At 38.2% G+C, this 72,089-nt stretch overlaps 2 protein-coding genes and 1 long non-coding RNA gene across 5 annotated transcripts; 1 reads left to right on the forward strand and 2 right to left on the reverse strand.

The window, feature by feature from the left end:
* Positions 1-4,450: 4,450 nt before the first annotated feature.
* LOC114268113 (uncharacterized) lies at positions 4,451-5,654 on the reverse strand. The gene is made up of 2 exons (XR_003631151.2): positions 5,077-5,654; positions 4,451-4,941 (listed from the first exon to the last, which is right to left on the reverse strand). It is a non-coding gene; the product is annotated as an uncharacterized LOC114268113 (long non-coding RNA).
* Positions 5,655-30,842: 25,188 nt separating this feature from the next.
* On the forward strand, positions 30,843-37,207 carry LOC114268097 (uncharacterized). Of its 2 annotated transcripts, XM_028209209.2 has the most exons (6): positions 30,843-31,615; positions 32,001-32,258; positions 34,775-35,017; positions 35,197-35,346; positions 35,493-36,580; positions 36,744-37,207. In XM_028209209.2, exons 1-5 carry the CDS (start codon positions 31,175-31,177, stop codon positions 36,567-36,569), a joined length of 2,169 nt encoding a protein of 722 aa, XP_028065010.2. In that variant the 5' UTR covers positions 30,843-31,174; the 3' UTR covers positions 36,570-36,580; positions 36,744-37,207. The 2 variants fall into 2 exon arrangements, with proteins under 2 accessions (XP_028065010.2, XP_028065012.2); XM_028209211.2 differs by lacking the exon at positions 35,197-35,346 and having other exon boundaries at positions 30,855-31,615.
* A 3,606-nt stretch (positions 37,208-40,813) lies between these two features.
* On the reverse strand, positions 40,814-44,947 carry SURF1 (Surfeit locus 1 cytochrome c oxidase biogenesis protein). 2 transcript variants are annotated; one of them, XM_028209213.2, is made up of 8 exons: positions 44,562-44,947; positions 44,372-44,472; positions 43,753-43,991; positions 43,201-43,375; positions 42,829-43,112; positions 41,569-41,630; positions 41,110-41,130; positions 40,814-40,874 (listed from the first exon to the last, which is right to left on the reverse strand). In XM_028209213.2, the coding sequence occupies exons 1-8, from the start codon at positions 44,761-44,763 to the stop codon at positions 40,849-40,851; spliced, it is 1,110 nt and encodes a 369-aa protein (XP_028065014.2). In that variant the 5' UTR covers positions 44,764-44,947; the 3' UTR covers positions 40,814-40,848. The 2 variants fall into 2 exon arrangements, with proteins under 2 accessions (XP_028065014.2, XP_028065013.2); XM_028209212.2 differs by lacking the exons at positions 40,814-40,874; positions 41,110-41,130 and adding an exon at positions 41,220-41,456.
* Positions 44,948-72,089: the final 27,142 nt, after the last annotated feature.

A 72,089-nucleotide genomic window follows, 5' to 3' on the forward strand; every position in this document is an offset into this window, starting at 1 on the left:
CCATTTCCATTCATTTGGAACCATGCGATATTTCTCTTGGACTGATTTCACCACAACATTTGATATGTAATAAGATTGGAAAACTTCAAGTGTGTCTTCGAAATTATCTATCTAGCCTTCATAAGTAGTTACTTGCACTGTTGTGCCCTGTAAATATGTGCAAAGTGCATTACAGGCAAGTAACATTGACTGAATAAAGGCTGGAAATGTGGTAGTTATAAATGATATATGTACATATATTGTTGTTCTTTAGTTCAAAGCTAGATGTATAAAGCATAGATGATGGACCTCCAAATCAGCAAGAATTAATTTTTGATTGACATCGCAATCCATGGATCCCATTTTTTCCAAAACTTGAACTTTTGCTTTCCAGTCATGAGTAAAGCTTGTGATGTTCTTCACGTGTGTAATTTCTTCACCCATTCTACAAAACAAGGCCCAAAATGTTAACATCATATATTTTTAAGTATGATAGCTTAGATAAAATTGGAAATGAGCTCTATGTGTAGATGGATTTATCAAATGTGTTCAAATTTTACAAAAATATTCAAAATAAAATTCAGTATGAATTTGCAAGTGCCAACAATTTTGGGTAAATAACATTCCTAGTAGAATTGATATATTTGTCATCTTCATATGTTGGCTCAATAAGAACTTTAATAGCTGCTGCAGTTGTAACTCAAGATAAGGCAACATATAGTTGTCCATGTGAGAATACTGGCTTTCGTAAGTATACACCCACTTTGTCCAATGTTTGGCTTTGCGCTTTGTTGATTGTCATGGCAAAACACAATTTTATTAGGAATTGGCTTCAAATGCACAGGATATTTTCGTTGATTATAAGGTTGCAATGGAATTCGTGGTAAGAAAACTATTTTCCCTTTATGATCACCAACGATAATTTTTGCACAAATGATATGATTTTGAAAATCACGACATATGAGTCATGTCCCATTGCAAACACCTTGTGAAGGATCAATATTTCTCAATACCATGATTGGACAATTGACTTTTAATTGTAAATGATGAGGCAAAAGGCCATTTGGATTAAGAGAATTTAAGAAATCTTCATATTGGCTTGATCATTTGGATCAATTATTTTATCAATGCTTGTGTATTTTCTTATTTTTCCTGGAAATCTTTCAATCAAGAATTTATTCACCTCATCAACACAATCATTCTTGGGAGTTAGTACAACATAATTTATCGTTGAAATAGGATTTATTGAGTATGTTTGAAGATTTGGGAAGATGATATCGGTTAAATCTTTGATAGAGTTCTTCATTTGAGGACTAATCATAGAAGGTGGTAGTTGGATTTTATTCGCAGCATTTGTTGGTTCAGAACCATTCCCAATTCATTCAATGTTGAAACAGACATGGCTGACCCACAATTCAAAGTTGGGATGATTTTTGCTTCACCAAAACTATTCAAAGAAATTGTCAAAGAACATGCCATAAGAAGTGGAAAACAGATTAAATTTGTGAAAAATGACAGTACTAGAGTGAGGGCTGGTTGTCAGGCTCCTTGCAAGTGGATGATTTTTGCATCTAAGATGCAAGGACAATTGAGTTTCCAAGTCAAGACCTACAACCCTGTGCACAACTGTGGCAGGATTTATTACAATAAGAATGTCACTTCAACATAGCCGTAAAGTAAGTACGTGGACACACTAAGGACCAAACCCATCTGGCCTTTAGACTCTTTCCAACAAATTGTGCAAAAAGAACATAAAGTTGGTGTATCTAGAAGTCAGTTGTATAGGGCAAAGAAAAAGGCACAACAATTGATTGAATGAAGCCTTAAAAAGCAATATGCTAGCTTGTGGGACTACTGTGAAGAGATTAGAAGAACTAATCCTGGGACCACCATTGTGTGAAGGCTGCAGATAATGAGGATGGGGATGATGATCTGGATGTAAATGATGTAGGGAAGGAAAGGTTTTAAAGGATTTATGATTATCTTAGGGCTTTAAAGCAAAGGTTTTTGGTAAGATGTAGGTCATACATTGGGGTAGATGGATGTCATGTTAGAGGTCTATATAAGGGCCAATTGCTAACAGCTATTGGAGTTGATGGAAACAATAATAACTATGCTCTAGCATATGCTGTGGATGAGGGAGAGACAAAAAAAAAGTATTGGAAATGGTTTTTTGAGCTACTATAGGAAGATATTAGAATTGTCCACCAACCAGGCTTCACATTTATGTCTGACAAACAAAAGGTAATAGTTTTTTATTGACTTCTCATTTCAACTGATTTGTTAAATCTTTTATATAAATATCCAAATTTGTAAATGTTAAATCTTTCAGCTGATTTACTAAATTTTGTAGGGCTTGATACCAGCACTTGTTGAGGTCATACCCAATGTTGACCACAGATTTTGTGTTAGACATTTGCAATAGAATTTCCAAGACAATTTCAAGGGGGTGTTATTGAAGGACCTGCTATGGGGTGCAGCCAATGCCTCTTATGTTCAAGACTTTAATCACCAGTAGCAACAAATGAAGGATGCTAATGAGGAAGCATTCAATTGGTTGGCTGAGAAGCCACCTAGCTTTTGGTCAAGGTCTCACTTCATACCTCTGTTTGAGTGTGATATAGTACACAATAGCATGTGTGAGAGCTTTAATGGATTGGTTGTTGTAGCAAGAGGAAAGACTATAATCCCCAAGTTGAAAGGCATAAGGTGCCTTATAATGAAGGGGATGCAAATGAGAAGAGAAGCAATGAGAAAAAGGTGTGTCGTGTCCAAACATTCAAAAGAAGCTTCATAGGAAGAAAGAGGAATCAACCAACTGCATTGCTATGTTGTCAGGTGCATCTGCATATTAGATCAACTGCTTTAATGGTCAGCAATTTCTGGTTGATCTCGAAACTCACACTTGTTCATGTAGAAAATGGATTTGACTGGTATACCTTGCCCACATGCCATATCAGCAATATATTACAAACATGAAGAGCTAGAAAATTATGTGGCACAGTGGTATAGGAAGAATACTTATATGGCTAGCTATGAGCAAATTGTTTATCCTATTAATGGTTCTGAGATGTGGCCAAGTACAGGAATGGTTGAATTGTTGCCTCCAAAAGTGAAGAGACAACCAGAGAGGCCAAAAAAGTTAAGGAAAAAACAAAGAGATGAACTAAGGGATCCCACCAAGTTAAAGAGACAACACATAACTACCTCTTGTAGCATTTGTGGGAAGCTTGGTCACAACAAGAGAAGCTGCAAAGGCCAACCAGTGGGAGAATGAAGCATGAGACCAAAAAACCCAGTAAGATTTGATTGACTATATTCAATTATGCATTTTTTTTTTAAAACTAAAATTTCAGTATAATATTAATAAGAAAATTGTGTAGGTTAAAAAGAGGAGTTCAACCCTGTTGGGAGTCAGCATAGTGTGAATCAATCAAGTAGATGTAATAGGCCAACACCAATGGCTACTACTAATCAAAATTGCAGCCAACCCATGAATAGCACCAGGCCAAGGCCACCTGCAACCAATCAATGTTGTAGTCAACCAGTGGCAAGTAATACAAGAGGTAGTAAACCAAGGCCACAAGTGGTGCAGCCAAAGCCAGAACCAATGATGCAGCAACCAAGGCCACAACCAATGATGCAATAGCCAAAGCCACCTGTCAACATTGGTGCATCAAACACGAGATCAACAGGGTAATGTGTCAATATAAGGTCATTGCCAAATGCACTCATGAGGCCACAACCAATGAAAGTTGCACCATTCTCATCTGCAAGCCTACCCACTTTCATGTCCAAGGGGAAAAAGTATGTACATTATCTTCACTTCATGAAACTGTAACAACAAAAACAGGACAACAAGGTGATGAAAATCAGTAGTCATGCCATGCCATGATGACTTTTTGGGCACATGTTTTTGGTTTCACTTTTGGGCACTGTTAGACTTTTGTAAATGTATGAAAACACTGATAATCTTTATTTTGGGATGTAAATGCTGCTAACATACTTTGTTTTGACATTACCTTCACACATGTTCATGTTGTTAATTGTTTTGGAAACTTATATTGATGATGTTAATCATTTGTAGAGTACATTGCGCCTAAATTCACATCAGCAAAGATGTTTTTGGTGCTTGTTAATGATGTTGTTTTTTGAATGGCAAATATGTTTTTATGAATGGATGGTGCTTGGAATTAGAATTGTGTTTTTTTTTTGAATGGATTGTGCTTGGAATGGCATAGATGTCAATGGATGGTCTTTGTTTTGTGAAGGGATTGCGCTTGGCATGGAATGGATGTTTTTGTGAATCTAATGGATCACAGCGATTTTGTGAATGGAATGGAATGGATGCCAAAGTTTTACATGCTTTTGGTGCTTCTTAATGCCTCAATAAATTAACCAAGGTGTTGTTGCTTGTGTTGTCATGGTGGATAGGTACAACCATCTCCAAATCAAACCATTACAAACCATCTCATCAAAAAGGTTCAAACTTACATTACAAACCATCTCATAAAAAAGGTTCAAACTTACATTACAAACCACGTTGAACAATATATATATCAGATAAACATTACAAACCATATGAAAACATTTTCCACGACCTATGGTAAGTCCATTCTAGGCTTCTATTATCATTGCCACCATACATTTGTCCCAATTTCCCCATTACAATTCCCTCAAAATCATTGTCATATATACATCTATTTTCACTTTTACAATAAACTGCCATTTTTAGCACTTCCATCCGCATTTCCATTGCTACCATTAACAACTAGAGTCCACCAAAGAAAAAAGCAAACGGGACAAAGCAAGACATGCAATCACCCACCTTCCTCTTGCCCTACACACTAGTACTTCATCTTCCAGCACTTTGTTTTGTTGAAGCAACTCGAGTATGACATCGCGACAACGGGTACACATCAGGGGATTAATCCATAAGAAGTAACCACATGCACCAAACCTCTGCAACAATACTTTCGGTTTTAGTCATGAAATTCTAAAAAATAAGATAAAATAAAATAAAATAAAAAACAAATACAAATACAAAGAAGAAGAAATTACAGATTTGGGCAAAGGTCAATACTGGAATGGACTTACCCCATAATTAGAACGACCGAGAAACCTCCTCCTAGGGTTGTTGTCGGTCTATGATGTATTCAATCGACTTCTCTTGCCACAATAGCAATTCACATAATCCATTTTCAGCCCCTCTTCCTTTCCATTCCCTTTTATGTTCCAATGCCTCGTTTTTTTTCTTCGTTTCCATTCCCTTCTCTGCTCTAATGGCTCGATTTTTCTTTCTTCTTCTTCAACGAACCAGTGAAAAAGGAGATGAACATAATAATATGTATGTATTTGTTGACCTACTGCTCGTGTAATGGCGAGAAGGGGTAAATTGACCACTTTTGCCTTGAATCTTGTGCGTGTGTGTTGCACCTGAGCGGTTTTGGATGGAAAAGGCGTCTTCCGTTATGAATTGGGGAATTGGTGGCCACAAATGATTGCTGGTCACAAATTTAGTGGTTTAAATAGTTTAAAAATGTTAAAATAATATCATTTTGGGTATAAAATAACTTTAAAAATGTTAAAACGACATCATTTTGATATTTTCAGACAATTTAAGCCATAAAATTTGTGACTACCAAATATTTTCTCATAATATGTATGTATTTGTTGACCTACTGCTTGTGTAGTGGCAGGAAGGGGTAAATTGACCACTTTTGCCTTGAATCTTGTGCGTGTGTGTTGCACCTGAGCGGTTTTGGATGGAAAAGGCGACTTCCGTTATGAATTAGCCAATTGTGAGACAACTCCCTAACTTCAAGGGTTAAAGTGTCTAATTTGAAAGTATAAGGACTAAGATGAAACACGCGTCAAAATATAGGGACCATTTTTATAATTTATCTTTTTCTTTTTTTTTTTCTTTTTTTTTTGGAGTTTCGCTTTATGCACAGGTTCAATGCGATTATTAACAATAAAAATCAAAATGTTTGGATTGTGACAATTCCTACTCTAGCTCGGACTGAATTTAATTGAGTTGATAAATTTTTCTTTTAGCCCTGATCAAATTTAAAATAGTGTGAAGGCTATAAAATTTTATGAACTTAAATTACTTAAGGTTCTAAAATTTTACGAATTTAAATTACTTGAGTTAGGCCAATCCAAATTGTACCTTGGCTAGGTCATGGGGTAAAATAGACAGAACTTTAATTTTATGATCTAAAAATTCATGCAATGTTAATAAATATCTTTATCATATATCTCAAAATTCAAAAATAAAAATAAATTTATAATCTAAGAATTTATAAATTATTAATATATATTATTGTCATATACATTCAGCTGCGCATAACACAGATTGAGGCCTCGTTTGGGAACCCTCCCTTTTAGTCAAAAAGTTATTAAATTAGCCAAAAAGTCAACAACCCATACTAAAAAAGTCAAAGATTCTATTTTCTCTCTACTTTTTGCACATCTTTTCATAAAAAGTCAAAAAGTCATCCTAAACATACTAATTTTTTTTAGCTCATATTTTAGTCAAATAATTAAAAAATTACTAAATTAACTTGTTTCCAAATGAAGCCCGAATGTAACTCACTGTTAAAATTACTAAAATATGATTACTTCTTCTTTTAGAAGCTTTTAGATGAAAATGAAGCTTCCTGGAAGTAGCCCACAGATGTTATCAAAGCTGGCCCATGAAGTTAGGAAATTGTCCGCTTAAGAGCATCTCCAATGCAATACTCTCATTAAGAGGATGAAAATAATGTTTTTTATTCAAAAAGTAAATATAGAGGAGGTCACTATTCATTCAAACTCCAATCACAAACCTTCATTTCCTTCATTCAAACTCTATTCAAAAAGTAATTTTTATTCATTAATAAATATTTAATTTTAAAATTTTTGTAAAATATATTTAATATTATACTCATTTTAAAAGTATGATTTTATACTTTTTAATGATGTCAATTTTATAAAAATTAAATTTACAAATTAAAAGTTATTTGTAATATAATAAGAAATACAAAATGAATAGTATTTTGGAGGGATCCTTCATTTTTTCATCCTCCCTTCAAATATGAAGGATGAATTCATTCTCCTCCCAAATGGAGATGAATTTGAAGGGTGGGTTGGAGGAGACCATCCTTCATATCTTCAAATATGAAGGATGAATTGGAGATGCTCTAAGTACAACATACACAACACACAAAATGGGGACAAAAGTGGAAAGAAAAGAATGAGCCAAGTTACTTTTAACAACTACTAACTCCCTTTTATTATATAAGTGTATAGATTTAAAGAATATGACAACATCCTTAGCGAATTATATTAACGAATTATTGACTTTGAAGGAGTTCAATGTAATTGTCAAATTTATAAAATTTAATATGTTTTATCTAAATTCTAGGAAAGATTAGAGTAATTTACCATTTGTTAAAAATGTATAATAGAAGGGGTAAATTATAGCAAATCTCTTTAAATTTTGACTCATTTACATTTTATTATCTTGAACTTTAAAATTCAACCATTAATTATAGAGGTGTTTGATAATCTGATTCAACACTTAAAATTGAATGTATTAAGTAATGATTTATTAAGCATGTTTGACAATCATAATTGATATCACTTAAAAATTTAAACGCCTCTTAAAATATAGGATAAAATTTAAAAAAATTTAAGTCATATGAAACATATTTAATTCTTATTGAATTTATAAATACTAAACATAAATATCGATATATACTATTATAAACTCATTATCACCACCATTACCACCACCACTACCGCTACCACCATCATACCACAACCACAACTATCGCTACTTTTATTACCACTGTCACTACCATTGCCACTATCACTACCATCGCCATCACTACCACCACCACCACCACCACCACTATCACCATCACCATCACCATCACCATCACCACCATCACTATCACTACCACCACTATTACCACCACCATCACCATCATACCACTATCGTCACCATTGTCACTACCGCCACTTTTATTACAATTGTCATTGTTACCATGTAACAACCCTCGTACTGTTTACTGATTTATGACCGATTGATTACCGTTAATCACCGATTACTGTTAAACGAAACGGATAATGACTGATAACTGACTGATAATTGAACTGAGTAAAGTACTGAACTAACTGATTGAAATTGGAATCTGAATTAATTGAGTATATGATGGTTAATTGCATTCTATCTGTTTGATTGTCTGATTATCTGTTCATGTTTATATGTTTAAACTGCTAATTGAAGGCCTTATCGGCGGCCGAATTAGAAACCGATTGATGTTCCGTGACCCTCATAATTAATGTGATTTTATGGTATATTTATCTGAAAATTGATTAGGTATGATTAAATTAGATTAAATAAGCTAATTAAAGAGTTCGGTTTATTTACCATATTGCCACCCTTAGTGGCACACTACCTAGTGATGCTAGAGCCTTGCACACATTGAATCAAAACATTTCATCAGCCTTTCTCCTTGCTTTGCCGACTTAGAGAGAGAGAGAGTGAGAGTTTGTGTAGTTCTTGGGATTTGGCTTAAACAACTTAGAGAATTGAAGGTTGATTGTTGCTTTGTGGTCCTACACTAGTAATTGAGGCTCTAGGTAAGAGAACTCAACCTTTATTGATGTGTTTGAGCTAGTTCTTGCATGATTCATGTTAATTTGTAGAGCTAAGTCATGATTTGGTCCATAAATGATGGATCGAAGATCATTTCTTGCATGCATGTTGGTATTGTTGCAATTTGAGGTTGATTACATAGACATTAGTGCATGCATGCTCATATTGTTGTTATAGACCATGTTTCCATCTGATTTGAAAAGAAATGAGCTCATTTGATCAAGCTTTGGAGCTTTAATTTGGTTTAAAACTCATGCATGACATGTTTGAATGTTGTTCTTGAAAATGGGTTTGAATATGGTTTTATTTGACTCACCTTTGGGGCTTGAATTCATAAATTGAGCTTTGAAACTTGTTATACATTGAATTTAGTTATGTTTTCCAGAATTTGGGCCCAAGAGGTCGAGTTTGGAGTGGTTGAATGCTTGGTTTGAGCTTGGGAGGCAAATCTGGAAATTCCAGATTTGGCTTCCTCGCTCGAGCGAAAGATTCCCCGCTCGAGCGAGCACCTTTGTCCAGGGCTCCGCTCGAGCGACCATCGAGCGACCATCGCGCGTAAAATTTCAGCATCCAGTACTTTTACTGTTTTGCAGACCGCTCGAGCGAAGGATTACTCGCTCGAGCGAAGCCTTTGATTTTGGACTTACGCTCGAGCGTAGAAGGTCTCGCTCGAGCGAAGCCCCTATTTTCAGCAAAGTTTGCAAAATGTTTTCTAAGTGTATTTTTGCACCCTCATCCCATCCTAGGCATTCTTAGGCCTAGTTTAAGACATTTAGATGAGGATATCATTGTAGAACACACCAAGGCAAATTAGGGATTAAGTTATGAGATTTCCCAACTGTGTAGCTTAGTGTGTTCAACCTGTGAACTGTGTAGGGTTGGCAACTGGGGAGACACGCTCTAGCATACTGTAGCCCAGAACTCTGTGAGTAACAATTGTGTAAAGATATGTTCAACTGATTATCTTCTGAATACTGAACTGAACTGTTTACTGAACTGGTATTATTTACTGAATGAATGTATGTCCTTTATTTCTGAACTGTACTGTGGCATCCTTAGTATCTACGGTTTACTGTTACTGTTACTGTCACAGAGATCTCTGTCGGTTCCCTCGTGGAACCACTACTGTTTACTGACTGATGGCCATCATTACTGTTCGGTCTTTTAAGACCTACTGTTACTGTTATGCTAATGGATGTACCACATATGACTGTTTACTGTACTGAACAACTGAATGACTGATTGAAATGAACTGTTTTCATACTGTAAGGACATTCATTCTTAACCTCTTTACATATTGTGTTATTCACTGGGCTTTAGCTCACTGCTTATATATATATGTAGGTGTACAGGCACCAGACCGCAGCTAGAGGCGTCAGGGTTACTCCAGTTTTGTCAAGCCAGCCTTTGTGCCTCACTGTGAGGTTCCGAGTTGCCATGCTATGGCTTGGGGGTGTTTTGTCTGTTTTTCCCCCTTCTGTACTGTTTTACTGTTTTGTATAGACCGTACTGTTTTGTACAGACGGAATGTTTTCTGTACTGTTCTGTAGGGTTGAGTCCCTAGTTGAATGGATGTGAATATTGTGTATACTGTTCTGTACTGTTTATGTATAAATGTGTGAAAAGCCTTTTTGCATACAGACTGTCACAGCTCAATGGACACTATTTATTTACTGTATTGGCTTCCGCCAGGCCCTGTACTCTGTTTTACTGTATTACTGTTCTGCAGGCCTTCGGTAATCTCGGATTACTGGCCGGTTACGGTACTAAACCCATAGGGCCGGGTTTGGGTCGTGACACAGTGGTATCAGAGCGATACTTAACCACGAGTTATACCGCACACACGTGTCCAAATGAGCTATAGGGTGTCCTAGAAAGTAATTAGGACATCTCATGAACATGATAAGTGTGTGGTTATGTTATGACTGAATGCATGCTAATGTGTTAAACTGGTAAGCAAATGACTGCTTATGTGTAAAACTGTTATAACTGCTTATAGTGAAATGGACAATGCAAATGAACCCGAATCCTCGTCTACCGAGGCAAGAATGGAAAGAATGGAAAGAATGATAGAACTGATAACTGCTAGACTTGAACAACAACAGAACCAACTGCCTCCTCCTCCTCCTCCGGTACAGCCGGAACCTAATGTTAACGTGGATGATGGGGATATTATTGCTCTCACCCATAAGTTCAGCAAAATGAAACCGCCATCCTTTCAGGGAGGCCTTGAACCGTTAAAAGCTGAAGCTTGGGTTCTGGAAACGGAAAAATTGTTCGAAGTGTTTCCGTGCTCAGAAGCAAACAAAGTATTGTTAGCTACCTTCACCCTACAAGAAGAGGCTAGAAGGTGGTGGATGTTGATTCGCGAAACAAACACTGTTATGACTTGGGCTCAGTTCAAGGAGTCCTTCTTTGAAAAGTACTTCCCTCAGTGTGTCAGGGATAGGAAAGTAACTGAGTTTGAACAGCTGAAGCAGGGCACAATGTCCGTTGCAGAATACGAGACGAAATTTACTGAACTTGCCCGTTATGCACCGCACATGGTGGATACTGAATATAAGAAGGCCAGAAAATTTGAAGGTGGCCTTAATGTTGCAATTCTTGACCGAATAAATGTTTTGAAGTTACCGACTTTTGTGGGTGTTCTCGACCGGGCATTGATGGCCGAGTCGAACATTGCAGCAGTGAAACAATCTGAAACACCAACAACTGAATGGCCTGGAAAAAGGCAGGGTTTCAAATTCAAGAAAGGCAAGCACAACCCAGCCAACAAGAAACAGAATACGGGGTCGACAACTAGCCCCAGCCAAGGGAGTGGTTTCATACCACCCTGTCCTGAGTGTGGCAAGAAGCACAAGGGGGTCTGTTACAGAATATCTGGAGCCTGTTACAGGTGTGGCAAGGTGGGCCACATGGTTAAAGACTGCCCCTCTGCTCCACAAGCCAGTGGTAAAGCTGCACCAAGCGCAGCAGCATCAAATGCTCCATCAAAGCCTAACCCTAAAGCTACCGGGAAAGAGCCTGTGAGGCAAGGCCGAGTGTTCGCACTAGTACCGGGAGATGTGCAGAATACCGAGACCGTTGTGTCAGGTATTCTCTCTATTTGTGCACAAAATGCATATGTATTAATTGATTCGGGGTCTACGCATTCTTATGTATCGCATGCTTTCTCACGGAAATTGGATAGACCCTTAGAACCCATGAACTATCTGCTAGCCGTATCATCACCCGTAGGGGGATCCATGACATGTGCTTATATGTACCCCGCATGTGAAATTATTGTTGGGGATATGCATCTGTTTATTGATTTACTGCCATTGAACATTGATCATTTTGACGTAATATTGGGGATGGATTGGTTACAAAAATATCATGCCACTATTGACTGTGTGACCAAGCAAGTTGTTTTCCGTCCACCTGGTTTGCCTGAATTTGTGTTTAATGGGAGTGGAGTAGTACCTCCTCCGTATTTGATTTCGTCAGTGAAAGCTGTTAAATTAATTAGAAAGGGGTGTAAAGGATATCTGTGTTCTGTACTGACTGTGTCTACTGATGATAGTGTTAAAACTGATGTGAATTGTATTCCTATAGTCAGGGAATTTCCAGATGTTTTTCCAGATAATCTTCCAGGAGATTTGACTGATAGGGAGATTGAATTTACCGTTGATGTGATTCCCGGAACACAACCAGTTTCTAAAGCTCCTTACAGAATGGCTCCAACTGAACTGAAGGAACTGAAAGTGCAATTGCAAGAACTGTTAGATAAAAAGTTCATCAGACCTAGCACTTCGCCATGGGGTGCTCCTGTTTTGTTTGTCAAGAAGAAAGATGGCTCACTGAGACTGTGCATTGACTACCGTGAACTGAATAAGGTAACTGTAAAGAACAAATACCCTTTGCCACGCATTGATGATTTATTTGATCAGTTACAGGGTGCACAAGTGTTTTCTAAGATTGATCTCAGATCGGGGTATCATCAACTGAAGGTTAAACCGGAAGACATCGATAAAACTGCTTTTAGAACGAGGTATGGACATTATGAATTTTTGGTTATGCCTTTTGGAGTCACGAATGCCCCTGCTGCCTTTATGGACCTTATGAACAGAATTTTTAAACCGTACCTTGATGACTTCATTGTAGTATTTATTGACGACATATTGATTTACTCCAAAAGTATAGAACAGCATGAACATCATCTGAGACTTGCCCTACAAACCTTAAGGGAACAGAAACTGTATGCTAAACGGTCTAAATGTGAATTTTGGCTTGACCATGTTATGTTTTTGGGGCATGTTGTTAGCAAAGATGGAATTTCTGTTGATCCGCAGAAAATTGAAGCTGTAGTGAACTGGCCTAGACCAACAAATGTGACTGAAGTCCGAAGCTTTTTGGGACTGGCTGGATATTACAGAAGATTTGTCAAAGATTTCTCCAAAATTGCTCTACCATTGACTCAGTTAACTCAGAAGGGGACATCATTTGACTGGACTGACCAAAGGGAATCTGCCTTCCAGGAGTTGAAAACTCGATTAGTGACTGCACCAGTTCTTACCCTACCTTCAGGTACGGATGGTTATACTGTATTTAGTGATGCTTCTCATAAGGGTCTGGGGTGTGTTTTAATGCAGAATGGGAGAGTTATTGCTTATGCTTCCCGACAACTGAGACCACATGAAAAGAACTACCCGACCCATGATCTGGAACTTGCTGCAGTAGTATTTGCCCTGAAAATCTGGCGTCACTATCTCTACGGGGTGACATGTGAAGTATACACCGACCACAAGAGTTTAAAGTATTTCTTCACACAGAAAGAACTGAATATGAGACAGCGGAGATGGCTAGAACTGATTAAAGACTATGACCTACAGATATTGTACCACCCGGGAAAAGCCAATACCGTTGCCGATGCATTGAGCCGGAAATCGATTGGAAACTTAGCCTGTTTGCTTACAGGGCAGAAAGAGTTGCTTTGTGACCTGGAAAAATCTGAAATAGAAATTGTTTTGAGAGGACAAGGTGGAATCTTAGCTGCTATTTCTGCTCAACCGGCACTGATCGAGGAGATTGAAGAGAAACAGCAACTGGATGACTTCTTGAAAAAGATCATCGAAGAAAGAGAATCTAAACCGAGACCGGGATTCAAATTCGAGAACAATGTACTGAAATTTCATGAAAGACTGTGTGTACCAAATGATACTGAACTGAAAAGAAGAGTTCTGCAAGAGGGCCACAACTCAAGATTGTCTATCCATCCGGGGAATACGAAAATGTACCAAGATCTGAAACAGAGTTTCTGGTGGCCGGGAATGAAGAAAGAAATTGCTGATTTTGTATCCAAATGTCTTCATTGCCAACAGGTCAAAGCTGAACATCAACGACCTGCCGGACTATTGCAACCCCTACCCATACCAGAGTGGAAATGGGAGCATATCACGATGGATTTTATCGTTGGATTACCTCGCTCCAGAAAAGGTATGGATTCAATTTGGGTTATTGTTGATAGACTAACCAAATCTGCTCACTTCTTACCTGTCAAGACGATTTATAATGCGGACAAATTGGCTGTTATCTATATTGATGAAATCGTTAGACTGCATGGAGTGCCTGTGTCTATTGTTTCTGACAGGGATTCGAAGTTTACATCGAGGTTTTGGCAAAGCCTACAGACTGCATTGGGCACTGAATTGAGGCTGAGTAGTGCCTATCATCCTCAGACAGATGGCCAATCTGAAAAGACCATCCAAACTCTGGAGGATTTACTGAGAATGTGTGTCCTTGATTTTCAGGGAAATTGGGAAAGCCATTTACCTTTGGCTGAATTCGCCTACAACAACAGCTACCATTCGAGTATAGGTATGGCGCCTTTCGAGGCATTGTATGGCAGGAAATGTAGGTCTCCAATTTGCTGGGCAGAAGTTGGAGATGGGCCTTTGCTCGGGCCCGAGATTGTATATGAAACAACTGAGAAAGTGAAACTGATACAGCAAAGACTGAAAACTGCACAGAGTAGACAGAAAAGTTATGCAGATGTCAGAAGACGGGACAGAGAGTATGAAGTGGGTGATCACGTTTTTGTGAAAGTGACACCAATGAAAGGCCAGACTCGTTTTGGAGTCAAAGGCAAGTTAGCACCGAGATACGTCGGACCTTATGAGATTATTGAGAAAATCAATCCGGTGGCGTATCAAGTTGCGCTTCCTCCTGAAATGGAGCACATGCATAACGTCTTCCACATCTCTATGTTAAGAGATTATCTCCGGGATCCTTTCCATGTAATAGAGCCTACCCACGTAGTGTTGAGTGATGACTACACTTACGAGGAACGGCCTATACAGATTGTAAACCGACGGATCAAGAAACTGAGGAACAAAGAGATCCCGTTAGTGAAAGTTGACTGGCAGAACCATGGTGGCGTGTACGCCACTTGGGAAAGGGAAGATGACATGGCTAAACGATATCCTGAACTGTTTCCACTGAATCCTGTTTTCTTCCAGAATGAAGGTAACTCGAGTTTAGAGGACTAAACTCTTTATAAGGAGGGGAGACTGTAACAACCCTCGTACTGTTTACTGATTTATGACCGATTGATTACCGTTAATCACCGATTACTGTTAAACGAAACGGATAATGACTGATAACTGACTGATAATTGAACTGAGTAAAGTACTGAACTAACTGATTGAAATTGGAATCTGAATTAATTGAGTATATGATGGTTAATTGCATTCTATCTGTTTGATTGTCTGATTATCTGTTCATGTTTATATGTTTAAACTGCTAATTGAAGGCCTTATCGGCGGCCGAATTAGAAACCGATTGATGTTCCGTGACCCTCATAATTAATGTGATTTTATGGTATATTTATCTGAAAATTGATTAGGTATGATTAAATTAGATTAAATAAGCTAATTAAAGAGTTCGGTTTATTTACCATATTGCCACCCTTAGTGGCACACTACCTAGTGATGCTAGAGCCTTGCACACATTGAATCAAAACATTTCATCAGCCTTTCTCCTTGCTTTGCCGACTTAGAGAGAGAGAGAGTGAGAGTTTGTGTAGTTCTTGGGATTTGGCTTAAACAACTTAGAGAATTGAAGGTTGATTGTTGCTTTGTGGTCCTACACTAGTAATTGAGGCTCTAGGTAAGAGAACTCAACCTTTATTGATGTGTTTGAGCTAGTTCTTGCATGATTCATGTTAATTTGTAGAGCTAAGTCATGATTTGGTCCATAAATGATGGATCGAAGATCATTTCTTGCATGCATGTTGGTATTGTTGCAATTTGAGGTTGATTACATAGACATTAGTGCATGCATGCTCATATTGTTGTTATAGACCATGTTTCCATCTGATTTGAAAAGAAATGAGCTCATTTGATCAAGCTTTGGAGCTTTAATTTGGTTTAAAACTCATGCATGACATGTTTGAATGTTGTTCTTGAAAATGGGTTTGAATATGGTTTTATTTGACTCACCTTTGGGGCTTGAATTCATAAATTGAGCTTTGAAACTTGTTATACATTGAATTTAGTTATGTTTTCCAGAATTTGGGCCCAAGAGGTCGAGTTTGGAGTGGTTGAATGCTTGGTTTGAGCTTGGGAGGCAAATCTGGAAATTCCAGATTTGGCTTCCTCGCTCGAGCGAAGGATTCCCCGCTCGAGCGAGCACCTTTGTCCAGGGCTCCGCTCGAGCGACCATCGAGCGACCATCGCGCGTAAAATTTCAGCATCCAGTACTTTTACTGTTTTGCAGACCGCTCGAGCGAAGGATTACTCGCTCGAGCGAAGCCTTTGATTTTGGACTTACGCTCGAGCGTAGAAGGTCTCGCTCGAGCGAAGCCCCTATTTTCAGCAAAGTTTGCAAAATGTTTTCTAAGTGTATTTTTGCACCCTCATCCCATCCTAGGCATTCTTAGGCCTAGTTTAAGACATTTAGATGAGGATATCATTGTAGAACACACCAAGGCAAATTAGGGATTAAGTTATGAGATTTCCCAACTGTGTAGCTTAGTGTGTTCAACCTGTGAACTGTGTAGGGTTGGCAACTGGGGAGACACGCTCTAGCATACTGTAGCCCAGAACTCTGTGAGTAACAATTGTGTAAAGATATGTTCAACTGATTATCTTCTGAATACTGAACTGAACTGTTTACTGAACTGGTATTATTTACTGAATGAATGTATGTCCTTTATTTCTGAACTGTACTGTGGCATCCTTAGTATCTACGGTTTACTGTTACTGTTACTGTCACAGAGATCTCTGTCGGTTCCCTCGTGGAACCACTACTGTTTACTGACTGATGGCCATCATTACTGTTCGGTCTTTTAAGACCTACTGTTACTGTTATGCTAATGGATGTACCACATATGACTGTTTACTGTACTGAACAACTGAATGACTGATTGAAATGAACTGTTTTCATACTGTAAGGACATTCATTCTTAACCTCTTTACATATTGTGTTATTCACTGGGCTTTAGCTCACTGCTTATATATATATGTAGGTGTACAGGCACCAGACCGCAGCTAGAGGCGTCAGGGTTACTCCAGTTTTGTCAAGCCAGCCTTTGTGCCTCACTGTGAGGTTCCGAGTTGCCATGCTATGGCTTGGGGGTGTTTTGTCTGTTTTTCCCCCTTCTGTACTGTTTTACTGTTTTGTATAGACCGTACTGTTTTGTACAGACGGAATGTTTTCTGTACTGTTCTGTAGGGTTGAGTCCCTAGTTGAATGGATGTGAATATTGTGTATACTGTTCTGTACTGTTTATGTATAAATGTGTGAAAAGCCTTTTTGCATACAGACTGTCACAGCTCAATGGACACTATTTATTTACTGTATTGGCTTCCGCCAGGCCCTGTACTCTGTTTTACTGTATTACTGTTCTGCAGGCCTTCGGTAATCTCGGATTACTGGCCGGTTACGGTACTAAACCCATAGGGCCGGGTTTGGGTCGTGACAGAGTGGTATCAGAGCGATACTTAACCACGAGTTATACCGCACACACGTGTCCAAATGAGCTATAGGGTGTCCTAGAAAGTAATTAGGACATCTCATGAACATGATAAGTGTGTGGTTATGTTATGACTGAATGCATGCTAATGTGTTAAACTGGTAAGCAAATGACTGCTTATGTGTAAAACTGTTATAACTGCTTATAGTGAAATGGACAATGCAAATGAACCCGAATCCTCGTCTACCAAGGCAAGAATGGAAAGAATGGAAAGAATGATAGAACTGATAACTGCTAGACTTGAACAACAACAGAACCAACTGCCTCCTCCTCCTCCTCCGGTACAGCCGGAACCTAATGTTAACGTGGATGATGGGGATATTATTGCTCTCACCCATAAGTTCAGCAAAATGAAACCGCCATCCTTTCAGGGAGGCCTTGAACCGTTAAAAGCTGAAGCTTGGGTTCTGGAAACGGAAAAATTGTTCGAAGTGTTTCCGTGCTCAGAAGCAAACAAAGTATTGTTAGCTACCTTCACCCTACAAGAAGAGGCTAGAAGGTGGTGGATGTTGATTCGCGAAACAAACACTGTTATGACTTGGGCTCAGTTCAAGGAGTCCTTCTTTGAAAAGTACTTCCCTCAGTGTGTCAGGGATAGGAAAGTAACTGAGTTTGAACAGCTGAAGCAGGGCACAATGTCCGTTGCAGAATACGAGACGAAATTTACTGAACTTGCCCGTTATGCACCGCACATGGTGGATACTGAATATAAGAAGGCCAGAAAATTTGAAGGTGGCCTTAATGTTGCAATTCTTGACCGAATAAATGTTTTGAAGTTACCGACTTTTGTGGGTGTTCTCGACCGGGCATTAATGGCCGAGTCGAACATTGCAGCAGTGAAACAATCTGAAACACCAACAACTGAATGGCCTGGAAAAAGGCAGGGTTTCAAATTCAAGAAAGGCAAGCACAACCCAGCCAACAAGAAACAGAATACGGGGTCGACAACTAGCCCCAGCCAAGGGAGTGGTTTCATACCACCCTGTCCTGAGTGTGGCAAGAAGCACAAGGGGGTCTGTTACAGAATATCTGGAGCCTGTTACAGGTGTGGCAAGGTGGGCCACATGGTTAAAGACTGCCCCTCTGCTCCACAAGCCAGTGGTAAAGCTGCACCAAGCGCAGCAGCATCAAATGCTCCATCAAAGCCTAACCCTAAAGCTACCGGGAAAGAGCCTGTGAGGCAAGGCCGAGTGTTCGCACTAGTACCGGGAGATGTGCAGAATACCGAGACCGTTGTGTCAGGTATTCTCTCTATTTGTGCACAAAATGCATATGTATTAATTGATTCGGGGTCTACGCATTCTTATGTATCGCATGCTTTCTCACGGAAATTGGATAGACCCTTAGAACCCATGAACTATCTGCTAGCCGTATCATCACCCGTAGGGGGATCCATGACATGTGCTTATATGTACCCCGCATGTGAAATTATTGTTGGGGATATGCATCTGTTTATTGATTTACTGCCATTGAACATTGATCATTTTGACGTAATATTGGGGATGGATTGGTTACAAAAATATCATGCCACTATTGACTGTGTGACCAAGCAAGTTGTTTTCCGTCCACCTGGTTTGCCTGAATTTGTGTTTAATGGGAGTGGAGTAGTACCTCCTCCGTATTTGATTTCGTCAGTGAAAGCTGTTAAATTAATTAGAAAGGGGTGTAAAGGATATCTGTGTTCTGTACTGACTGTGTCTACTGATGATAGTGTTAAAACTGATGTGAATTGTATTCCTATAGTCAGGGAATTTCCAGATGTTTTTCCAGATAATCTTCCAGGAGATTTGACTGATAGGGAGATTGAATTTACCGTTGATGTGATTCCCGGAACACAACCAGTTTCTAAAGCTCCTTACAGAATGGCTCCAACTGAACTGAAGGAACTGAAAGTGCAATTGCAAGAACTGTTAGATAAAAAGTTCATCAGACCTAGCACTTCGCCATGGGGTGCTCCTGTTTTGTTTGTCAAGAAGAAAGATGGCTCACTGAGACTGTGCATTGACTACCGTGAACTGAATAAGGTAACTGTAAAGAACAAATACCCTTTGCCACGCATTGATGATTTATTTGATCAGTTACAGGGTGCACAAGTGTTTTCTAAGATTGATCTCAGATCGGGGTATCATCAACTGAAGGTTAAACCGGAAGACATCGATAAAACTGCTTTTAGAACGAGGTATGGACATTATGAATTTTTGGTTATGCCTTTTGGAGTCACGAATGCCCCTGCTGCCTTTATGGACCTTATGAACAGAATTTTTAAACCGTACCTTGATGACTTCATTGTAGTATTTATTGACGACATATTGATTTACTCCAAAAGTATAGAACAGCATGAACATCATCTGAGACTTGCCCTACAAACCTTAAGGGAACAGAAACTGTATGCTAAACGGTCTAAATGTGAATTTTGGCTTGACCATGTTATGTTTTTGGGGCATGTTGTTAGCAAAGATGGAATTTCTGTTGATCCGCAGAAAATTGAAGCTGTAGTGAACTGGCCTAGACCAACAAATGTGACTGAAGTCCGAAGCTTTTTGGGACTGGCTGGATATTACAGAAGATTTGTCAAAGATTTCTCCAAAATTGCTCTACCATTGACTCAGTTAACTCAGAAGGGGACATCATTTGACTGGACTGACCAAAGGGAATCTGCCTTCCAGGAGTTGAAAACTCGATTAGTGACTGCACCAGTTCTTACCCTACCTTCAGGTACGGATGGTTATACTGTATTTAGTGATGCTTCTCATAAGGGTCTGGGGTGTGTTTTAATGCAGAATGGGAGAGTTATTGCTTATGCTTCCCGACAACTGAGACCACATGAAAAGAACTACCCGACCCATGATCTGGAACTTGCTGCAGTAGTATTTGCCCTGAAAATCTGGCGTCACTATCTCTACGGGGTGACATGTGAAGTATACACCGACCACAAGAGTTTAAAGTATTTCTTCACACAGAAAGAACTGAATATGAGACAGCGGAGATGGCTAGAACTGATTAAAGACTATGACCTACAGATATTGTACCACCCGGGAAAAGCCAATACCGTTGCCGATGCATTGAGCCGGAAATCGATTGGAAACTTAGCCTGTTTGCTTACAGGGCAGAAAGAGTTGCTTTGTGACCTGGAAAAATCTGAAATAGAAATTGTTTTGAGAGGACAAGGTGGAATCTTAGCTGCTATTTCTGCTCAACCGGCACTGATCGAGGAGATTGAAGAGAAACAGCAACTGGATGACTTCTTGAAAAAGATCATCGAAGAAAGAGAATCTAAACCGAGACCGGGATTCAAATTCGAGAACAATGTACTGAAATTTCATGAAAGACTGTGTGTACCAAATGATACTGAACTGAAAAGAAGAGTTCTGCAAGAGGGCCACAACTCAAGATTGTCTATCCATCCGGGGAATACGAAAATGTACCAAGATCTGAAACAGAGTTTCTGGTGGCCGGGAATGAAGAAAGAAATTGCTGATTTTGTATCCAAATGTCTTCATTGCCAACAGGTCAAAGCTGAACATCAACGACCTGCCGGACTATTGCAACCCCTACCCATACCAGAGTGGAAATGGGAGCATATCACGATGGATTTTATCGTTGGATTACCTCGCTCCAGAAAAGGTATGGATTCAATTTGGGTTATTGTTGATAGACTAACCAAATCTGCTCACTTCTTACCTGTCAAGACGATTTATAATGCGGACAAATTGGCTGTTATCTATATTGATGAAATCGTTAGACTGCATGGAGTGCCTGTGTCTATTGTTTCTGACAGGGATTCGAAGTTTACATCGAGGTTTTGGCAAAGCCTACAGACTGCATTGGGCACTGAATTGAGGCTGAGTAGTGCCTATCATCCTCAGACAGATGGCCAATCTGAAAAGACCATCCAAACTCTGGAGGATTTACTGAGAATGTGTGTCCTTGATTTTCAGGGAAATTGGGAAAGCCATTTACCTTTGGCTGAATTCGCCTACAACAACAGCTACCATTCGAGTATAGGTATGGCGCCTTTCGAGGCATTGTATGGCAGGAAATGTAGGTCTCCAATTTGCTGGGCAGAAGTTGGAGATGGGCCTTTGCTCGGGCCCGAGATTGTATATGAAACAACTGAGAAAGTGAAACTGATACAGCAAAGACTGAAAACTGCACAGAGTAGACAGAAAAGTTATGCAGATGTCAGAAGACGGGACAGAGAGTATGAAGTGGGTGATCACGTTTTTGTGAAAGTGACACCAATGAAAGGCCAGACTCGTTTTGGAGTCAAAGGCAAGTTAGCACCGAGATACGTCGGACCTTATGAGATTATTGAGAAAATCAATCCGGTGGCGTATCAAGTTGCGCTTCCTCCTGAAATGGAGCACATGCATAACGTCTTCCACATCTCTATGTTAAGAGATTATCTCCGGGATCCTTTCCATGTAATAGAGCCTACCCACGTAGTGTTGAGTGATGACTACACTTACGAGGAACGGCCTATACAGATTGTAAACCGACGGATCAAGAAACTGAGGAACAAAGAGATCCCGTTAGTGAAAGTTGACTGGCAGAACCATGGTGGCGTGTACGCCACTTGGGAAAGGGAAGATGACATGGCTAAACGATATCCTGAACTGTTTCCACTGAATCCTGTTTTCTTCCAGAATGAAGGTAACTCGAGTTTAGAGGACTAAACTCTTTATAAGGAGGGGAGACTGTAACAACCCTCGTACTGTTTACTGATTTATGACCGATTGATTACCGTTAATCACCGATTACTGTTAAACGAAACGGATAATGACTGATAACTGACTGATAATTGAACTGAGTAAAGTACTGAACTAACTGATTGAAATTGGAATCTGAATTAATTGAGTATATGATGGTTAATTGCATTCTATCTGTTTGATTGTCTGATTATCTGTTCATGTTTATATGTTTAAACTGCTAATTGAAGGCCTTATCGGCGGCCGAATTAGAAACCGATTGATGTTCCGTGACCCTCATAATTAATGTGATTTTATGGTATATTTATCTGAAAATTGATTAGGTATGATTAAATTAGATTAAATAAGCTAATTAAAGAGTTCGGTTTATTTACCATATTGCCACCCTTAGTGGCACACTACCTAGTGATGCTAGAGCCTTGCACACATTGAATCAAAACATTTCATCAGCCTTTCTCCTTGCTTTGCCGACTTAGAGAGAGAGAGAGTGAGAGTTTGTGTAGTTCTTGGGATTTGGCTTAAACAACTTAGAGAATTGAAGGTTGATTGTTGCTTTGTGGTCCTACACTAGTAATTGAGGCTCTAGGTAAGAGAACTCAACCTTTATTGATGTGTTTGAGCTAGTTCTTGCATGATTCATGTTAATTTGTAGAGCTAAGTCATGATTTGGTCCATAAATGATGGATCGAAGATCATTTCTTGCATGCATGTTGGTATTGTTGCAATTTGAGGTTGATTACATAGACATTAGTGCATGCATGCTCATATTGTTGTTATAGACCATGTTTCCATCTGATTTGAAAAGAAATGAGCTCATTTGATCAAGCTTTGGAGCTTTAATTTGGTTTAAAACTCATGCATGACATGTTTGAATGTTGTTCTTGAAAATGGGTTTGAATATGGTTTTATTTGACTCACCTTTGGGGCTTGAATTCATAAATTGAGCTTTGAAACTTGTTATACATTGAATTTAGTTATGTTTTCCAGAATTTGGGCCCAAGAGGTCGAGTTTGGAGTGGTTGAATGCTTGGTTTGAGCTTGGGAGGCAAATCTGGAAATTCCAGATTTGGCTTCCTCGCTCGAGCGAAGGATTCCCCGCTCGAGCGAGCACCTTTGTCCAGGGCTCCGCTCGAGCGACCATCGAGCGACCATCGCGCGTAAAATTTCAGCATCCAGTACTTTTACTGTTTTGCAGACCGCTCGAGCGAAGGATTACTCGCTCGAGCGAAGCCTTTGATTTTGGACTTACGCTCGAGCGTAGAAGGTCTCGCTCGAGCGAAGCCCCTATTTTCAGCAAAGTTTGCAAAATGTTTTCTAAGTGTATTTTTGCACCCTCATCCCATCCTAGGCATTCTTAGGCCTAGTTTAAGACATTTAGATGAGGATATCATTGTAGAACACACCAAGGCAAATTAGGGATTAAGTTATGAGATTTCCCAACTGTGTAGCTTAGTGTGTTCAACCTGTGAACTGTGTAGGGTTGGCAACTGGGGAGACACGCTCTAGCATACTGTAGCCCAGAACTCTGTGAGTAACAATTGTGTAAAGATATGTTCAACTGATTATCTTCTGAATACTGAACTGAACTGTTTACTGAACTGGTATTATTTACTGAATGAATGTATGTCCTTTATTTCTGAACTGTACTGTGGCATCCTTAGTATCTACGGTTTACTGTTACTGTTACTGTCACAGAGATCTCTGTCGGTTCCCTCGTGGAACCACTACTGTTTACTGGCTGATGGCCATCATTACTGTTCGGTCTTTTAAGACCTACTGTTACTGTTATGCTAATGGATGTACCACATATGACTGTTTACTGTACTGAACAACTGAATGACTGATTGAAATGAACTGTTTTCATACTGTAAGGACATTCATTCTTAACCTCTTTACATATTGTGTTATTCACTGGGCTTTAGCTCACTGCTCATATATATATGTAGGTGTACAGGCACCAGACCGCAGCTAGAGGCGTCAGGGTTACTCCAGTTTTGTCAAGCCAGCCTTTGTGCCTCACTGTGAGGTTCCGAGTTGCCATGCTATGGCTTGGGGGTGTTTTGTCTGTTTTTCCCCCTTCTGTACTGTTTTACTGTTTTGTATAGACCGTACTGTTTTGTACAGACGGAATGTTTTCTGTACTGTTCTGTAGGGTTGAGTCCCTAGTTGAATGGATGTGAATATTGTGTATACTGTTCTGTACTGTTTATGTATAAATGTGTGAAAAGCCTTTTTGCATACAGACTGTCACAGCTCAATGGACACTATTTATTTACTGTATTGGCTTCCGCCAGGCCCTGTACTCTGTTTTACTGTATTACTGTTCTGCAGGCCTTCGGTAATCTCGGATTACTGGCCGGTTACGGTACTAAACCCATAGGGCCGGGTTTGGGTCGTGACATACCATAAGCACCACCATGATTTTATTATCACTACCATTGCTATAGTTACCACCACCACTATGCCACCGCTACCACTATCACCACTACCATCATCACCATCATTTTGTTACCATAAGCACCGCCATAAATGAACAAATTCAAAGTGATGCAAACGAGTGAAATGAGATGTAATTACATATATGTATCTTATTTGTACAATATTTTCATAATTCTCAACACTTATTCAAAGTAAACTTCTATTGTTCAATAGTTCTCAAAATCATGACAAAATACAAATCCATGTGACATTTGTGCCATTTCATGTTCACAATTAATATTCATTTCATAACCTAACTTATAACATTTTAAGATCTTCAACAAATTTCCAACACCAACATTTATTCATCCAATGGATATTTCAACTACAATATCAACACGAGGAGGGTTCTATCAATTTCTTGAGGAATTTAAAACAATTTCATGGATATTTCATAAAATTCACTTTTTTTCCCAAATTTCTTCAAAACTAGGGTTTGATCCAAAAAGAGTTTTCCTTCATTTTTCATAGACTCTCCTCACAACGTACTTCCAGAGTTTATAAGTCATAAAATATTTTTAATTTGAACATTCTCACAAGAAAAGCCATTTTCTTCAACATTTTCAAAACCCACACTACAAAACCCAAACCCTACATTCGAAGGCATGGAAAAAATATACTAAATATGCTAAAATCATATATATAACTCAAAAAATTCCCTACCTCAAGATTTTGGATGAAAATGTGAGAAAAGCTTGAAAAATTGACGGTGTTGAAAATTTATCTCCATCTTACACAATGTTGCTCTTAATAAGCTCTCCAATAATAATGAAGGCACTAGGATCAAAAAACCCAATGGATTTAGGAAGATTGTCACGACCCAAACCCGGCCCTATGGGTTTAGCACCGTAACCGGCCAGTAATCCGAGATTACCGAAGGCCTGCAGAACAGTAGTACAGTAAAACAGAGTACAGGGCCTGGCGGAAGCCAATACAGTAAATAAATAATGTCCATTGAGCTGTGACAGTCTGCATGCCAAAAGATTTTTCATGCATTCACATGTACAAACAGTACAGTCTATACAAAATTTACAGTCACACAGTACAGGGACTTAATCCCTTGATAACAGTACGGTAAACAGTCAGTCTATACCATTCGTCCAGTTATTACAAAACGGTAAGACAGTACAGAAGGGGGACTTCTAAAACACCCCTAAGCCTTAGCACGATAGGCTCGGAACCTCGCAGTGAGGCACAAAGGCTGGCTTGACAAAACTGGAGTAGCCCTGATGCTCCTAGCTGCGGTCTGGTGCCTGAACACCTACATATATATATGAGCAGTGAGCTAAATCCCAGTGAATAACATAAAGCGTAAAGGGGTTTAGAATGAATGTCCTTACAGTAATGAAAACAGTTCATTTCAATCAGTATTTCAGTTGCTCAGTACAGTAAATAGTCATATGTGGTACATCCATTCGCATATCAGTAACAGTAGGTCTTAAAAGACCGAACAGTAATGATGGCCATCAGTCAGTAAACAGTAGTGGCTCCACGAGGGAACCGACAGAGATCTCTGTAACAGTAACAGTAAACAGTAGGTGCCAAGGATGCCACAGTACAGTTCAGAAATAAAGGACATACATTCATTCAGTAATACTAGTTCAGTAAACAGTTCAGTTCAGTATTCAAAGATAATCAGTTGAACATATCTTTACACAATTGTTACTCACAGAGTTCTGGGCTACAGTAGGCTAGAGCGTCTCCTCGAAATGCCAACCCTAAACAGTTAACAGATTGAACACACTCTAAGTTTCACAGATGGGAAAGGTAATAATTAAATCCCTAAATTTGCCTCGGTGTGTTCTACATCTATATCCTCATTAAGATGTCTTAAACTAGGCCTAAGAATGCCTAGAATGGGATGAGGATGCAAAGATGTACATTTAAAAGCATTTTCAGAAAAACAGAGTCCCGCTCGAGCTCAGGTTTCCCCGCTCGAGCGTACATACAACAAAGGTACACGCTCGAGCGTAAAATTTCCCGCTCGAGCGTACTATAAAAGTACTGGATGGGTGAAATCTCCGCTCGACGCCCACTCGAGCGTGAGACATGACTCCGCTCGAGCGCCCAATCCTCCGCTCGAGCGGACTGCAAAACAGTGCAGAGATGCTAGATGCTCGAATTCCACGCTCGAGCGGCACGTTCCCCGCTCGAGCGAAAGTGCGAAATCTGGAAATTCCAGATTGCACCTCCGAGCTCAAAACCAAGTTGTTAACAACTCAAAACCGATCCTCTTGGGCTCATTTTCTGGAAAACTCTTATAAACACATGGAATAACACAATTCAAAACTCAATTTGAGAAATCAAAGCCCAAGGGTGTTTAATTCAAACCCAATTTCAAGCCATTTTCCAAGAACAATATGAACATGCAAACATGCATGAATTTGAAACACTTTGAAGCTCCAATTTGTTGCTCTAATGAGCCAATTCTTTTTATAACAAGATGACTTCATGAACTACTCTCAAAACATGGACATGCATGTGAGGAAACATGGACTACAACCTCTAAACTTCAATATATGTACATGCATGCAACAATTAAGCCACGATTCAACATCTAAACCATGTTTTGGCTCTACACTCCATCAATATGACATGAACCATGCAAGAATCAACTCAAAACATGAATAAGAAGACAATGGAGCTACCTTTAGTCTTGTAGTTCAAGAAGGGAGCTCAAATATGCAATCAACCTTCAATTCTTCAAACAATCCATCAATTCTTCAAACAATTCAAGCCAATTCACAATGAAACAAGTTGAACTCAACTCTTCTAGCTCCTCTCTCTCTCTAAGGTCGGTTGTGTGCAGGAAGTGGAAGAAGAAATGTTTTGTTGAGTGTATTAGGAGATCAAAAAGGCTCAAGTAGTGGGCCACTCAGGTGGCAATTTGGTAATAAGTCCAATTCATGAAATTTGGTACCATTAATCTAATTTAATCATACCTAATCAGTTTTCAGATAACTTCACCATAAAATTACATAAATTATGTTGATCAAGACACACTAATCAATTTTGGATTCGGCTGCCGATAAGGCCTTCAATTTGCAATTTAAACATACAAACAGGAACAGATAATCAAACAGTCAAGTAGATAGAATACAATTTAACACACACATACTCAGTCAATTCGATTCCAGTTTTCAGTCAGTCAGTTCAGTACCTTAGGCAGTTCAATTATCAGTCAAAATCAGTCTCGGTTAACAGTAATTAGCGGTTAATCAGTCATTAATCGATAAACAGTATGAGGGCTGTTACAAAGATCAATGAAATAAATGAGGTGGTGGAAGGGTTTCTAGAAAGAGACGAGAGAAAAGAAGGAAAGTAAAATGTAGAGAGAGACAGAGAGAGAGTGAAATTAAAAGTGAAACAAAATGGTGCAAGGGTCTAACTTTAAGTGATTGGACACATTTTTCGGAACAGACTGCGGATAGACCGCTCGAATGACCAAACCTACCCTCGAGCGAACAATTCAAACTCTCAGAATCTCTTTCCTATTGCAAAAAACCGCTCGAGCGATGAAACCTTCGCTCGAGCGAAGAATGCAAACTCCTAGAAGTTCAGACTGCAAAACGAAATACGGAAGGGCTGACGTTACTGCTCGAGTGACAAAAGAACTGCCCGAGTGGTCTCAACTCAAAAGTGAGACAAAACAACCTTAAAACATTTCCATTATGCCCGGATTCACTCCAATACCTAAAGATACAAAAATGACACATAGGAACACACTAGAATATACATGAACAATCACAAGGAAATAATAGATAACAACATGAGATTCAAAGAGCTCAAAAATGACAAGGACAATTTTAAGATGATAGAAATTACAAATTAATACACCCAAATTACTTTAAAAGGAATCTGGACATCACACGGTTGTCCGGCCGGTCGTTCACCCGGTTGACCGGCTGGTTATCCATTTGGTCGTCCACAAATGGTCACTTACGAGATTTTTTTGTTTTTGGCACAAAATCACCTGCGAGATTTGATGAAAGGTTAAATGCTCCATTGATTTGATGAAAAAAATAGAGCTCCTTTATTTGATACCAATTTGATGAAAGATTTGAGTCTAGGTTGGAGATGGTCTAAGAGCATCTCTAATCCATTATCAAATTTAAATTTGATGAAAATTTTAGTGAAAATGAGATCCAATTCTTTCACCAAACTTATATCAAATTAAGGAGAAACAAATTTTTCATCAAATCAAGGATGAATCAAATTTATCACCAGATTTTCAACAAACATTTTTCTATTTAAGTTTGATAAAATTATTAAAAAATGAAGGATTTGAGCTAGATTTTTTTACCAAAATTGATGAAAAGCAAAATTTTGGGATAAAAAATTAAATTTTCAAAAGATTTTTATGAAATGATTGGAGTAGTTTATAACAAATCAAGTTTTTTAATTAAATTTAGAATCAAATTAGATAAAAAAAAAATGATAAATGATTGGAGATGGGCTAACAAGATAATAATACAAGCTAATTAAATGTTCAATTTTGAAGTTTAAAGCTTTATTTGGAATGTGAGCTGGCTTTTTGACTTTTTGACTCTTTTTACCTAAGGCTAAAAAGTCTCATTTAGAATAAATTTTTAAATTTTTTTTATTTTTATAAGAGAAAAAATAAAGTAATTATAATTTTATCTTATTAATTTTTTAATACATTTTATTTTTTTATAACTATTTTAGCCAAAATACTCGTAGGCTAAACGAGGGCTCTAGAGGACAAAAATTGTTCCTCCACACCATTTATGTTTGGACGAGTGTCCAAGAGACAAATAAGTAATGTGATCCACTATTTTAACCAATAATACTAAAGTCGTCGAGGGGGGCAATGAATAATTTATTGCAAATCAGAGAGTTTATTATAACTATATATTAAGTTTGGGAAGACTAAATAAGTGTATTTTTTGACTTTTTATGAAATATGGGTTGGATTTGGGTTGGGTTTGAAGTGATGTGTTAGAGAGGTGATGTGACTTAAATGAGATGATGTGACTTAAATAGGATAGTGACTTTTTGACTTTTTGAATTTTTTGGAAGATGCCAAACTTAAAAAGGAGTTTTTAACTCAAGCTTTGTGGGAGCTCCAATCTCCCAATCTAAATTTCTTGATTTTTTGATTTAAAAAAAAAATCTTAGCATTTATTAACTTCTGCATTTATTAGCTTCTCTCAACTCTCAAGTTTTACCATCATAATAACACTAAAAAAAATTCGTTGAAATCCAACACATATGAATTCTTTGAAAAGTCCCAACACATATGATTATTATCCCTCATAATAACACTTTAATGTATTAAGAATAAATATAAAAAAAATTTCTTGAAAAGTTCAACACATATGATTATTATCAAAATATTAAACTTTAATATAATATAATAAAAAAAAGATATTTAATTCCTTAAAAAGTCTAACACATATGATTATTATCAAAATATTAAACTTTAATATAATATAAAAAAAGAAAAAAAAAGACATTTAAAAAAAATATATTTAAAAATCACAATTCACATATATAGATAATTGTAAACACAATCCATGTATAGCACGATGATATGCTAGTTTATCCTAGAAAAATGCTTGGGAGCACTAGTGCTCACTAATTAGGTGGCAGTGGGTCCCGTCATTAATGATGTGATATTTTGGTCTTGGAGTTGTATTTTTTTTTTTTTTTTACTTTTTTAATGCATTAGTGCTATTAGTGGTGATATTTTTAGTGGGATGAATCATTGTTGGTTTATCCTAAGAAAAATGATGGAGACCACTAATTAGTGGTTGCACTAGGGATCACATGTGTTTTGTGTCTTAATTTTTTTTTTTTAATTTGCCACATCATTAGTGGTGGTGTTAATGATAAGAATTTAGTGGTATGTAGCATTGTTATTATCCAAAATAATAATGATAGAGACCACTAATTTTAGAACTCTAAAAAGACCATTAATGACATGACACTCAATAAAAAAAAATACAATAACAAGACTAAAATATCAAATCATTTATGATAACACCCCTGCGACATCATTACCGGTAGCAATAATGAGTGCTTTAGCTCATTCTCCAATCCAAAATAGAATTTCCAAAATCTCAGGACGCCAACCCATCTCTCTCTCTCTCTCTCTCTCTCAACATTTGTAGAGAAGCCATGGCCGTTTCTCTCTCCTGAATCCTCCCCAAACACCCCCTTCTCCTCCTGAATTTCTCTCTCCCAACAAAAATCGTAATTCAAATCCACTATCTCTTTCTCTCTCCTGATTTTAGTCTCTGAACCTCTCTCTGTGTCTATGCGATTCTTCAGAAGAGATCAAATCATGTTTTTGTATCTCTAGAAACCCTAATTTTCGTCGTAGAAATGGAGGTTGTGACCGGAGATCGGTACCTCGAATCTCTGGTAAAGTTCGTGGACAAACAAGCGGGGCCTTTGATCGAAGGAACCCTAGTTCTGAAGCTCAACCCCATGGGGCTTCACTACGTGCAATCCAGGCTCGAAGCCCTCAGCGAACTCGAAGGTCTTCTCGCCGGAGCTCCGGTTGATTATCTACGCTCCTACGTCTCCGACCTCGGCGATCACCGCGCGCTCGAGCAGCTCCGGAGAATTCTGTGTCTTCTTACGTCTCTGAAGGTCGTGTCGGTGTTTACGCCTTCGGCAAGGGACCCCACGCCTCTCTCGTTGTTGCCGTTTGGGCGATTGAAGGTTTTGGAGCTTCGGGGATGTGATCTTTCGACTTCGGCTGCTCGAGGGCTTCTCGAATTGAGGCATACCTTGGAAAAGCTCATTTGTCACAATTCAACTGTGAGTTTCTTTGCTGATGCTAGTTTGTTTTTTATGTTTGGTAGCTGAGAAAATAGAGTAAAATACTAGAAAACGAATCATTGAATTATATATTTTGTGTGCTTTTGTTTTATAATCTTGGAAGAATGAAGAATTGAAATCAATTAAACACTTCGGAGTGGAGGTCCTTTTCTCAAACAATAAAAAACAAAAACAAAAAATTCAAGTTGCTTCTTTTTCTTTTTATCCCTAGTTATAATTTATTCTTTGCTATATAGTTTTAAGGGATGATATGATTTTTTTTTTTTTTGGTTGTCTAGTATATAATGTAATGATGATTAATTTGTTGTTTATATTGGAAGCTTTGGTTACTCTTATTCTTATGTTTGTTCAATTGATATGTTAGGATGCACTGCGTCACCTATTTGCCAGTAGAATTGCTGAGATAAAAGTCTCCCCACAGTGGAACCGGTTGTCATCTGTGTCGTGTGCTTGTAATGGTTTGGTTCTCATGGATGAGTCTTTGCAACTTCTCCCTGTGGTTGAAACCCTTGATTTAAGTAGAAACAAGTTTGCGAAGGTGGATAATCTCCGGAAGTGTAGAAGATTGAAGCACTTGGATCTTGGGTTCAATCAACTTAGAACGATTGCATCATTTAGTGAGGTAGTACTAATTAGAACTATGATATCATTCTCGTCCTTTGTTGTGAGATGCTATTTGTTACATTGATTTTTTTAAAGATGCTGTTTTCATTTTTGACTTGATTATAAAACTCATAGCTAGTCAAAGCACTCTACCTTGCTGAAAAAGTATGTTTTCAAGTAGATAATGATCACAGTCTCCCAAATTGAATCTGTACGTCTCCATGATCGAGTGGAATTATCTTCAACCAATCAGACTTGTGTATCCTACCACCCTTGTCTCACTTCTTGAATTCCTGCTTTCCTTTGAAGCACTTGAAATCTTAGTTGTAGCCTACCGGAATTGCGATTCTACGATTCTACAACTTGCAGGTTCCTCCTACTGGGTGTGATGAATTCACACCGGAATTGCGATTCTATGACTTAAAGATGATTAGTTAAAACCTTGTTTCATAAAGAAAGAACTGTGTTTCTAACTGGGATAGAACCTCTCAAACATATGAACCCAAAGGCACAAAAAAAAAGAAAAAAAAGAAGCTACCAAGAAAGAGAAAATCTATAACGAGTTACTATTGGTTTATTTTCAATGTTTATCTTGATGACTCCTAGAGTAAGAAACAATCTGTTGTCGCTTGTTTTGGTTTAAATAAATTGACATTAGAATGTCCTCTATTCACCCCTGTTTTTCGGGACTATGGAACTTCTAGCGAGGTAATCTTCCTATGTTCTTTTGCAATTTTACTTTGTCTATCATCTTAAGCTTTGAATCCCAAACACCATCTGCTGAAGCAAACTTGCAATTTCCGCCCATCCTTGAGCTTTAGAACCAGCTGGAACAATGATATTAGCCATCTTTTTTTCTATTGACACACATGGAGATCTCAATAAAAACTCGTCTGGCTTTGGAAAACATTTCCTTATACCAAAGAATTGTTATTTCTATATTTCCTGAAGCTTCCCTCAATGTATTTACATAACCAAAAAGCACGGCCCAAGTTTACAAGCAAATAATAGCTCCACTAACCCCCCTCCCCCCCCCCCCCCCCCTCTCTCTCTCTCTCTCTCTCTCTCTCATTATGATGTATTCCTAAGGGTTTAGTCCTAGAGGGAGATCATGGGTTCAACTCTCCCTAGGGAGAGTTGAATTAAGGAGGCAAGCACTTGGTGTTTTGCAAAGGGTGGGGAGGCTAATTTTATAGGTGCTAATCTAACAACAAACTACTAACTTTTGCCAATCAAAAAAAAAAAAAAAAAAATTATGATGAATTACTTTACTCTGTAGAAGCTTTGTCAAATTGAAGAATGAATATCATATCTTTGATTTTGAAATCCTCTGCTTGATTCTTAATAAACTTTCATTTAGGGGTACAAAACCCTGGATTTGGACTCTCATCTTGGGTCCTTCCTTTTCATCTAACACGAGAGAGAGAGAGAGAGAGAGAGAGAGAGATTTAGGAGTATTTTCTCTATCCCATAAAGCCATATGAACATGATAACAATCTTGAAACTGAAATTTGAAATTTTATTTGAACAATCTTGATTATCATACAACTTTAGACAGTAATGATTAGTGAGTGATCCCTTTGTTCACCATTGTAGGGAGATGACACACAAAAATGATGGCATTACTTTTTTTATTTTCATCATTTATGCTGGGAAACAACTATGGTTTGATGTTAGTAGCATTTGTTATCATCATTCTTTTCTTCTTTGTTATCTTCTTATATTTGGAGCAATCTTTATCAGGACAAAAATAAATTGTATTAGGTTACTGAATTTGTGATTTAGCTTGTTGTCCACAAGTGGCCGATTTTTATTTATTTATTTATAAAATTGAGTTGCTTCTAAGTAATTATTTTTTCTTCTATAGGAAGCACTTTTCTTCAGCCAGTAATTTTGTAAAGGACAGCATAGGGAGGAAACCAATGTATACATGTTTATGAAGAAAAGTAGAAAAAGAAGTGAATATGCAAAAGTCAATACTCCAACTCCCTAGGAAATTTACATACGTCTCAAGGGATAGGTTATCTATGCTTATCACGCAACAAGCAAGAATGGCCTAGAACAGCCTCTTCAACTTGTGAATTGGCTGCTAAACACATTCAAAAGAGAGATGGTATTGCCCAATTGCACCACATCAAGCAATGGGAGCAGCCTAATAGACCTTCTCCTGCTCTTGAAAATGTACCACCTCTCTGTCTAAGGTTAAAAACAGTCGTAGACTGTGAACTTCCAAGACACCCCAATCAAACTCAAAAGTAGATATCTCCCTTTTCACTTGACAATGAATGAGTAGATGCTCCTTCATTTCATGTCCCCGCATAGGAAGCAAATATGTTTCCCCTTTGGTTCAAATGCAACCATTGCTTTTACTATTACATTTTAAAGAGGTATATGTTTAGAGATGGTGTTGACAAAGTTTTGCGAGTTTATGTCACCAAGTAAATCTGCACCCCTAAATATTTTTATTGGCTTCTTTAAGTTTCTAATTTTGGAATTAGATTTCAATCCATATATCAAAATTATTGCACTATGCAGGTCTCCTGTCAAATTGTTAAACTTGTTTTGAGGAACAATGCTCTAACTACGATGCGTGGGATTGAGAATTTGAAGTCACTTGAAGGCCTTGATCTTTCCTACAATGTTATTTCCAATTTTTCAGAGTTAGAGATCCTTGAGGGCCTTCCATCTCTACAAAGCCTGTGGTTGGAAGGGAATCCGTTATGTTGTGCACGATGGTACAGAGCACAAGTGTTCAGCATTTTCCCTCATCCAGATAATGTAAGTTGTTGCATGTAAGTTCTTTTCTAGTTATTTTGTCCTCTAAAATTTCCTTTGGCATAAAAGGAAAGGGAAAAAAATGAAAGTAAAATGGATTATCTGAGGCAAGTTACATTTTTTTTCAGTTCATAGTCCTGCTGAAGTCACATTCCACCTTGTATTTTTTGTGAACACTGTAGTTGACATTAGATGAGAAGAAAATTTGTAAAAGAGAGTTTTGGAAAAGGCGAATTATTATTGCAAGCAGGCAGAAACGGCCTGCTAGCTTTGGATTTTATTCTCCAGCAAAAGGAGTTGCTGAATTAGAGGGAATTATCAAAACAAAAAGGGTAGGTGATTGTTGAAATTAATTGGCACGTTCTCTTTCTAATACCAAGATTTATTTATTTTCCAGCATAGCATCTGTGCTATATCAAGTGCAATGATTTTATTTAAATGATGTTATATAAAAAGTATTTTATCCAACATCCTGCAGAAGAAGCATTCTCGTCTTGCTTGTATTGAAAGTGAGGAGCTGACCATGCATATAGGCTCCGACCAAGAGTCAGTATCATGTGAGAATGAGACTCGAAGCAAAGAGGAGAACATAATTTCGGATGAAGAAGCTGAAATTGTTGGTTTGATGAACAGAATCGAATTGATGAAAAAAGAGCGTTCTGATCTATGGTTGCAGGAATTTGAATGGTTGAATCAAGATTCTGAAAATTTTATCAGTGGTAGTCAATATAATGTGGCTACAGTTAATCCTGATAAAGAACATTATTTGAAACATGAGACAAGGCATAGGTATCTCGGTGAGAGCTCACGATATGTTTCAGACTCTGCTCAAACTTCAGGAAATGAGAGTAGTACAAACATTTTAGAATCTGACTGTTCCTTTGCAGACATTTCCAGTGGTTTCAATTCTCATCGCTACTTTGATGGAATTAGTGAAGCTGGACCAAAATTTGTGGGGCATGCCAGTGGGAATTCTGTGGTGGTTACTAGAAAAATGGATATAAAGCAGGAGCAAATGAAATCCGACACTAATGAAGGACGTTTTCCTGTGAGAGCTGGAAACTCTCATCTCGATCCTTTGGCAGTCTCAGGCGGGGAAAGAAAATATGCAAAAATCAGCATTGCACAAAACAATTCCATTGATGATATTATGGAATCCCTTACACCATCTGTTTCCTCAAGATCACCTCCTCATTATCAAGAAGACATTCTACATCGTCGCAACAACTTGGAGGAAGAATTTTTCCACCTATCTGCAGGGTCCTTTTCAGTGGCATCGTCTGACAGTAATACCAGTTGTAGTGAAGATGATTTCAATGAATTTGGGACCTTTATTCCTGAATGTGATCAGCCATTGAGTGAAGAGTTTTTCGAGAGGAGTGGTCATTCTCATTCATCCATGCACCATTCTCAGGATAGGCATTATCACGAGGGGCATGGGGTTTCTCTGGTAACACAAAATGGTGTATGTTATTCAGATTCATATGCTGAACCAGCCTCTGGTGCTCTGAAACTTACAGAACCGGAGCACTCCCCAACAATTGTGGCACAATAATTTTCCTAATGGTGAGTATGATGATGAACTGGACCAGTGGTTTTTTTTATTCTCGTGGACTACTATAGTTGATACGCTCTTTTTTTTCTCTTTCGTGGCAATGTATATCACGGATTTCTGATCATTAATGCATACAATGAAACCGGGTAATAGTATTTTAGTCTCCATTTTCAGGTCATCGACACCAGGGAGAGTTTGTGTCTAACATTGGCTCTTGAATGTGCAATAATCGGGGAATGATGCAGCACTCACCATGAAAAATCCAGCTTCAGGATCTGTGAAGGTAGTCTATTCAACGTTGTGGCGTTGTTGAAAGCAGTCCATGCAAGAGTAGCCAATTCATCCTGGCCTTTACTTGTAAGATGGGTGCCATGAAAATCAAATTCTTTTATTTTTATTTTTATTGATTTTTTTTTTTTACTTGTGTTTTTGTTTGTTTCATATTCATTCCATTCTTTTGATATGGGCTTCCTTTTAGTTCCTATTTAGTTTTATTCCTGGCTTGGTGTGGTGAGTAAATAGCTTTCTTTTTCTTTGAATTGTGTGCTCTTTTAGAAGCTTCCTGTAATGTGTACAAAGTGTACAAACATTGAACATTCAATGATATTATAATTAGTTTGTTTTGGTCTTTGTTTTTACTTCAAGAATTCTCAGGATGCCTCAATGCTTGTCAGTGGTGTTGTACATCTTGCCACGTTGCTATCTACGATCTCTCTCCCGCTTTTTTTTTTGTCTGTCTCATGGGTTTGAAAATAGCTCGACATTTTTGGTGCGACAAGACACAGTGAGACTTTGTACACAGCTGCATAGGTATTTTGTTCTAGCTTTTTTGGTTAAACATTTCCTTGTGTTTCTCCTTCTCTTTAGTTTTTTGATGGAAAATATTGCAATTTCATCATCAAATGGGATTGTGCATTATCTACATTAGCAGCCTAGCAGGATACCTTGCACATTGGGCCCACCCCCGGAGCAGGTGGTCATATATTTCATTGATCCCTGGGTCGGTTTTCAATTGTAAAGGTCTGCATTCATGATATGGTTGGACTTCTAATACTACTAGGGGTTTGTGCTATGGAGGTCCACCCATTTGCTCCTATAGACGTGCCAGTTTATATCACTTGGACAAATGGATTTGATATACTTGGGAATGCTTATTATTATTATTATGTTGGGCACTCAATTCATAAATCCAATTTGTAATTTTGTTAGGTGAGAAGTCTAGGTGTTGGATTAGTTTGTCCAAAAGGACAAGCTCAACTAAAATGACCAAAATACCCTTCTTATATACATCATATTAGATGTCTCAAAACCCTAACAATCCCTCTCTCTCTCTCTCTCTCTCTCTCCCTTCTACTCTGTCACTCTGTCTCTTCTCTCTCATTTCTCCTGTTCAACTGCCGATCGCACCACCGTCGTCACAAACACCACCACCACTCTCTCTCTCTCAGTCTCTCTCTCTCTCTCTCTCTTACTTTTGTCTGCTGCTTTATCTCTGGTGTTGACGGCGGTGTGATGTCTCCGACGACTTTGTCTTTAACTCTGTCAAGCTCCACATCTAGAAGATCTGAAGATTGTTCCTCTTCATGGCTCCGTTAAGCGCATAGCTGTTGCTTCGACTGTTGGCGACCTCTCTGCCGCTGAATCCAACACAATTGAGTTTCGCAGCATCACCTGGAGGTATTGTAGTTGTGTAGATCATTAGATTTATACGAGTTGGTAGATCTATTTCAAATTTAAGTTCTTCATTGTACAATTGAGTTCAAATTTGGTGAGATAACATCTACTGTATACGTTCAATAGGCAGATCTACACTAGTTGAGTTCTAATTTTGTAGTCTCAGATCTTGTTTGTATAGTCTCAGACCTGGTTGTGGAAGAAGATGATGATGATGAGTTGTGTGTGGGTGTGTTTGCAGATCTATTCAAAATTTGAAAAGATAATAAAATTTTAAATAGGTAGGACAATTTTGTTTTGAACATATAATATTATAGATCTTTTCAAATTTTGAACATATAGGGGTTTGGTATTGAGAAAAGGCAGAGTATACGCACAGATATTTTGAAATTTTTTTAAAAGTTATCTCATTTTTGAAAATTATGATTTGTTTGAAGCAGTGGGATATGCATAGATATTGTGAAAAATTAAATAGAGGTTGTCCAAATGCACTTTTATTCAAATAAAAGTTGAACAGATAGGTATAATAAACTTGTGAATTTGTACAGATAAATTTTGAATTGATAAAATATTGGACAGAAAGAAGATTTACACAAATAAAACTTGGACAGATAGAAAAAATTTAAATAGATAAATATAAATATAAACAGATAGAATTTTATTTGGACAAACATTGAAACATATAAGGGAAATTTGAATTGAAAAAGATTAAAAAATTAAACAGATAGGGTAAGAAAATTGAATAGATAGGAAAAAATTTTGAACAGATAGTCAACGAAAGTCAACAGATAACAAAAAAAGTCAACAAATAAATTAAAGGGTAAAATTGAAAACAAAATGTGCTTCAAAATAAATAAAAGTATTTGTCACCAAATTATTTTACAAATGATGGACTTCTCACCAACACAAAATATCTACAGAATCTAATACCTTATACCCTTCTTAATTTAGACTTTTTAACAATTTACTATTATTATTATTATTATTATTATTATTATTGTTGTTGTTGTTGTTGTTGTTACTCCGTGTTAAGAAAACGATACAACCCACTTGTGCTGCTGCCTTTTTGTGTTCCTCTCTCTACCTCACTGGAGCCTTGGTTTTATGCATAAATCTCTGCAACCACCCTGGAAAGTGGGAATCACAATCAATATAGCCTAGCTGTATGGACCTGGAACACACCCCTTCTTTTTTGGGCAAAAAGTAAGCTCAACCAACAAACGCTGATCAGAACCTTATTTCAACAATGTGAGCGAAAAATCCATTAAGAAAAAAGCCGATTTTTGGCAACCAAAAAAATATATATATATTTTTTGAATTTTTTGTCTTTAATGATTTTTTTTCAAAATTATATCAAAATTTTTTACTTCTCCAATCTATCTTGTCGAGACGAATTTAAAAAGTATATATTTTTTTAAAAAATTTTCAAAAGAAAAATACAAAAGATGAAGCCTCGTTTGGCAACAGGCCAATTCAGTCAAAAAGTCAAAAAAAAATACTAAAAAAGTAAAAAAGCCAACAACACATACTAAAAAATCAAAGATTCTATTTTCTTTCTACTTTTTACACATCTTTTCGTAAAAAGTCAAAAAATCACTCCAAACATACTAATTTTTTTTAACTCATATTTTAACCAAATAGTTAAAAAATTATTAAATTAATCTGTTCCCAAACGAAGCCAGTCAAAAAAAAATTGCTTATTTTGATTTATTTTTGTCTTTTTTGGATTTTTTTTTACAAATATAATTTTTAGATTCATCTTGTCAAGCTGAATTTCAAAAACCTAGAGCTTCTTGAAATTTTTTTTGAAAAAAAATCACTAAAGACGAAAATAAATCAAAAAAAAAAAAAAAAGCCAAAACAAATTATTCCCAAAACATCTCAAAGTGTTACATTGGTTAGCATATTGTCACTGAGCTACAATTGTTTTGGAGGGAAAAATAACCATTACTCACAATCGATGCCATATTCCAAAATGGTAATACTACACGCATTAATTGGTATACTAATTATTATACCAACATATATTACGACATTATTATTTCAAAGTTATGACTCACTCATTATATAAATTACAAATATTCAAAACCTTTATGTCACATCATCTATTAATACACTAATTAATATACTAATTGATACATACAACATTATTCATTGCAAAATGCTGGCCCTTCCTCCAGTTTCCCGCTTTGTTCTCAATGTATTTGACAAAGCGTACTAACTGCTACTGCAACTTAAATATTTAAAGGATACTTTTGTCTTCTTAAAATTGCTGTTAACAGAGTTCGTAAAAGCATAAAAAAATCTTGTGAGCATTTCTTGTTTTCTTTTGAGAATGTTTAGAACACAGATATATTCTAACCTAGAGGCCCAAACCTTGGACTGGCAAAGGACGCTCTTACCACTTGAGCTACCCCTTTGTCTCTATTGTTGTGTGTGTATATATAAAGCAATAGTCTTGTTAACATATGCTCATTAACATATCTTACATTTAAATGTTAAAATGCCTAGGACTAAAGCCACAAAGTAAAATAGGATTTTGCACTAAACCATTGCTGTGCTAAAGAATATTATACAACACGAGCCACCATCTCATTCACAAAAGTTACGAGGTAAATGACATTTGAACCTTTTGGGTATGTTTGATTGGAAGGATTAAAGTATGGGATTAAGATTATTAATCCGTGGGTCTAATCATCCTAGGTTTGTTTTGACATTTTGGTTTAGGATTATTAATCCAATGAATAATTAATCCAACAAATTTGTAGGATTATTAGTAATGGGGTAGGGGTAGGATAGTTAGTACCACACTAATTTGATAGGATTATTAATACCTCACTATTAGTGTTGTGAATCAAACATGGCCTTTGAGTCCACTCCATGTGGCCTGTTACACTAATTAAATCATTTTTGTAAAACAAATACATGGTTACAACATATTAACTTCTAATCAAAACAATGACGCACCAAAGATTATTTGAGGGAACTACTCCTATAGGCTGCTGTGGACTTGCATAAACTGAATATAATAATAATAATAATAATATTCTTGTGAAACATGTTTTAATCCTAACTCAAAATAAGCTCCAAAATGGTAAACCATAATACCGCCTAGAAAGGATTCCAGTATTTTCCGGTGAAACAATGGCAAAGTAATGAACTATGCCGAAGAACAAAAGTATCTGTCATTTGGATAAAGAGCAACTCCGCAACCTAAAAAGATCCATCAGCTCTTTATTCCAAATGAATCAAAATCTTTCGTATGACCCAAATGGGGAACATCAATTGGTTTGCATCTCTTATATAGTGAAAACTTGCTACCTACCAGTCTTTTTTGGCATTAATCTCTTATAGGCCATAAATGTAACTGCAGCTGACAGAGAATACCTGCAAATTGATTAAAATTGATATCAGAAAAAAGCTATAGAGAATGCCTTTGTTAAAACTACCATGCTTTTAACTAAAATTGATTTAAATCAAAACTCAGCCCGCTAATACAGATAGCATAAACAAAACAAACAGAAGAACCCTCGAGTACACTTGAAAGATGTAGCTGAAGTATGAACAGTACAAATAGTATTAACTGTGCTGCAATACCCTTCCACTGCAGAGAAGAAAGCATGATTTTTCAGAGTTTTTACCACTTCCAACAACAACACATTATGAGATTATTCATGTTTTAATTGGATGCTTCATGGTTGCACACTGATCCAGTCTTATTTTAGACTTCTGCCTGGTAAATATTTGATGGTTTTTATATACTGCCTAAACCCAATGGTTGTAGAAAATTGAAGCACACAAGGAAATGAAATCTTAAATTTGTGATAAATAAATCTGTACATTATGTGATGTCATTTATTTTGAAACCAAAATATTTTAAGATAGGTTGAACAGTTCCTTTTTGGCCATATTGTATAGTTGAACTTCAGGAATGTGAATCCCAACCATAAGCGAACTTTATACTTTATTTTTCCTTTGAGATGTAAGAAGTACAAACATTTTTGTGTTTATAATGGGGCGGTGTTGTGTTTTGTTAGCTCTGTACATTGCTGGCATCCCCTTGATGTGTTCTGATATGACATATACTTACTAATCAAAAAAAAAACAAAGATAGCCAGAGTAAGATATGAAAACTGCTGAGAAATATAAGCCACCACATGGATTGCCTTGCCTCATGAACTAGAGGAAGACTGAAAGCCAAGGTGGCTCAGGTAAATCTAGCTTATGACCATGTTAAGAGCTGATGGATGATGACTAATCAGCACTTGACCGTCTATAAGCACAAAATGACCCTAAGAATATGATATGATACATCATAAAACCAACATATGGACCTCCCTCATACACAGATACCGTAATATCAAAATTTCCCAGAGACAAAATACTGACCAGTGATCTTAAACTAGCTTTACACTGCTTAATTGTATGTAATAGCTAGAACATATAGCCAAAAGGATCTGTTAGCATATACTATTTCATTCTTTTCCTTCTTTAACAAGCATATGACATAAATATTAAATGAAGCATATGAAACAAGCAGCATGTGGAAGTATAAATTTAATATTAAATGAAACAACAAGCATACCATGTGAATGTATAGTTTAGATGATCCTGTGGCATTACTGAACTTCGAATCAACTCGTTGGCATCCTTAGGAACGGGGTATGGATTGCTGGGATTGACATTTTCATTGACGTCTTCAATGTAGATAGTATTCTCAGGAAGTCCACATGTTCGAGCAATTGCAGGGACATCAACATAGAACCACTGAGATGAGTTGGGATCATTTGCTGGAACAAAGATGCTAGGCTTCTCACTTCCACGAACAACTCCAACAATTTCGAGAGGTGTAACCGGAGGAACTTGCTCCTGTAGGTTTCAAGGTAATACAGTCAAATAACATTACACAAAGCTCATGTCCACATTAGCCAAGCAATCTACAATAACAATATACAACCTCAATAATTTTTGGATTCTTAGACCAAAACCTCCACCAGGAACTTCTTTCATTCTCTTGTGCAGAGGACGATGCTATACTTGACAGTTGTTCATCATCCTGTGGAACTTTTACAAACTTGTCTCTCCAGCTGCGTGGAATCCATCCTCTATTGACTAGAATAGGCGACTGCACACTGAAAAAAACTTCCAATATATTATCGTTAAAAAATCATAAAAGAAGCACACGACCGTGATCCACTCACTATATTCATCAACATTCCAAAAGAAGCAACAATTTAGTGTCAACATAAATGTAATTCTCAAAACAACCTACAAAAATAAATATTACAAATCACTTTCTCTAAGATGTCAGCCACTCTTTGGGTGCTTCTCTATGATTCACAAGTATGTGTAGTAAAATCAAAACATGGCCAATACGGAACAACATATAGATATACACCCGACACCCGCAGCCGATATGTTGAAGTTTTAACATCTCTTGACACCCACAGTTGTTTTGATATTATAAACATTTACAGAGTCATTGATACGATAAATTTTCGCCTCATACCTCTCTGGATTGTTGGGAATTGGCATAAAAGGAGTAATGAGGAAGTAACCATTCTCAGTTACCCCTGAAATGCTTCTAGAGCGTGGGCCCACATAAATCGACTTCTTCTCATCAAACAGTCCTTTACATACCACCCTCCTGAACTCAAGAGCATCCAAATTGTTACTGGAAGGAGCTAACTTGTTACCACTAATTGGTTCCGATCCCAATCTTTCCTGCCTATATTCAAGTAGTTTAATCTGCATCCACACACACACACACACAAAATGTTTAAACTACATATTCCAATTCCATGAACATGACAAAAATGTAAGCTAATTTTTTTAGTGTTGTGTTTGTATATCTTGGATTTGGGTAGAGATTTGAACAGTGAAACGAAAAATTACAAAAATCTAAGCTAATATTTTTCATTTCACAATTATATATATATATATATATATAAACACAGCCTAAAAGAAAAGAGAGGAGAGGGTTAAAGATAATATTAGAAGAGTTTTTCTGCTTAGATAAACCCTAGTTGAAGGCCAACATTAGCGAACTGTGTGAAAATGGGAATAGAGATACATATCTAGTGTGTGTGCGCATTTTAGAGAGTGAGAGGGAGAGAGAGAGGTTAAACCTTATCTTGTCTTCTGAAGAGTTGCCAAGTTCCAAGACCAAAAGTGATGACTCCAGGAACAAAAAGGAGCAATTTTGACCATCTCGACCCTTTCTGCTTCTCTGATACATTTCACACAAACACTCAAATTTCAATATCAATACACATCAAGCATAGGTTCAATGGAGAGAGAGAGAGAGAGAGAGAGGACCTTGAGATTGAGAAGGGGAGGTCGAAGTTGAAGGAGGTGCCGAAGAAGAGGAGATGGCGGCGGAGGAGGAGAAGGAGAAGGAAGGAGGCGGGGGTGGGAAAGACTTCCACTGAAACGAAGTGACGGCGGAGGCAGAGGCGGAGGCACGTCCACGGCGAAGCTTCTTAGCTAGGGTTTTGGAAATGGAAGAAACAGAAGCCATGTTGTCGATGATGAAGGCGGCGAACCTAACATTTGATTAGCGCTTTGCTCTTCTCTGCCACAGCGAGAGAGAGAGACAGAGAGCAGAAGGGTCTTACGAAAGAAGAGAACTGACTATAGGGCCCGGGACTTGGCACTACACATATTAAAGGGTTTTTGTGTCTGGCCCGGCCCGTTTATTTAATTATCAGGCCCTCCTCTTAGTCTACATATATATGGGCTTTTTGTTATTAATTAAAAACATCAATTTTTAAAAATTATTTCTACTACAAAAATAAAAAGGTAAATTACAAATATATTTTCTGAGATTTAATTAAAATATGAATCATTTCTGTAATTTTAAAAATTAAATTTCACCTCCTAAGATTTTCAATTTCATAACAAATCACCCCTGTTATTAATAAATCATCAAGTCAATTTTTAGTTAATTCTGTTAAATACAAAATATTAACAAGACAGTATTTGTAATTTTTCAAACTATAGGAGATAATTTGTACTTTAAGCAAATCTCAGAAGGTATATTTGTAATTTATTCAAAATTAAATTATATAAAAATAATAAAATTTTTATTTTTTTTCACGAAATTAATTTTTATTTGAAAAAAAAATCTGAAACAAGTTTCTAAAATCAAACTAAACATGGCCGCATTTCTGTAGATTTAACAGCATGCTCAATTCAAATAAAATAAAATAAAATAAAAGTAGTTATCATAATATTTCTTCAATGATTAGTGAATATCAATTTATTCTTCTTACCCATACTATAAAATAAAAAATTTAATCCCTATAACTATAAAAATAAATAAATAAATGAAAAATATTTGAGGGCCACAAAATTAATGGCTCAAACGACTCGAAACTGTCAAAACGACGTCGTTTTGGCTTATTTTGCGTCCAAAACGACGTCGTTTTGACAGTTTCAAGTCATTCGAGCCACTGAATTTCGGGCCACCAACCATTGCTGTAAATAAATACATGAATGATCACTTACACCCCTTCAAAGCACCATCCAAAAAGGATGTTTTTGTACAATTTTTTTTATAGTTTTTCTTTTTTAGAGAGGAATTTTTTTTTTTCCTTTTTATAATTGATGGAGCCAATATATACAAATTCATAAATGAAAAAAAAGAGTAACATACTCACTATTAGTTGAGAGAGTCGTATATTTAATTTAAAAGAAAAAACTAAAGACCAATGACACCCCAGTTTTTTTTTTTTTTTTTTGAAACTGCCACTTATTCTTATTGTTTTGTTCTTTTTTTTTTTATATCTTTTTAACAAAATTTATATTTTTTGGATATATATTGAATATGAAATTTCATAAATTTAAAAAAAAAAATTTGATGGCTCACGTAACAGTAAAATTAATTTTGAGACAATTGGATTCTAACTATTTGTTATTAGACAATATAACTGCACATAGTAATTTTTCACGGTACTTCATCTTAGTGATTAAATGAGCATTTTTAGACACAATTTACGTGATGAAAAATAATAATAATGAGAATTTACCTGATGATTAATTAGCCCTTTTTTGACATAATTTTTTTAAGGGTTAATACACAAAAATTTTCAAGATTTCATAAATTTTTTTATTTTAAATTTTAGTGTTTTTCACTTTAAACCCACTCCGTTACTTTACGCAAAGGGAGATGGACGGAGGGGACAAATGGAAACCTGAATGGAATTCCAGGATTTAATTTGTCGAAATTGAAACACCGAGATTTAAAATAAAAAAACACGTGAAATCTTAGGATTTTTTTTGTAATTAATCCTTAAAAAAATTATGTCAAAAAAATTATTTTCAGATTTAAAAATTAAAAAAAAAAAGCTAAAATAAAAAGAGCAAAAAATACTTTGTTTATCTGTTTCTTTTTACTTAAAACAAATACTGCTAAAAGTGTAATTGCCAAACTTGCTCCAAATCAACTGGGGCATTTGCGGAGAGTTAGTGTTGTGCCTCTTGGGGAGGTTTTTTTGAGTGTTTTTTTTATAATCTGAACTGTTCAAATTGTAGGGTTTGTCGAGTAGATCATTCTTGTAAAAAATCAAGTTGATTGGATATCTTTAACCCTATAACCAAAGCACATTTGTTTCTATAAAAATTAACGGTTAACATAACTTTCAAAAAAATTTAAAAACAACTGGGATCTAATCATGGGGTTATGAATATCCGATTAATTTGATTTTTTATATGAATAATATTCTTGATGAACCTTGCAATATAACGGTTCAGATTGTCGAAAAACACTCGGGAAGACCTTTCAAAAAGGGGCAGCAATAACTGCTCTGCCTTAAGGCACAGCAGCACCCCCTTATCAGGGCATTTGGCCTAGTGGTTGTCTACCACTTTTTCTGGTGTGAGATCTCATATTCAACTCCTATGGAGAGGAGTTTAATACCCCTTTTGGTGGTTGCTTATTTCTCCCCCATTATGAGATTGTGATAATAGTTTATTTGGTTGTTGGGCTTGGTGGATTTGATATATTGGTTGGGTTAGGCTTTGTTAACTTTCTAATTATTGTGGGCTAGTAATTTATTTGATGATGTAAATATTTTTCATATTTGTAATTACTCTTCCATCGATTGACACAAAAAAAAAAAAAAAAAAAAAACAAACAAACAAACAAACAAACAAAAACAAAACAAAACAAAACAAAAACAAAAACAAAAACAAAAAAAAGTTGCTCCAAGTCAAATTATTGATGGAAAATTTGAGTTGGTGAACCAGTGTACCAAAAAATCAATGCCAATTCACTACGATTGTGTTCGGTTTATGGACTTAGAGTGAGATTTAGAAAGGGATAAGAAAAAAGTGTGAAATATGAAATATGAATAATATATATTTACATTTCACTTAAGTTTACACATTTTTTTTTTTTTCATTTTTCTTCCCAAATTCTTTTCCAAATTTATAAACTAAACACAAGTTAAAGATGTTTTTTAGTTTTTTCAAAATACTTTCACGTAATTGAATGTAATTTCTTGTTTCATGTAACTACATCAAATTTAGACTAACATTTAGAACGTCTTGCAATTTTAACAGTATATCTATCGAGTTTGTACACACTGCTAATTAATATGTAAAAACTATTTTTTAAAAGATAATCAGATAACTATTATATCTATATAGTAGAGTTTACTATTGTTGGCTTTTTGGCTTTCGAAGGGTATTATTGTAATTGCGAGCGTACCAGCAAGGATCAATCAGTCCTTACAGAAAATTAATTGTCAACCAATTATCAGACGATTGCGTTTTAGTTCTTTCAGCCTCAATGAAGAGGACTTTTACTAGTGGCTTGATTTAGGAGAATTAAGCAAAATAACAATTAAATGAAGAACAATTGAAGTATTTCATTAACATGAAAAAACTTACAATGATTCAAACTCAGCCTTGTAGAGGTTTACAGCAACAATCTACTTGAAACTACTCCTATAAACGAAGTGCAGTGCAGGAATTTAAAGTACAGAAAATGTAAGACTGGAAATGTAAAACTGAAATAAGTATAATAAGACTGGTTTTTTGGACCTGAGTCTGGGGGGTTTTTCTGGGGCCTTCTCAGCTATTTATACTGCTCAAGAATGACCATCGAACTGCATTTCTAACTGTCGAACTGCTCCTCTATGATCACTGATCATGTTGCCTCAAGATTAGCTCCATTACGCCATTACTTGCAGTTAGGCTTCCCTCTTCAATTTGAATTTGAAATATGAGTAAATGTTGAAGCCACATCACCTTGCATCTCTTCGTTGATCCACTACTACTCAGATCTCGTAACAACCAATACTAATTGCCACGTGTACAATCAGGATCGAAGACTTGAATAGTCTTCTCATATTACCCTTATTTTGCCACGCGTCGAATTGTAATTGGCTTGTACAAAATATGTAGCCAACATTATCCCTCGCACTAATATACCCAATACTTGGTGATATTAGTGGATCAAGGTCTCTTTCCCACGTCTTAGAACGTGCATGGGTTTTGCATTCTCCCAGAAATGCAACTATCATTCATCATCTGCATTAAACTCTCCTTCAATCTTTTGAACACCCCCACCGCCTTAGTATTCGAACAGACTGATACATTTTTTATGGCCGAATCAATTTTTCCCTCCATTGATCGAGCACACGAAGAGTCATATGATGATGATGTTCTTCCTCGAAAGAACCTCCATGCATTAATTAGCCACCTTTACCCACCTTTCTATATTCAGGTCGTGGATGCCTTTGCAAATTATCAACCCTTGGACTTCGAACATATTGCCCTTAATCCTTCGATTCAGAAACTCACAAATATGGACATGGGAAGTTCTTCTTCTGACTCACCCTTGGACTGCGAACAAAATGCTCTCAATCCTTTGATTCAGAAAGTTGCAAATATGGACATGGGAAGTTCTTTTTCACAACCCTCTGCATGGGACAAGGCTGCGACTTCTTCCTCTTCTGGGGCTTCTGACTGGACAAGCTGGTCAAAACCTGAGGCTTATGATTTGAGAGAACGAATCAACCATCATTTTGTCGAATTTACTGACCCTTTAGAGTTCCCTTCTTATGCGCGAAGCTCGGTGGTCTATCCCTACGTGCCCATTGACCATCGACGCTGTTTGGAGGAGAATCTACTTGTGGCATGGTATACATCCTCTATACCTACAAAGATAGTGCACGCCGCCCGACGCCTAGAAGAGGCACAAGGGTACAATCCATCATTCTTAGCCCAGAAGGTGAAGATTTGTTCTTCTGACTGGCTCGATTATATTAATGCCCTTGTTCCTTCTACCCTTGTTCCATCTCCTAAAATAGAAGCATCCACACCTTCCTCTCCACCAAATCCTCGCTGGACAGAGAGATTGAGGCTTGCCCTTTTCGCAGATAAGATCTTTCCACCTTACAAGCCTCCACCTTCCCCTACTCCAGCTGAGCGGAAGCAAGCTCAACTTCTGCTCGCGACTTTCTCTCACTTGCCCTTCAATGTTCTTGAGGACGAAGTCTCTCTCAAGAACCTTCGATGGGCTTGTGATATTCTGACTCGGGGTCATGTCCTCAATCCCCTCGCCCAAGCAAAGCTTCACATGTTTGTGGACCAACTTCCATTGCTTCTCCACTGGCATCGGACCTCCATGGCTACCACACAATCTTTAGACCAACTCTCGTCCCTTCGAGTTCATGCCCAGTACGAAGCAGAGAACTTCATTGAAGAATTTAATGATTTCAAGAATAAAGATTCTGCGTACTGGGATAACTTGGATATAGACGAATTGGAACAAGGATTGAAAGAAACAGCATTCGAAATAAAGGTTGAAGAGCTCTTTTACGAAGTGAGAGCACATCAACTCATGCAGCCAATATTAGAAGAAATAGAGGATAGAATAAAGAAAGAACAGAAATTCATTGATCATAGTTGGACTAAATTTCATGATCTTGTTATTTATTCCATTCCCTATTTTATGAGCTTGAGTTTGTACCCAAATAGGGCCATTCGATGTAATTGCTCTTGTTTTAATACCACCAAGACTTTTTTCTTTGTTTGGTATGGTTTGATCTTGTCCCCATTTATCTTTAAAGCAAATTCAGAGCTTCGAACTGAACAAGCTTATCCTTCAAATTTGGACTCGATCATTTTAAATGAAACACTAAAAGAACCAACAATTAACCTTTCCAATTTATGGAATATAGTTAACAATTTTTGTTGATTTTCATTTAAAATTGGTGCTTCGAATTTAACAATCTTACCCCTTAAAGCTTGTTTTGATCATAACCAACATATGGTCATGGTTAGTATTATCAACCATTTTAAATTGACATTTTTTGCTTCGAAGAACAGTCCATGCTATTTTTAGTCTAGAAAGAGAATCTTTCTTAATTATATATATAAACCAATTAATGGTTTTGATGTTTCGAACAGCAATTCCCATCCTTAAGGGATCTCAAGTTTTGCTTTGAAAGATATTACTTTCATTGAGAAACCTAAAACAGGTCTTTAATCCCTTCGAAGTAAACAAATACTTGAGCATTCTTACATCCATAAGTATGAAATATACTTCGAAGCCGGCTTCTTAGTTTCGAAGCCGTTTATTATTTGACTTTCGGCGCCAAAATCTGGTTTCGAAGCCAAATACTATACTTCGAAGCTGGTTTCAATGCCTGGGATGTGTTTTTCCCTCCAAAAGTATCAATATTAAAGGAAACTCTTCGTATTTGTACTTTTAGTACTTAACGAATCACGCGATATATCTTCCAGACATAAAAGCTTTTAAAACCCTTTTATTTTGTGCTCTGAAATAACTTGCTCGCTTAATACAGAAACCCTTTATCTCTACCGATCTTTCACTTCTTTCTACTCTCTTTCCCAGCTTCGTCTTTTGAGGAAGTGTTCGATCAACGTGCGAGCCCGTCTGTAGTCCTGAAAATGATCATTGATGCAAAATGTGAAAAGTACAAGGCTGGGGAGAAAAGCGCCATCGACAAACGCATCTTCATCCCTCGTCGTCATGAACAACAAGACTATGTGCTTGGGCCTATATTCAAGGAGATTCTTGCTGAGCTTCCAGCTCTATATCCTCGTCTAGAATACCATTGTCTCCTTTATGATGGTGGCCTTGACTGGAGGAAATGGAGGACGAATCGCCCCCACCGATGCTAGCCCACAGTGAGACCGGAATGGCAAGAATGGTATGATCGGATTGTCCTGGTAGGACTCTGGACCTTCAAGAACTTTGCCTTCCCGATGCCCTTCGATTATCCAGGTCAACTATCTCAGAGGACCCCTTCTTAATTCCTGCTGCCCTGTGCTTTTGGAATCGTGTTTTTAATTTCTTCCAATTCAGATATGTGATGATGGCCCCTACTATTCTTGACATTTGCCATCTATTAGGATTATCTCTCATTGGAACCCCCATTAGACCAGATTATCTTGACCTAGCAGTCCCTTTTTCCCTCCCCTCTCTTAACTCATCCTATAGTGACTTTGTCAAGGCTGAGAATAGAAGAGAGGGTCCTGTGACCGATAGGGAATTATTTTCTTTCTTGCTATATTGGCTTTGCAAATTCCTTTTCTGCACCTCCTCTCAAAGAATCATGCCTAAATTTGTCCCTCTTGCCAAAGCCCTTGTTTTACAGAAGATAGTGGTTTTAGCTCTATACGTTCTGGGTCACGTATATAGAGTCTGTTTTTTTTTTCTGTGAGAAACCCTTAGATCCCAATCAAGGGAGGCCATTTTGGATTCTTCAATTTTGGCTTTTTGCTTATTTCACCGAGTTACAATCCAAATGCCTTAAATTTTTTGAGCCAAACCCTCCTATTCATGGCATGAGGCTAGCCAATGCTTCCCTTTATCCTTCTACTTTTGCTTTTTACTTCTTTTTCTTCCACCGACTTCCAGTTTCTCCTCCTTCTTACTACTTTCGTCCCTTCGAACCCATGACCATTGGCCCATCTTGGTTGAAGAATTTCCTGAGTGATAGGCTCTGTGCTTCACCTGCTCACAAAGACATATGGGCCTCTATTTTAATCCCTAGAGAATTATTCATTAGGACCATGAGCCCCAGAGCTTACAAATACATTGCTGAGCCCTATTTTCCTGCTCAATTTGCTAAACAATTTGGCTTCTCACAAGGGGTCCCAATACCTCTCTGTAGTAACACCAATCTAAGTCTTACCACCAGGGATTTGAAAGTTCGTCGGTCCAGACTAGAAGAGGCAACTTCTAAGTTTATACAGGACTTGATCAATTTTGAGTATACCCTTTTTCTTCCTCAAGATAACATGTTGAAGAGGTACCACAACTGGTGGGTGTCCAATATGGAAGTATATCTGGCCATTTTTCCTCAAGAATTACTGATGGTGTTGGATGTGCCCAAGCCTAAAGGAGCTGGAGTTGCTATTCATTCCACTGTCCTTACCACTTCAGTTCTTGTGCCTGCTACCACACAGTCTGCTCCTGCTACCTCGACTCCTCCTAGAGTTATTCGGGCCGCCTCGAAGAAAGGTATATATCCTTGTCTCTTCTCCTTTTGCCTTCTTTACAATGCTTTTAGCCTTATCTTTAGTTCTTCTTTTGTGAAGGTGGTGCAGGTGCCTCACAGGGAGATTCTCCGTAAAAGACCCAAGCTCTAAATCTTCTCAAAAGCAAACGACAACAAAAGAAAATGAGACTTTTACTTGAGCCTGAAAAGGAAATACTTGAGGTTCAAGCAGAAGAAGAAGAGGAAGAAGCAACTCAATAGCAAGAGTCACCTTTGAAAAGAAGCAAAAGAGTGACCATCCCTTTTTCTGGCTTGGTTTAAGATCCCACTCATGAGATAACTGTCAGAGTAGTGGAAGAGGAACTCACTTCTGAAGAATCTGAATCTGTCACGACCCAAACCCGCCCCTATGCGTTTAGCACCGTAACCGGCCAGTAATCTGAGATTACCGAAGGCCTGCTTAACAGTAATACATTAAAACAGAGTACAGGGGCCTGGCGGAAGCCAATACAGTAAATAAATAATGTCCAATGAGCTGTGACAGTCTGTATGCCAAAAAGACTTTTCATGCATACATATATATATACACACAGTGCATAATAGTATGTACAACATTTATAATCATTCAGATCAGGGACCTAATCCCTATTAAACAGTACAGTAACAGTCTATACAGTCTATACAGTTAACAAAACACTTACAGAGACAGACGGGAGAAATTAAAGCACCCCTAAGCCATAGCTTGACAGGCTCGGAATCTCGCAGTGAGGCACAGTGGTTGGCTTGACAAAACTGGAGCTTACCCCGACGCTACTAGCCGCGGTCTGGTGCTTGTACACCTACATACATATATATATATATATATATATATAAACAGTGAGAATAACATAATGCGTAAAGAGGTTTAGAATGAATGTCCTTACAATAATGGAAACAGTTCATTAAATCAGTATTTCAGTCGTTCAGTCAATACCGTCATATGTGGTACATCCATTAGCATAACAGTACAGTAAATAGTAGGTCTTAAAAGACCGAACAGTCAATGATAGCCATCAATCAGTAAATAGTAGTAGTTCCAACAAGGAAACTGACAGAGATCTCTGTAACAGTAACAGTCAGTAACAGTAGTTGCTAAGAATGCCACAATACAGTTCAAAATAGAGGACATACATTCATTCTATTAACAGTATCAATTTAGAAATAGTACAGTTCAATTATTCAGAAGATAATCATTTTTTGAACATATCTTTACACAGTTGTTACTCACAGAGTTCTGGGCTACAGTTAGGCTAGAGCGCGTTCCCAGTCGCCAACCCTACACAGTTACAGATTGAACACACACTAAGCTATACAGTTGGGAAAGATAATAATTTAATCCCTATCTTGACTCGGTGTGGTTCTACATCTATACCCTCATTAAGATGCCTTAAACTAGGCCTAAGAATGCCTAGGATGAAATGAGGATGTAAAGATGCACTTTAAAAGCATTTTCAGAAAACAGGGGTCCCGCTCGAGCGTAGTTTAATCCGCGCGAGCGGACATGCAGACAAAGGTTTCCGCTCGAGCACAGACTCAACCACTCGAGCGTACTTCAAAATAGTCAAAAGTGCTGGATAGGTGAAATTCACGCTTGATTGGGTGCTCGACACCTGCTCGAGCGTAAGACACAAGGTCCCGCTCGAGCGTAAATTTCCCCACTCGAGCTGACTTAAAAACAGAACAAAGTACTGGGAGCACGAATTTCACGCTCGAGCGCCAGTCACCCCGCTCGAGCATGAGTCCAAAATCTGGAATTCCCAGATTTGAACCTCAAGCTCAAATTCAACTTTAAATATATCAAATTCAATTCCTTCGGGCCCATTTCCTGGAATACACTTCAAAACTCATAGTTTAACATGATTCAAAGCTCAATTTGTAAAATCAAGGCCCAAAGGTAAGGGAATTAAACCCAGTTTCAAACCAATTTTCGTGAACAAGATGAACATGCAACATGCATGAAGTTAAACAACTTACAAGCCTTAAATACATGCTCTATTGAGCTAATATCTTCAAAGACAAGATGAATTCATGGACTTAACATAAATATGAGCATTCATGTGACAATTTTCCATGGAATCAACTCAAAATTCAATAATATAGGCATGCATGCAACAATTGAGCTCTAATTCAACACTATTGAACCAATTCAAGCCTTAGATCACTAAAGACCCATTAATCATGCAAGAATCAACTTAAAGACACAATTAAGAGGTTAAATTCCTTACCTAGGTCTTCAATTACAAGTGTAGAAGTTCAATTAGGCAAATCTCCTACAATTTCTTCAAGTCTTTCAAGCCAATTCTCTAGATGAACAATCTTCTCTGAAGGCTCTCTCTCTCTAGTCGGTTGTTCTCAAGAAAATAGGCTGATGAAATGTTTTGTTGTAATGTAATAAGGCTTTAATAAATGCTAGATCGTGGTCCACTAATAGGACAAGTTGGTAAATACAGTAACTTATGTAATTTAGCTCATTTTAATCTAATTTAATCATACCTAATCAGTTTTCAGATAATTACACCATAAAATCACATAGATTCTAATGATCATAAAACATCGATCAATTTCGGATCCGGCCGCCGACAAGGCCTTCAATTCGCAATTTAAACATAAAACATGAACAGATAATCAAACAGTCAAACAGATAGATAATGCATTTAAACAGATACAATCAATCAATCAGTTTCAGATTTCAGTCAGTCAATTCAGTATTTCAATCAGTTCAATTACTTTTCATAATCAGTCTCAGTTTAGCAGTAATCGGTAGCTTATCGGTAGACAGTGGTGAGGGTTGTTACAGAATCCCAAATTGGAGAGAAGGAAATTGAGAAGGAACAGGAAATACCAGTACAAAGAAAAAAGAGAAGGAAGACGACTGTCTCTCCTTCTGATTTGGTCGAAGACCCTATTCATGAAGCAGCTGCTAGGGCAGTAGAACGAGAGCATTCTAAGGCCATAATTGTTTTTTAGAGAGCTGAGAAGAGACGGCAGCAGCAATTCTTAAGAGATGAAACAGCTGCTGCTGATGCAATCTAAAGGGAAACTGCAAGAAGGCAACATATTGCTGAGCACTATTTCCTTCGAAGCTCTCCTATTGCTGCTATCACTTCTAAAACAAGTAATTTCTTTCATGCTTCTACTGTTTCTCTCTTATCAAATTTTTTGGTATTGAAACCTGACATTACTTTACATCTCTTCTTGTGCAGCAACAACTACCGAGCCTATTCTTCCAATAAGGACTCCCTCAGTTTCAGTTGAAGTTGATCAGATGGAAAATGTGAGGACTATTCAGATAATACTCCCACTTCCTAGGCCTACATTCAACGTACCCTCCTTTAGGCCAAGCATTCCTGCATCTCTTTCCTTTGGATTAAATCCGTATCTTCCTTACTTATCTTTAGATCTACCTCGATTCAGTTCTCTTTCGAGCCTTGCTCTTCCCCTTCCTCCTAAGGAAATTCCAACTGCTACTGCTCCATCTCTGATGGTAGTTGATTCCCCTACAGAGGATGCTGACAACTCTCCAACCCATGGTTTATTGCCTTTACCTACTTCTAGCCCTTCTTCCCTTGACCTATTGGTGGCTAAGACCATAGAGACTAGTGAAGATGCTCTACTCATTTCTCCTATCCCTATGCATTCTTTTGTGCCTTCCACCACTGCTATTTTTGCACCCCTTATGTCTTCAGATGAGGTAGATATCTTCGAAGCAAGACTAGCCAGTCTCTTTGACATGTCCTCTACCTCTCCAATAGCTAATTATGAGGCTGAGCCATTAGTTCTGGCTGATTCCTTGTTAGCAATTCTTGAGAGTTACTCTTCCTCCGGTAGTAAGCCTTCTGTACCCCTGATGGACGTAGACATCTGTCTGGAGTTATTGACATCCTTTTCAAGGATTCCTTTCGAGGCTTTACAAAGGCCTATAATAAGAAATGGCTTCCTTCAATGCTGCAAAGTTGTTGAGCAATCCAGTATAACTGTCTCAAGTCATCTATCACTGTCTCAAGTCATCTATCTCAAGCAGCAGCTATTATTGACTTTTACATCAACATTTGTTATGCTGCCAATGCTGCAGAGGAGAACTTAGTGAAAGACCAGAGCTTTGTTTCCACAGTACATGTTGAAGTCTCCGGGCTAAAGGAACAGCATTCCTCTGTCTCCCATTATCGAACCCAACTACTGGAGAGGAAAGCTCAACTTGAAGAGGAGCTATCTGTAGTGAACCAGGCCTTAATCCGTACTAACACTAAATTGCAGATCACCAACTAAGGGCTGGCTGATCGAAAGCAAGAAATGACCATAGCCATCCAGTTGTTTTCTTCATTTAAGAATAGGAAGTCTGTTGTAAAAGAACAATTAAGGCATAGTAATGATTTCTGGGCCAATTTATGGCAAAATGTATATAACTCTTCATGAAAAAACAAATTCTGATTTATCATTTGAGTACTTTTGTATTCTTTTGCTTGACATTTATTCTATTCCTTGTGTTTCCCAAATAGTTAGAAAATAAGGCTTCAAATATCTGTCATTAATCCTTTTTGGGATGTATGTATCTGTAATACCCCTGTTCCGTAATATGCTAATTGGTCCTTAAATTGAGTATGATTATGTGTTTACCATGATTTTATGTGCCATTATGTGAATATAGGTGATTTTGAAAGTTTTATCTGTTCACCGTAGGAATATCTGTGTGAATAATCAGCTTTGGAAATTAAATTGGAGGCCTTATCGGCCACAGAACCCGAAATTGATTTCGCCATTGTGATTGGCATAATTTTTGGAGCCTACGGTGAAATTTAATTGAAAATTGATTCTGGTCAATTTAAACTGATTAAAATAATAAATTAAGTACCCCATTATTTTATATTAAAATATTTGTTAGTGGGGCTTGTTGTATATTTGTATTGCACTCCCCTTTAGCTCTCTTAAAAACTCAAAATCTGAGTTAGACAATTGAGAGTGAGAGAGAGGCCGGCCATGGAGAGAGAAAGGGGGAGATTTGTGTAAGTTGGGCTCAAGACTTGGGAATTTGAAGATCTAGCTCAAGATTTGGCTAGAGCTTGAGTGTTGATGCTCTTAGGTAAGTGGATTCATGGACTCTTACTTGTAATTTGTAAGTTCAAGGGTTGTTTGTGATCAAGAACATGTAATGAGTTGATTTTTGTTGAGTTGAGGTCTTAGAACTCATGCATGTAAGAAATTACTTTGAATTTGCATGTTTGAGCTTGAAACACATGATTCATGTGGAGTTTTGGTTAAAGCTCAAGTTGTAATCACCATTTGTACCATCTAAGTTGAGAATGATGAGCATCTCCCACATGCATGTACAAATCATGGGAGTATAAGTCTTGAATGTTTGAATTTGAGCATGTTGATGATGGGTTTGAGATATTATGGGACATGCATGTAGATAATTCATGTAATTGAGCTCTCCTAATGTTGTAATCTTGCATTGGTAGCATGTTAGCATGTGTAAATGTGTAATTTGAACCATTGCATGCAAGAAATGTAGATGGAAAACCGATTTGGAGCTCAAGAACACGATCTGGGAAACCCAGATTTTTGAGGTCCGCTCGAGCGGGGTAATGGCCGCTCGAGCGGGAAAATCGTGCTCCCAGCATTTTTGCAGAGTTGGATGTCCGCTCGAGCGGGACACTCCACGCTCGAGCGTGGATTTTCGCAGGCCTTCAGCTCGAGCGCTCTATTTCACGCTCGAGCGCATCTTTCGTGCAACCAGTACTTCTGCAGGCCTTAAGGGTCCGCTCGAGCGGATAAGTTTACGCTCGAGCGGGGACCCTGTTTCCTGGAATTTTGTTCATACATTCTGTGTTTCGTTTTCCGTTCCCTTTCACTTGTAAGCACTCTTAGGCATATGTTGAGCATTGTAAATGAGTTAATGAGATAAGAACAAAGCCTAAAGAGGAATATGTGAATTAAAGAACGGATTGAACTGTTAGTGACCCTTTTGTATTCATGGAATGTGTAGGGTCAAGCTCCAGGGCGCATCCACAAGCCGATCACTGTGAGTAATATCAATATTTGAAAACTTGTCAATGTCCAATTGTTATTCCCCTATAAATATTATGAGTTGTTAATTGGGATTGTGGACAAAAGTTTTGACATGAATGAATGGGCCGAAGGCCGTTTTGACATGAATGAATGGGCCGAAGGCCGTTTTGACATGAATGAATGGGCCGAAGGCCGTTTTGACATGAATGGAAACCCGGATGGGCCAAAGGCCAGAATGTTTGGAACTACAGTTACTTGACTTGCATTTCGTATAGTTATATATATATTTGGTTGTTAAACAGAAGTATGAATTGGGCCCAAGGCCGTTTGGAGCATGTTGTTCTACATATTGTTATGTAACTGTTGTATTTGATATTATTCACTGGGCTATCGCTCACGCTCATTCATGTATTTGTAGGTGAGCCAAGGGAAGTCCAAACCCAGCCCCAGTGAAGTCTGCTAGAAACAACAGGAGTTTTGGGAGAGTCAGCCTTGTGCCTCGCGCATGAGACCATCCTTGCCCTTTTACTATGTACCTATGTTTTGTCTTGTTGGCAAGGACCTAGTGCATGTCTGTACATAGTCTGTTATAGGTTGACTCGTTTTGGACGATCCTGTCTGTAATGAATTTTGTGAAACCGTACTTTTGATGTGAGTTATTAACGTATCTGAGTATGGTTGGTTTGATGTGCATATAAGCACGGCTCTATGGACAAAGTTTTTTAATTTTGCTTCCGTTTGGCCCCCATTAACTCTGTTAAAATACGTTTCCGACAGTTTGAGGCCGTAGGTAATCTCATGATTACTAGCCGGTTACGTCCTTAACCCACGGGGGCGGGTTCGGGTCGTGACAGAGTGGTATCAGAGCACGAGTTAATAACTCACACACTTGTCCAAAAAGAGCAATAAGCGTCTAGATAAGATCTAGGATGCATTCATGTGATAAGTACGAGTTTGGAAGCATTGATTATATGCTTAAATGTTTTGTTATGAATAATTATATGTGTAAATTGCGAACTACTTGCATTACAAATTATCTGGAAATGTGTGCTCCTTAGTGTATGTGTACTTGTGTACCTTTGGTATGGAATATAATGCAAGTTTAATCAGATGGTGAGAACCAGAGGTGATGAGTTAGAGGAATCCTCTACTGCCAGACTGGACAGAATGGAAAGACTGATTCAGGAAATGGCAGAAGCTTTGAGACAGCAACAGGAGTGGCAACAACAGTGGCAGCAACCACACCCGCCACCTCCACCTCCGGCACCACCCGTGCCAGATAATCAAAATGATGATCGGATAATCGCTCTCACCAAGGAGTTCAAGAAAATGAAACCACCACAGTTTCATGGTGGACTGGATCCTTTGAAAGCGGAAGCTTGGGTTCTTGGGATCGAAAAACTGTTTGAAGTATTTCCGTGCTCGGATACACAGAAAGTACTTCTAGCCACTTTTATGCTAGAAGACGAAGCGAGAAGATGGTGGATGTTGATGCGAGAAAACCACAGGGATGTTGACTGGGTGAAATTTTTGGAAATCTTCTATGACAAGTACTTCCCGCAATGTGTCCGGGACAGGAAAGTGGCAGAGTTCATGGAACTCAAGCAAGACAGCATGACTGTAGCTGAGTATGAGGCCAAATTTACTGAATTGGACAGGTTTGCACCACATGTAATTGACACTGATTATAAGAAGGCAAGGCATTTTGAAGATGGGCTCCGAAGTGACATCCTAGAGCGAGTGAATGTCCTGAAGTTGGAGACCTACATCGGGGTGCTTGACCAGGCCATCACATCAGAGGCTAACATAGCTAGGCAAGCTAAGCCAACAATCGAATGGAAAAGCAACAAAAGACAAGGCTTCTTTTCGAAGAAGAAATTCTTGAAAAAGCAAAACACGGGCTCCTCAACCACTTCCAATTCTTCCCGAGACCCAGCTCCCATGTGCAACACTTGTGGCAAAAAGCACCGTGGAGTCTGTTACCGTACGTCAGGAGCCTGTTTTAAGTGTGGGAAACAAGGGCATATAGCCCGAGATTGTGATCAGAATAGTGGAAAGATAGCTGCTAGCTCCACTGCATCGATCCCGAAGCCGGGAAACACTTTGAGATCTGCTACTACTGGGAATACAGTGAGACAAGGGAGAGTCTTTGCACTCGTTCCGGGTGATACACGGAATGCCAATGCCGTTGTCTCAGGTACTATCTCGATATGTAATCAGGATGCTTTTGTGTTAATTGATTCTGGATCAACGCATTCATTTGTGACTTATGCATTTGCATCTAGACTGAAAAGACCCCTAGAATTGTTGCCATATTTGTTGTGTGTGTCTGCTCCATCGGGGGAATCTGTGTTATGTGACTATATATATCGGTTTTGTGACATGCATATTGAGGATGCTACCCTATATGTAGATTTGTTGCCCTTAAACTTTAGACACTTCGATGTAATTTTGGGCATGGATTGGTTGACCAAATATTGTGCTACTATAGATTGTGTGACAAAGAGGGTTGTGTTTAAACCACCAGAACAGGAAGAAATTGTGTTTGTGGGAAATGGGGTAGTACCTCCACCATATTTGATATCTGCAATGAAAGCATGTAAATTGATCAGGAAGGGATGCCAGGGTTATTTGTGTTATGTATTGACTGAACAATCCGTGAATGTTGAATTGAATGATATTCCCATTGTTAGAGAATTCCCAGATGTGTTTCCAAATGAATTACCAGGGGAATTGGTAGACAGGGAGATAGAGTTTACTATTGAAACTGTGCCAGGCACCCAGCCTATTTCTAAAACTCCCTACAGGATGGCTACAGCCGAAATGAAAGAATTAAAAGAACAGTTGCAAGACCTTCTTGATAAAGGGTTTATCCGGCCCAGTACTTCGCCTTGGGGCGCACCAGTGTTATTTGTAAAGAAAAAGGATGGTACCTTACGCCTGTGCATTGATTACCGGGAATTGAACAAGGTAACGATAAAGAACAAATATCCCTTACCCCGTATTGATGACTTATTTGATCAGTTGCAGGGATCACGGGTGTTTTCTAAGATTGATTTGAGATCTGGGTATCATCAGCTAAAGGTTAAAGTAGAGGATGTTGAGAAAACCGCATTCAGAACGAGGTATGGTCATTTTGAATTTCTTGTTATGCCATTTGGAGTGACTAATGCTCCGGCAGCGTTTATGGACCTAATGAATAGAATTTTTAAAACCTACCTTGATGAGTTTGTTGTAGTCTTCATCGATGATATTTTGATTTACTCTAAAGATAAACTTGAACATGAACATCATTTGAGGATTGTTTTACAAATACTTCGGGAAAGAAAACTATTTGCTAAGTTAAAGAAATGTGAGTTTTGGTTGGATGAGGTTATTTTCTTAGGGCACGTGGTCAACAAGGAAGGAATTTCAGTGGACCCGCAGAAAATAGAAGCAATTGTGAATTGGCCTACACCAACTAATGTGACAGAAGTTCGCAGTTTCATAGGCTTAGCTGGGTACTACAGAAGGTTTGTAAAGGACTTTTCGAAATTAGCTGTGCCTCTTACCCAATTGACACGTAAAGGACAACCATTTGAGTGGAATAGTGAAAGAGAATCAGCCTTTCATGAATTAAAGACAAGATTGACCACTGCACCAATTTTGACACTACCTTCAGGTACGGAAATTTTGTGATTTTCAGTGACGCATCTTATAAGGGTTTGGGTTGTGTGTTAATGCAGAACGGAAAGGTTATTGCCTACGCCTCCCGACAGTTGAGGCCACATGAGAAGAATTATCCAACACATGACCTAGAATTGGCCGCAGTTGTTTTTGCTTTGAAAATCTGGCGGCATTACTTGTATGGGGCAAAGTGTGAAGTCTACACAGATCATAAAAGCCTAAAATACTTCTTCACGCAGAAAGAGTTGAATATGCGTCAGAGGAGATGGCTGGAATTGATAAAAGATTACGACCTAGAAATTCAGTATCACCCCGGAAGAGCTAATACAGTGGCTGATGCCTTGAGCAGGAAATCAACAGGGAGTATGGCTTGTTTGCTTACTGAACAAAGGGAGATTTTGCAAGACTTTGAAAAGTCTGAAATTGAAGTGGTAGTGTGTGAACAGGGCGGATTGATAGCCGCCATTACAGCCGAGCCGGCAATTGTCGATGAAATCAAGCAAAAACAGAAAGAGGATAAGTTCCTCAGAAAGGTAATTGATGAATTTGAAGTAAGCCCAAAAGCGGAGTTCGGTGTCGAGAATGGAATGTTGAAATTTCGAAACCGAATATGTGTCCCAGATATCACGGAACTAAAGAAGAGGGTCTTAGATGAAGCCCACAGATCCGTACTTGCTATGCATCCGGGTAACAATAAAATGTATCGGGATTTGAAACAAACCTATTGGTGGCCTAAAATGAAGAAAGAGATTGCAGAATATGTGTCCAAGTGCCTCCAGTGTCAGCAGGTTAAGGCTGAACATTAGAAACCAGGCGGTCTACTTCAACCTCTCCCTATTCCTGAGTGGAAGTGGGAACATGTGACTATGGATTTCGTTGTTAGCCTACCCCGGACTTCCCGAGGTATGGATTCTGTTTGGGTTGTAGTTGATAGACTGACTAAATCTGCACATTTTCTGCCTGTCAAAACTACGTTTACCGCTTATAGGTTGGCTACTATTTATGTTGATAAAATTGTCCGTTTACATGGAGTTCCGGTATCCATTGTGTCGGATAGAGATCCGAAATTTGTATCTAGATTGTGGAAGAGTTTGCAGGAAGCTATGGGAATAGAACTAAGGTTCAGCACTGCATTCCACCCACAAACAGATGGGCAGTCAGAACGAACAATACAGACTTTGGAAGATATGCTTCGCATGTGTGCTTTGGATTTTCAGGGGAGTTGGGAAGACTACTTGCCACTTGCAGAATTTGCCTATAATAATAGCTTCCACTCCAGCGTCGGTATGGCACCATACGAGGCTTTGTATGGTAGGAGGTGTAGATCACCTATTTGTTGGACAGAGGTCGGAGACAGAGCTTTGCTTGGGCCCGAAATTGTACAAGACACCTCTGAAAAGATCAAAACTATTCGGCAAAGGCTCAAAACAGCTCAAGACCGACAGAAGAATTATGCAGACGTTCGGAGAAGACCTCTTGAGTATGAGGTCGGTGACCATGTGTTCATCTGAGTTTCTCCGATGAAAGGCCAAGTCAGGTTTGGGAAAAAGGGCAAGTTGTCACCCCGATACATTGGGCCGTTTCAGATTTTGGAGAGGCTTGGCCCAGTTGCTTATAGAGTTGCTTTGCCACCGGGATTCGAGCAAATCCATAACGTATTCCATGTGTCGATGTTAAGGGGTTACCTCCGAGACTCGTTGCATGTGATTGATTATCACCGGGTTGCTATTGATGAAAATATGGAATATGCTGAGTGGCCGGAAAGAATTGTTGACCGACAAGTGAAAGAATTGAGAAACAGATCCATTCCAATGGTGAAAGTGGAATGGAAGGAACACTATGGGACAGATGCTACATGGGAAAAAGAGGAGGAAATGCGTCTACGCTATCCACATTTGTTTCCCGACGAAGGTAAATTAAGTTTGGAGGACCAAACTTCCTAAAGGGGGGAAGACTGTAATACCCCTGTTCCGTAATATGCTAATTGGTCCTTAAATTGAGTATGATTATGTGTTTACCATGATTTTATGTGCCATTATGTGAATATAGGTGATTTTGAAAGTTTTATCTGTTCACCGTAGGAATATCTGTGTGAATAATCAGCTTTGGAAATTAAATTGGAGGCCTTATCGGCCACAGAACCCGAAATTGATTTCGCCATTGTGATTGGCATAATTTTTGGAGCCTACGGTGAAATTTAATTGAAAATTGATTCTGGTCAATTTAAACTGATTAAAATAATAAATTAAGTACCCCATTATTTTATATTAAAATATTTGTTAGTGGGGCTTGTTGTATATTTGTATTGCACTCCCCTTTAGCTCTCTTAAAAACTCAAAATCTGAGTTAGACAATTGAGAGTGAGAGAGAGGCCGGCCATGGAGAGAGAAAGGGGGAGATTTGTGTAAGTTGGGCTCAAGACTTGGGAATTTGAAGATCTAGCTCAAGATTTGGCTAGAGCTTGAGTGTTGATACTCTTAGGTAAGTGGATTCATGGACTCTTACTTGTAATTTCTAAGTTCAAGGGTTGTTTGTGATCAAGAACATGTAATGAGTTGATTTTTGTTGAGTTGAGGTCTTAGAACTCATGCATGTAAGAAATTACTTTGAATTTGCATGTTTGAGCTTGAAACACATGATTCATGTGGAGTTTTGGTTAAAGCTCAAGTTGTAATCACCATTTGTACCATCTAAGTTGAGAATGATGAGCATCTCCCACATGCATGTACAAATCATGGGAGTATAAGTCTTGAATGTTTGAATTTGAGCATGTTGATGATGGGTTTGAGATATTATGGGACATGCATGTAGATAATTCATGTAATTGAGCTCTCCTAATGTTGTAATCTTGCATTGGTAGCATGTTAGCATGTGTAAATGTGTAATTTGAACCATTGCATGCAAGAAATGTAGATGGAAAACCGATTTGGAGCTCAAGAACACGATCTGGGAAACCCAGATTTTTGAGGTCCGCTCGAGCGGGGTAATGGCCGCTCGAGCGGGAAAATCGTGCTCCCAGCATTTTTGCAGAGTTGGATGTCCGCTCGAGCGGGACACTCCACGCTCGAGCGTGGATTTTCGCAGGCCTTCAGCTCGAGCGCTCTATTTCACGCTCGAGCGCATCTTTCGTGCAACCAGTACTTCTGCAGGCCTTAAGGGTCCGCTCGAGCGGATAAGTTTACGCTCGAGCGGGGACCCTGTTTCCTGGAATTTTGTTCATACATTCTGTGTTTCGTTTTCCGTTCCCTTTCACTTGTAAGCACTCTTAGGCATATGTTGAGCATTGTAAATGAGTTAATGAGATAAGAACAAAGCCTAAAGAGGAATATGTGAATTAAAGAACGGATTGAACTGTTAGTGACCCTTTTGTATTCATGGAATGTGTAGGGTCAAGCTCCAGGGCGCATCCACAAGCCGATCACTGTGAGTAATATCAATATTTGAAAACTTGTCAATGTCCAATTGTTATTCCCCTATAAATATTATGAGTTGTTAATTGGGATTGTGGACAAAAGTTTTGACATGAATGAATGGGCCAAAGGCCGTTTTGACATGAATGAATGGGCCGAAGGCCGTTTTGACATGAATGAATGGGCCAAAGGCCGTTTTGACATGAATGAATGGGCCAAAGGCCGTTTTGACATGAATGAATGGGCCGAAGGCCGTTTTGCCATGAATGGAAACCCGGATGGGCCAAAGGCCAGAATGTTTGGAACTACAGTTACTTGACTTGCATTTCGTATAGTTATATATATATTTGGTTGTTAAACAGAAGTATGAATTGGGCCCAAGGCCGTTTGGAGCATGTTGTTCTACATATTGTTATGTAACTGTTGTATTTGATATTATTCACTGGGCTATCGCTCACGCTCATTCATGTATTTGTAGGTGAGCCAAGGGAAGTCCAAACCCAGCCCCAGTGAAGTCTGCTAGAAACAACAGGAGTTTTGGGAGAGTCAGCCTTGTGCCTCACGCATGAGACCATCCTTGCCCTTTTACTATGTACCTATGTTTTGTCTTGTTGGCAAGGACCTAGTGCATGTCTGTACATAGTCTGTTATAGGTTGACTCGTTTTGGACGATCCTATCTGTAATGAATTTTGTGAAACCGTACTTTTGATGTGAGTTATTAACGTATCTGAGTATGGTTGGTTTGATGTGCATATAAGCACGGCTCTATGGACAAAGTTTTTTTAATTTTGCTTCCGTTTGGCCCCCATTAACTCTGTTAAAATACGTTTCCGACAGTTTGAGGCCGTAGGTAATCTCATGATTACTGGCCGGTTACGTCCTTAACCCACGGGGGCGGGTTCGGGTCGTGACAGTATCCATTCAAATTTCTCAAATGGTATGCTCCGAAAGGCAGGACTCTATGAATTTGATATGGTCCTTCCCAGTTAGGTGACCATTTACCAAACTTATAGCTTTTAATTCCTATTGGGAGTATTGTCTTCCATACCAAATCACCTTCATCGAAGCCAATGTGTTTGACTTTCTTATTGTAATTTTTGGTTGCTTCCTTCTTTTGAAAGAGAATGCTATTTAATTTCAGAATTTTGGCTTCATCTATTCCTTCTAATTCCAAGCACATACTCTGATGGTATTGCTCAGGATCTAGCTAGTCTTGGTATCTTACCCTCAAAGACTTAACATTAATTTCCACAGGCAACACAGCACCATGCCCATACACCAAGGCATAAGGAGTAACTCATATGCTTGACCTTGGGGATGTTCTATAAGCCCACAATACATCCAATAATAAGTTATGCCAATCTCTAGGATTGTCTTCCACAACCTTTTGTATTCCTTTCTTCAAGGACTTATTGGATTATTCAGCTTGGCCGTTGGCTTGTGCATAATAGGGGGTAGAATTAACAAGGCTAATTCCAAACTCTGTCACAAAAGACTTTACCATTTTCCCATCGAACACAGTCCCATTATCAACAGTTATAGTTTGTGGGATGCCAAACCTATGGATTAAATCCTTGATGAATCCAATGACCTCAGTCTGGTCTACAGCCTTGTATGGCTTAGCTTCGACTCACTTGGTGAAGTAATTAGTAGCCACTAAAATGAAACAATGATACTTCGAAGAGGGTGGGTGTATTTTCCCTATCATATCCATGGCCCATCCTCTGAATGGCCAAGGCTTTACTACTGCATGCAGGTCAGTTATGGGCACATGCCTTATTGTGCCATGCTTTTGACATGCCTGGTAACCCTTTACATATTCTATGCAGTCTTTAAGGATAGTTGGTCAATAGTAGGAATGCCTTCGAAACAACCATCTCATTTTCACACCAGGCTGATGAGCACCACAGATGCCTTCATGAACCTAAGTCATAGCTGTTAATGCTTCTTTTGGGCCTAAACATACCAGCAATAAAACATCTCCCCCCCCCCTTTTGTAGAGAGCATTGCTATATATGATGTATTGCAGAGATTGCAATTTAATTTTTTGGCTGGCCTTTGAGGATGGGCCAGCCAAGTACTGTATTACTGGATGCCTCCAATCGTGTTCCTGTAAGTCATTATGATTGACTTCCAAGACCACATTCCTTTTATTTAAGGGTGGTATAGATTTCTGGTATGTTGTTTGGCTTATGTCCCTTTGAGTATTATCCCTCCTCTTGAAATTCGAAACTTTCTGAGCCACATCATTAGCTTTATTATTCAAGAATCTTGGGACATGAGTTGCATTTGCTATTTGAAATTGAGAAAGCAGATGTAATGCAACAACATAGTATGGCAACATGCTTATACTTTGACATTTGAAAATCCCTTTCACTTGGTTAACCACCAATTGAGAATCTCCAAATATGTCAACTGCATGAACTTGTAATCCAATAATAATTTCCAATCCCACTATTAAGGCTTTGTATTCAGCTTGATTATTAGAACAAGTAATTTCATCCACTTTGAAACCATGTGTGGTTTCTATTCCTTGTGGTGACTTAATCACTATACAAATTCCAATTGAGAATCTCCAAATATGTCAACTGCATGAACTTGTAATCCAATAATAATTTCCAATCCCACTATTAAGGCTTTGTATTCAGCTTGATTATTAGAACAAGTAATTTCATCCACTTTGAAACCATGTGTGGTTTCTATTCCTTGTGGTGACTTAATCACTATACAAATTCCAATTAGACCATTGGCTTTCGATCCATCGAACCACATTTGTCATGGCTCAACACTAGCCATACCAAGTTCCATTATCTCTTGGCTCTCTGTTTGAGATGGATGGTCTGCTAAAAAATTGGCTAAAACTTGTCCTTTCACTGCCTTTTGGGGAACATATTTTAAATGAAATTCTGACAAGGCTAATACCCATTTGTCAATTCTTCCCCTCAACATAGGTCTAGATAACATATACTTAACCAAATCTATGGTTACAATTAGCAAGACAGTTGTAGGCAAAAGATAATATCTTAATTTCATTACAGCAAAATACAATGCAAGGCACAGCTTTTTTACAGCTGAATATTTACATTCACAAGAATTTAAAAACCTACTAAGGTAATAAACAGCTTGCTCCTTGCCTTCTTCATTGTCTTGGGCTAAGAAAGCTCCCAATGAATCTTCTGTTGCAGCTATGTACAACTTCAAGGGCTTGTTACCCTTTGGTGGCATTAGCACTGGAGGGTTGGCCAAGTAGGTTTTGATTTCTTTGAAAGCAATTTGATGCTCTGCTGTCCACACAAATTCCTCTTCATCTCTTACCCTTAACAAGGAAGAAAATACTTTAGTTTTCCCTGCAGTGTTAGAAATGAATCTTCGAAGAAAATTAACCTGTCTAAGGAACTTTTGTAATTTCTTCTTACTTGATGGGGGTCTGGCTTCAATGATGGCTTTGGTTTTATTCTGATCAATCTGTATTCCTTTCTTGTGTACTACATATCCCAAGAAATTTCCAGATGATACACCAAAAGCACACTTAAGAGGATTGAGTTTCAACTTGAACTTTCTCATTCTTTCGAAAGTTGCTTCTAAGTGAAACAGATGCTCCTCCATGGATTGTGATTTAACTACAATATCATCAATATAGCACTCTAAATTCCCTCCAATGAGGCCGTGAAAGATAGTGTCCATAACCCTCTGATATGTAGCCTCAGCATTCTTCAGACCAAATGGCATTTTAACCCACTCGAAGGTGCCAATATTCCCAGGACATCTGAATGCTATTTTGTGAATATCCTCCTCTGCAATGCAGATTTGGTTATAACCAGAGTGCCCATCCATCATTGATAAAATTTGATGCCCTACTGAACTGTCTACCAGCAAATCTACTATAGGCATAGGATACTCATCTTTTGGAGTTGCTAGATTTAAGTTTCTAAAATCAATACATACCCTCATTTTACCATTCTTCTTAACTGCAGGCACAATATTAAATAGCCATTCAACATACCTGGTTATCCTAATAAAGTCTGCCTCGAGTAGTCTAAGAATTTCCTCCTTAACTTTCTAAATCACTTATGGACCCATTCTTCTTGATTTTTTCTTGTATGGTTTGAAATTAGGCTTCATAGGGAGCCTATGTTCTACTAATGACCTATCTAATCTTAGTAGTTCATTATAAGACCATGCAAAACAATCTTTATATCTCCTCAAAATAATCAACAACTGGTTCCTGTCAAGAGCATTCAACCAAACACTTATATAAATAGGTTGTTGTACCGAACCTTCCCCTAGATTTATTTCTTCCAAGGGGTCTTGTACCTGAGATCTTACTGAAGCTCCTTCTTTGATTCCTTCTGACTTCGAAGCAATCTCCTTGTTGTATTCTGCTCCCAGGTTCTTTGACTCAACATCTTCACCCTTCTCCTCATAGACAAAGTCTATCCACAAGGCTTCTTCTTCCTGTATCTCCTGCACTTTTGTCTCAATGTCCAATGCACAGTATTTATCAAGGGCCAAAACTCTGGCCTGTTGCTGCTTTTGCTTGCAGCCAATTATCATGGCTTCTTTCTCTTGCTCCTGCACTTTTTGGACTATTGATTTTACATCCAATATTGAAAACTTAATTAGAGCCAAAGACTTGGCTTCTGGCGTTTCATATCTTTGATTACAACCAGGCATCATTGTCATCTTTAACGACAACCTCTTCATCAGCACTCTCCTGGACTAAGTGCTTCAGGTGTGTCACTTCCTCATCAGCCGTCACTTCGGCTAAGCCATCAGATTTCCTCAGTATACTGAGTGGTGTCACTCCCTCAATATACAACTTGGCCTCTGCGAAGTCTGCGCAGGCTATGAAAGGTTGAGGATTTGTATCTATTTCTTCTGTCTCTCCATTGCCCAAGGCTATCATTATTTTCTGATGCAAAGAGGACGGCACACATTTGTTAGTGTGGATCCAATCTCTACCAAGTAAAGCATTGTACTTAGCATTACTGTCGATCACGAAGAATGCCGTCATGCAGTCCCTGGTTCCATCACTCAAGTTGATGAGTAGAATTCCTTGAGTCATCTATCTGTCTCCAGCGAAACCAGCAATGGTTGTACTGGTTGGGATTAACTTGGGATTCCTTTTCCCTAATTTCTTCAAGGAAGATTTCGGTAGTAAGTTCACTACTGCCCCATTATCTACCAAGACTCGGTTTAATTTTATCCCATCGAAAAAGGCCTTGATATACAAAGGCTTGACATACTGTGTCATAAAATTCGAGGGATACTCAAAAGGATAGGAGAGGTTGATACTCGCCACTTCTTCACTCTCATATTCAGTTTCCATTAGGGTAACCATTCCGGAATTATCTTGCATCATACTTACTTGTGAGTCTTCACTAGAGACTGGAATTGGGTCAATTTCTTGCCCCTCTTGATCTTCATCTCCAACTTGGAATTCATGCGGTAGTATGTGTACCATGTTCACTGACACTGAACCAAATTGGATGGCTGGTTGTGTCTGTTTCTCCTTTTGGCCACCTTGTTCAGTTACTCCAGAAGCATCCTCCATGCTGTTTTCTGGCACTTCATCCTTCGAATGGTCTGTCATGACTGGTTTTTCAACCAGAAATGTTTGTTCAGCCATAAAGGCTTCGAACATTTCTTCCTCAACCATTTCTTTCTTTTGGCCCAAGCCAACTTCTTTCTCCGTCTCGCTATCACTCTCCATCAATGCCTTCTCCAATCCCGCTAAACTGGACTTCTCTCTGGCTTTTAGTTCAGAGTGAACTTTGGCCAACTGTTCTCTGCTGCAACCCATTTTGCCTTGTAGTGTTGGTTTTGGAGTATGGTCTAACTTTGGATTCTTCTTTCCTTCTGTCTGTACCAATGAAGAACTTTCTCCACTCTCTTTCAAGTCTCGCTGGTACTGAGTGTACCTACGCTGAATTTTTCTCCTTTGTGATCTAGAAATTACGGGGACCATATCTGGCTCCTTTGTTTTTGGGTGCTTAAGCAACACCCAATTGTTTGGAGCCACCAAAGGAGGCTTGACCATCCTGCCTTGGTTTCCAATTACATCTCTTTGGGTAAACACTTCCCTAAGTTTATTCTGTATCACAAACCAATCTGGGACCCCAGGTACCCACGAACCTACTGACCCAGCTGTTGCACTGCTTCTTTCTTCTTTCGAAGTCACCTTCGATGCTGGCTGTGAAGGCCACTACTTGGCCCTAACTTCATGCTTTGGGTCTAACTCAAG

Source organism: Camellia sinensis, chromosome 15 (genome assembly GCF_055761805.1).
Source record: "Camellia sinensis isolate YWXY chromosome 15, ASM5576180v1, whole genome shotgun sequence".
Lineage (NCBI taxonomy): Eukaryota > Viridiplantae > Streptophyta > Magnoliopsida > Ericales > Theaceae > Camellia > Camellia sinensis.

Bases quoted from the DNA above. Each gene is read 5' to 3' on its own strand.
- LOC114268097 (XM_028209209.2), top strand. From the start codon at position 31,175: ATGGAGGTTGTGACCGGAGATCGGTACCTCGAATCTCTGGTAAAGTTC. The intron at 35,018-35,196 runs GTAAGTTGTTGC...TGAACACTGTAG, and splicing joins TTTTCCCTCATCCAGATAAT to TTGACATTAGATGAGAAGAA. The intron at 35,347-35,492 runs GTAGGTGATTGT...AACATCCTGCAG, and splicing joins GAATTATCAAAACAAAAAGG to AAGAAGCATTCTCGTCTTGC.
- SURF1 (XM_028209212.2), bottom strand. From the start codon at position 44,763: ATGGCTTCTGTTTCTTCCATTTCCAAAACCCTAGCTAAGAAGCTTCGC. The intron at 43,376-43,752 runs GTATGAGGCGAA...AGTTTTTTTCAG, and splicing joins ATTCCCAACAATCCAGAGAG to TGTGCAGTCGCCTATTCTAG. The intron at 43,113-43,200 runs GTTGTATATTGT...TGAAACCTACAG, and splicing joins AGAATCCAAAAATTATTGAG to GAGCAAGTTCCTCCGGTTAC.